Source organism: Oryzias latipes, chromosome 3 (genome assembly GCF_053564925.1).
Source record: "Oryzias latipes strain Hd-rR chromosome 3, Olatipes_Hd-rR_3.1".
NCBI lineage: Eukaryota > Metazoa > Chordata > Actinopteri > Beloniformes > Adrianichthyidae > Oryzias > Oryzias latipes.
Window position 1 is genome coordinate 7,153,855 of NC_136239.1, and position 72,089 is coordinate 7,225,943.

At 44.9% G+C, this 72,089-nt stretch overlaps 2 protein-coding genes across 2 annotated transcripts in view; both read left to right on the top strand.

Moving 5' to 3' along the window:
- The first annotated feature begins 24,763 nt into the window (after positions 1 to 24,763).
- emilin1b (elastin microfibril interfacer 1b) lies at positions 24,764 to 57,759 on the top strand. The gene is made up of 13 exons (XM_011487152.4): positions 24,764 to 25,179; positions 35,460 to 35,585; positions 35,668 to 35,882; positions 35,964 to 36,205; positions 41,012 to 41,185; positions 43,580 to 44,476; positions 44,943 to 45,276; positions 46,891 to 47,121; positions 47,202 to 47,450; positions 48,265 to 48,447; positions 51,420 to 51,527; positions 52,726 to 52,860; positions 54,426 to 57,759. Exons 1-13 carry the CDS (start codon positions 25,046 to 25,048, stop codon positions 54,746 to 54,748), a joined length of 3,351 nt encoding a protein of 1,116 aa, XP_011485454.1. The 5' UTR covers positions 24,764 to 25,045; the 3' UTR covers positions 54,749 to 57,759.
- Positions 57,760 to 70,400: 12,641 nt separating this feature from the next.
- The window catches only part of LOC101171396 (gamma-aminobutyric acid receptor-associated protein-like 2), a 4,436-nt gene continuing 2,747 nt past the window's right edge, over positions 70,401 to 72,089 (top strand). The window contains exon 1 of the mRNA XM_004066814.3: positions 70,401 to 70,661. Within this exon, the coding sequence (XP_004066862.1) occupies positions 70,628 to 70,661 (34 nt within the window). The 5' untranslated portion in view covers positions 70,401 to 70,627. The remainder of the gene's footprint in view (positions 70,662 to 72,089) is intronic.

Genomic DNA, 72,089 nt, shown 5'->3' on the forward strand with positions numbered 1-72,089 from the left:
AATGTGCCAGCTGAGATCTTCCAGTTTGTTTCTGAAAAATCAAACCTGCTGCTGTGTTATGGAATTACACATGTAAAGGTTTGATTGGTCATCTGAATTTATAAAGAACTCAGTTCAGCTCTGGACTTTGGAAAATCACCTCTTTTTCTTCCCTCTTTCCTCTTTGCTAGGGTTGTAACGATTAATCAACTGAATTGATTTATATTCTTAAGATCCAACCAGATTGAACTATCTAAGGCAAGATGTCAGTGAAATTAACTTATACCATTATAAAATCATTTCAAAATGAAATAAATAGATTATGTCGATATTGGAAAATAACGTGTATTGAGCCAGTTTTATTTTACTATAACGCTGTCTGCAGGCCAAAAAATGGTCAAACCTGGACGGGGAACGCAGATGACCCGCAGGAATAGGTAGGTGAGATCAAGACGTGTCGCTCAGAATTTTCATGATGATCCTTACGAGCCTCAAGGAAACTGCAAAACACAGCTGCACTCTCTTTAGGATCTGGCCACACCTGTCGACGACCCTCTATGGGCCCAAAAACCTGCAACACCAGTACGGGTGAACCACCCCTACAGGTACAAGGTAGAAGGAAGCAATGTGGTTTCTGATCAGAGAGATCTTCTCAGCAGCAGATTCATGAATCTGTCTTATCTGAGCTGAACTGGAAGGAATTAGCCTTAATCAGTGACTGATGCAGGTCAAAGAGTTAAAGAGGACAGAAAACTCTAGAGGGGAGGCAAAAGACCAGAATGAAAGGTCATTATAAACAAAACTATCAAAACTGTTTTATTATTGGTATTATTTTTAATTCATTTCATTTTTCATTTCATATTGTTTTTGTTATGTATCCAGAGCTTAACCCTTGTGCTATCTTAGATGACCCCACCCTTACATTGACGTGTTCTCCCTACCATGACAAAGGTGGATAAAGGTGCAAAGATTTCATGTAATCCATGGACACCAGTGAAGATCACAAATCATTGAAGAAAAAAGGTTCAGAGCACTGTCTAGTGGGTGTAGATGACCCAACTCCCAATGTTAATGTGCCTAGGATAGCACAAGGGTTACATGGAGCTTGGATTGATGATTTCTTCATCTTTGTCAATAATGATGCTAATATTGACTCAAAAATTTGGGGGGCAAGTGTAGGGCAAAGCTGTTTTGCTCAGGGGGCTCTACCTACCTCTACCTCTTTCCATGGCTGTGCCTTCACTTAATGAAGTGAAAAATGGACAGTATTGTTTTGTATTTTATGTGTTACCACTGAACAATGCTGAGTCAATAAAGTTTGATTTATCTGTCGTGTTGCTCTCTCTGCAAAGGCTGATCATTGCAGATAAAAGAAGAGATCATGAAGAACAACACAGTTCACTAGAAAAACTTCCCATCAACCCCTCTGACCAATCACCTGCTTCTTAGCCCCCGTAGGCACTCTGGGTAGTGTATTCACATCGTATTATTTGACTAATGTGCTTTACAGTTCTGTGCTTCTGATGGTCCAAAAATAAGGATTCAGCAAAAACATTGATGCATCTGTTAGGAAGAAAACCATCTTAAGACCATACCAGACAAGTCAGTTAGATCAGATGAACACATTATGATCAACAGAATACATTTGATCAAACCAAAGATGATAAACAGATATCAAAACGGATCAACAGCTTACAGTTTCTGATTTGATATCTGTCTATAAGAGCATGGCTCAATTTTTGTTGTTTTCTGTAATTCATCCTGACTCGAGAGCCGCCAAAGAAATATTTTCAATGTGCTTGTTTTGAACAATCCTGTCTTGTCTTTTATTTTTAGGAGCACTGCTTCTTTCTTTTCTCTGGGATTCATTCTGGAAAAATACAGTTTCTTAACCTTGTAATGCTTATGATGGTCAAATGTATCTTCTCACTTATAAGAAAGCTTCAAGAAACAACATATAAAAGCAGCTTCCCAGACTCTATTTGACTACTTAAATCCTCTTTTGTTTCTTTTATTTATGTTTCAGTTTTTCCCCTCCTCAGATATTTAGGATTCTTTTTTCGAGAATAAGTGTTTTGTCATCTAGCAGCATACTTATGCAATTCTACAATTGGTCATGTGTGTTCTTGATCGGGAATGTGCACAGAAAACAGGTGATATTTCTGGATTGCACTGACCCAATTCATGTTGGTGTCATTTTTTTCCCCCCTGTTTGATTTATGACGAAAATTTTTAATTTTCATTTCAAGTTTCACTTCCAAAGACTCTTTGAGTCTTAGTGAGAAGTGATGTGTTTAGCGATTATGTCTTGATGTTACACAAAATTAAACAAAGTTCAACTTCAAACCAGTAGATCTAATAAGAAAATATGACACTTTTTGCACAATTAAAAATGTGTAAAATATTTGTAAATGTGACGGAAAACATGTAAAAACAGCTTCGTGTAGCTATTTGATCTCTTTGTAGGTCATTTAAATATGCAGTTGTTATTGATCTATTAATACACATGCTCCTTTAACAAACTCCAGCAGCAGGAAAGCAATTGTATTCATGATCGATGACTCTCTTCTTCATTTTGACAGATTCTCTTCCAGTCGTGGTCTCCCTCCCTTTGAAGTTCTCAAAGAACATCTGCATCCAACACAGCTTTTCAGTTCTGAAAACCAGCCTGCAGGAAAGTCCTGCAGGGTCCACAGAGACAACTAGAGGAATAGTCTGGACACGCAGAAACTAAGAATTTGCTTTTTTCTAGAGAATTGAAAGAACATACCCCAGAAGGAAAGCAGCATTTTCTTCTTTCCAGAGCAGTTCAGATCCTGCATGTGCTCCCAAAGGGCCATCATGCCCCAAAATCTGTCAATATGGGTGAAACTTGTTCTCCCCCTCCACTGCAATCAGCTAAATTTGTGGCTGTGTGATTCTGGAAAAGCAGCACACCCTGACATTCTTGAACGATTTTCAGCAGCCGCACATTCTGCAGCATTCCTGAAGCCATGATGGATATCAGTTTGTGGTCATCCTGAAGCTGAGTAGTGAACTGCAAGGTCAAAGTGTTTGCATGATTCTCCCTCCTCTGAACTTTTCTCTCAGGCTTTTTCTTTGCATGTGGAGGATCACTCTTACTTCCTTTTGACTAAAAGGCAAAAAAGTATTTAGTCAGCCACCAATTGTGCAAGTTCTTCCACTTAACCCTTGTGCTATCCTATGACCCCACCCTTACATTGACGTGTTACCCTTACCATGACAAAGGTGGGTAAAGGTGAAGAGGATTTCATGTTATCCATGGACACCAGTGTAATTGGTGTCCATAGAAGGTCTACGTAGACCTACGTCAACCATGAGAAACAGAATAAGCAAACAAATTCAGAGAACCACATGGAAAATAAGTATTTCATCATCTACAAACAAGCAAGCGAGATTTCTGGCTCTCACAGACCTGTAACTTCCTCTGTCCTCCACTCTATCTGCATTAATAGCACATGTTTGAACTGGTTGATTATATAAAAGATACCTGTCCACAACCTCAAACAATCAAGGCCCGTACACACCCGGACTAAACAAAGGGCACCAATGTGAGTGTGCATACCGACGCGAAAAACGTCAGCATAAATGACGCGTAAAAGCGTCATTTTTTAAAAAACGCCTCGGGTTCGTTTTTTTGGTTTGACGCGCTGCGTCAAAAACTATTCAACCAATGAGAATGGCGCTTTTGCACACTTGTCTGGAGCTTCTGAAGTTACAGTAAAACACAACTTGGGGGCGCTCAAACACAAAACTGCCTTGCTGAGCACACATACCAGCAAAGAAGATAGACGCCAAGTAGCATCTACACTGCCGCGAAGAAATAATGACGGACATTCTAAAATATCCCCAAAAACGCTCATGATACATTTTCAGCTCTTGTACCAGTCGTTAAAACTCCCCATGTTCTTCTCTCCTCGTAACTATGGGATGTACCCAAAAATCAGCGTCTTTTCTGGCGTCTTTCATCATTCAACAGATCAATAATTTCTTCATCGCTGGAACTGGAGCTAGAGCTACTGGTGCCGGAAATATTCATGTTTTTTTGTTTGATTCTGACAAGCGCGTAAATACTTACTCTCTTCTTCTGAGGGAAAAGCGAGTTTAAGAAGCGTAAAGGTGCACAGCGCCACCTTGTGTACAGGAGTATTTCTGTTTTACATTAAGCGCCATCTAATGTCATGTAATAAAATTGCATGTTCACTCGGCTCATCGTCAGCGAAAATCGCCTGGGTGTGAACACAAAAAACGTGTTGAAAAACGCTGGCGAATAACATGCGCCAATTTTCGTCCCGGTGTGTATGGCCCTTCACACTCCAAACTCCACTATGGCCAAGACCAAAGAGCTGTCTAAGGACACCAGAAACCGGCTGCGGGGTCTGGGGTGGGGTGGGGGGGGGGTCTTGTCGGCCCTGTCCTGTGGGGGGGTATTCTGGGGGAGGGGGGGGGCACTATTGGTACGGGGCAGGGGGGGTTGACGGGTCGGGGTCTCCGCTGAGGCCATCGGCGGTTTCCCCGGCCGGTTGGCTGCCTCGGTCCCGTCGAGGCCTGACCAGGGCTCTTCTAGGGCCGGCGTTTGGGGGTGGGGGCCTGGGCTTGCTCCGGGGGGGGCGACGCTTTCTGGCTCCTCTCTCTCTGTGTGGGGTGGGTGGTGCTGGGCCTGGGGTGTCGGCGCCTCCGGGGGTGGGGCCCCTGGGCTGGGTGGCCCTGGCCCCTTTGCTGGGGGGGGGGGGGGGGGGGGGGGCTGGGGGACAGCTGTTTGACCACCGGGGGACAGTCTACCAGCTGTCCCCAACTTACCCCCTTCCTCATATAACCTCATATTAGGGTGAGGGGGTGGGGGGTCTAGCCTGCGATGCGCCTTGGGGGGGGGCTACTTGGCAGTGGCCCCCCTCCTATGGTTGCCGTATGGAGTGGGCCCCCCCTCTTTCGGTTTTATTTGCACCTTAGACATGTAGGGTCCTTGGTAGGGGGGGTGCTTGGACATCACTGCCAGCAAGCAGCAGATGTCCACCTGGCACCCTACCCGCCAATTTTAACAGCACCTTAGACATTTAGGGCCCCTTGGTGGGGAGGGTGAGGGGACATCACTGTGAGTAATCAGGAGATGTCCCCTTAGTGCCCTACTCGCCAATTTTAACTGCACCCCCCTTAGTACACACACCCCTCCCCCTTCAATATATACATTCCAACATAAACACACACACATGCACACACACACCCTTTCAAACACACATACACGCACACACATTTTGCAAGGAAGGTGGTGTCATGGCTAGCAGGCTTTAGCAGACCCAGATGCTGGAACCCGGAAGGATACTCGGCAGACAGAATGGTAGGTTCAAAAGATTCTTTAATTCTGGAGGAAGAATTAATAGGGGAGAAATCCACAGGAGCTGGTTGGAGGTTCTTGTGGCGAACACCGTGGTCCGAGGATCTTCCAGCGAGAAGCCAAGACGAGAGGCAGCGAGAGGTGAGTGCGACCGTAGGTCCAGATGACAGCGAGAGTCCTAAGAGGCAGACAGACAGGGGATTAGACAAGGCAAAGAGACTAGAGCGAGATTGTGCATGGGCGGCCAGTGAAGCACCGAGGAGTACAACGAACTAGCGTCGAGTACAGGTCCTGGTCCTCCTTAAGAGCCTGGATCCTGATGGCGCTGATGAGGCACAGCCGTTGTCAACAGGTGGATGAGATGACGAGGGCTCAGCCGGGGGCACCGTGACAGTACCCCCCCTCAAACGACCGCCTCCAGGCGGAACAGGGCGGCGATCGGGGTTGGCCCGGAGGAAATCCTCTATGAGGGAGGGGTCCAAGATGAACGAGCGGGGAATCCACGACCGCTCCTCCGGGCCATAGCCCTCCCAGTCCACCAGGTATTGGTACCCACGACCCCGGCGCCGAATGTCCAAAACCCGGCTGGCGGTGTAAGCCGGAGCGCCGTCGATGAGCCGGGCGGGTGGTGGGGAAGCGGACGGCGGGCAAAGGGGGCTCTGACGGACAGGCTTGAGTTGCGAGACATGGAACGAAGGGTGGATTTTGAGTGCGGCAGGGAGTTTCAAACGGACACAGGTGGGGTTGATGACGCGTTCCACGGGGAACGGACCAATGAAGCGTGGTGCCAGTTTCCGAGACGTGGCCTGGAGCGGAATGTTCTTGGATGACAGCCACACTTGCTGACCTGCCACATAGGCGGGACTGGCAACACGGTGTCGGTTAGCAATCTGGCGGTTACCTTCTGCAGTCCGGAGGAGGGCAGCCCTGGCCTGGCGCCAGACGTCCTGACAGCGCTGCAGGTGGAGTTGGACAGAAGGTACCGCCAGATCGAGCTCCTGTGAGGGGAATAGAGGTGGAGAATACCCCAATGAGGCCTCAAATGGGGACATGCCCGTGGCCGAGGCCGGGTGGTTGTTATGCGCATACTCCACCCAGACGAGGTAATCTGACCAGTCCTCCGGATTTTGCGCCGCCAGACAGCGGAGGGTTGCCTCCAACTCCTGATTTGCCCGCTCTGCCTGGCCATTAGATTGCGGGTGGTACCCAGAGGTGAGACTGACAGACGCTCCGAGGGCGGAGCAGAAAGCTGTCCAAACCTGTGAAGTGAACTGTGGACCGCGGTCAGACACAATATCAGCAGGGATGCCGTGATGACGGAAAACATGATTGACTAAGAGGTTGGCAGTTTCAGTAGCTGAAGGGAGTTGGTGCAACGGAATGAACTGAGCAGCTTTGGAAAAACGGTCAACAACGGTAAGTATGACAGTAAACCCATGCGAGGGTGGCAGGCCTGTGACGAAGTCCATGGCAATGTGGGACCAGGGTCGGTGAGGCGCAGGCAGAGGCAGGAGATGGCCGGCAGGAGGCGAGTTGGAGGTCTTGGCTCTAGCGCAGGTTGAGCAGGCGGCGATGTACTGCCGCACATCCGTGTCCATGGAAGGCCAGAAAAACCGTCGTCTGAGGAGTGCGAGGGTCCGGCGCACGCCCCCATGGCAGGCGACCTTGGAGCTGTGACCCCAGGTGATGACATCGGACCTGAGCCTATCCGGAACAAACAGAGTGCCAGGGGGACAGGTAACTGAGTCGGGCTTCTCACCTTGGACCTGTAGGAGCTGGGTTTCTACGTCCCAGGTGAGGTTGCCCACAAAAAAGGAGTCCGGAATGATTGGGAGAGTGGTATTGTCGTCTGAGGTGCAAAACTTACGAGACAGGGCGTCGGGTTTGCCGTTCTTACTGCCCGGGCGGTAAGTGATGGTGAACTTGAATCTATCAAAGAAAAGGCACCAGCGTGCTTGTCTGGAGTTTAGTCTCTTTGCGGAACGTAGGTAAGCCAGATTTTTATGGTCGGTCCATACTACAAACGGTTGTTCTGCCCCCTCCAACCAGTGTCTCCACTCTTCGAGAGCCAGCTTGATGGCCAATAGTTCTCGATTGCCGACGTCGTAGTTCCGCTCTGCAGGGTTCAGTTTCTTAGAAAAGAAGGCACATGGCTTGAGTTTGCCTGATGTAGGATCACGCTGGGACAACACGGCCCCCACACCGGAGTCCGAGGCGTCAACCTCCACAGTAAACTGCCTGTGGATGTCAGGTTGGATGAGAATGGGCGCCGAGGTGAAAAGTTCCTTGAGACAAGTGAAGGCAGAGTCAGCGGCAGAGTTCCAAACGTAGGGTACCTTGACAGAAGTGAGACGAGTGAGAGGAGCGGCGATCTAACTGTAGTTGCGGATGAACCGCCGATAGAAGTTAGAAAACCCCAGAAACTGCTGCAGTTTTTTCCGAGTTTCTGGGATACTCCACTCGGAGACGGCTTGAATTTTGGCCGGATCTGGTTTGATTTTGCCAGCCTCGAGAATGTACCCTAAGAATGAGACGGAGTCAGCGTGAAATTCGCATTTTTCGGCTTTTACAAACAGTTGGTTCTCTAAAAGCCGTTCGAGAACCATATGACGTGGTGACGATGTTCGGGGGGACTGTTGGAATAGACCAGAATATCGTCTAGATAGATGAATACAAAACGGTTGAGATAATCACGGAGCACGTCATTAACCAGACGTTGGAAAATGGCGGGGGCATTGGTGAGGCCGAAAGGCATGACTAGGTATTCGAAATGTCCAAGGGGGGTGTTGAAAGCCGTCTTCCATTCGTCCCCCTCCCGGACCCTAACCAGATGGTAGGCGTTCCGGAGATCTAATTTAGTAAAGATGGTAGCCCCCTGGACAGAATCGAAGACAGAATTGAGGAGAGGAAGCGAGTATTTGTCCTTCACAGTTATTTGGTTGAGCTCACGATAATCAATGCAAGGTCTGAGGGACCCGTCCTTCTTTTCTACAAAGAAGAACCCGGCCCCTGCAGGGGAGGAAGAAGGTCGGATGTGCCCAAGAGAAAGGGCTTCCTGAATGTAATTCTCCATGGAGACTTTTTCTGGACCGGATAGATTGTATAACTTCCCCTTGGGGAGGGAGGCACCGTTGAGAAGTTCTATAGCACAGTCGTAGGGTCTGTGCGGCGGTAAAGCACACGCCTTGGATTTACTAAATACGGATCTTAGATCGTGGTAGCATGACGGCACCTTAGCGAGATCAATGTTTTCATTTTCGGGAAGTTTAACCGAAACGGTAGTGGGAAGGGCAGAGTGTAAACAATTCGCCAAACAATAAGTACTCCAATTGGTGATCCGAGAGGTAGACCAGTTAATTTGTGGGTTATGTAATTGTAGCCAGGAATACCCTAAGATAACGGGAGTTTGAGGAGAGTCGGTAATAAAGAATTGATGGTACTCACGATGATTACCGGACGTGATTAGCTGTATGGGTTCGGTGCGAGAAGTGATTTTTGACAACAACTTTCCACCTAACCCAGCGGCTTTTACAGGAGCGGCGAGAGGTTCGACAGGTAACCCGAGTTGGCGAACCAGACCAGAGTCGATGAGGCTGTGTTCAGCTCCAGAGTCTATGAGGGCAAAACATTCATGAACTTGATTAATGCTTGGAAACTTGACAGGCATGAACAAGAAAGGCTTACTTTCAGACGGGTCCCCTCGCGACCTGTCTCTTAGCGAGGGGTTCTGGAGTTTAAACGGCTCTTGCACTGAGAAACAACATGACCAGAGTCTCCACAATAGAAACACAACCCTTCATTACGGCGCTTGAGCCTCTCCTCAGAAGAGAGCTTTGAATGTCCAATCTGCATAGGTTCTTCAGACGGCAGGTTGGAATGTTCTGCGCCGACAGATGGCTGTGGGTGGTATTGAGGAGAGTGAAGAAAGGTTTCTGAGGGCGGACGCCGGTTAACACAACTCCATTCCGCTTGACGTTCCCGAATCCGTATGTCGGAACGGAGGGCGGCGGTAACCAGTTCCTCGAAATTGTCGGCCTCCGGTTGAGTACATAGATGGTCCTTAATCTTATCGTTCAATGATTGATAGAACACCCCCTTGAGCGCGATATCGGGCCAGCCAGCTTCGACCGCTAAGATGCGGAAGTCAATGATGTGATCACTCACCGGTCGGTTACGCTGCTTGAGGCTTAATAACCGCCGGGTGGCTTCTTCCTGCTTTCGTGGCTGATCGAATACGAGCCGAAATTCTCCGATGAACCATTCAAAGGGGAGATGCGAGACAGGGTTAGCCGCCAGAAAGGCTTGGGCTCACTGCAGTGCCTTGCTGCGGAGTGAATTGACAATTAGGGAAATTTTCCGTTGATCAGACTGATAGTACCTGGGTGACTGTTGGAAAATCAGACGACATTGTAGTAGAAATCCGCCGCAGGCCTCCACGTCGCCATGAAACGGCTCGGGTTGTGACCGGATGTTTTCATCCAGAGACGCGGACATGACGGTAGTGAGGTCACCGGAAACCGGGGAGGCCGCGGTGGCTGTGCTAGCTGTTTGGCTAGTAACTCCGGCGAGGGCTTGCGTAAGGTTGTCCAACCGATGAAATAACTCCTGTTGGGTAGCGGACATTTGCGAGAGAGCATCGGCTTGGCGGGAGAGCAACATACCTTGCTGGGATATGGCCAGGCGGAGTCCTTCCGGGTCAGCTGGGTCGGAGTTCTGGCTAGTTCGTTCTGTCATGGCTAGCAGGCTTTAGCAGACCCAGATGCTGGAACCCGGAAGGATACTCGGCAGACAGAATGGTAAGTTCAAAAGATTCTTTAATTCAGGAGGCAGAATTAATAGGGGAGAAATCCACAGGAGCTGGTTGGAGGTTCTTGTGGCGAACACCGTGGTCCGAGGATCTTCCAGCGAGAAGCCAAGACGAGAGGCAGCGAGAGGTGAGTGCGACCGTAGGTCCAGATGACAGCGAGAGTCCTAAGAGGCAGACAGACAGGGGATTAGACAAGGCAAAGAGACTAGAGCGAGATTGTGCATGGGCGGCCAGTGAAGCACCGAGGAGTACAACGAACTAGCGTCGAGTACAGGTCCTGGTCCTCCTTAAGAGCCTGGATCCTGATGGCGCTGATGAGGCACAGGCACACCTCAACAGGTGGATGAGATGACGAGGGCTCAGCCGGGGGCACCGTGACAGGTGGGACCTGGGTCCATCTGTCCCCTACCCCTTCCCTGGTGGGGGGTGCGGGCCCCTTGGCGATGGCGGCCGTGTCCCTTGGGTGCTGGCTCCCTGGGCCCGGCGGTGCTCTCTCCGCACGGTGGGGGGGTTCAAATTACACCTGAGCCGGGGGTGTTCGTGTCCCTGGGGGGTGGGTCCTGGTCCTTGCCCCTGAGCGCTGGGCCCCGCCAAACTTCCAACATGGCCGAGCCTGGTCGGGCCATATTTATAACACCCCTTGTGGGCCCTCTTTTTTCCCCGGGGTTCCCCCCTCCTGGGCGGGGGCAGCGGGCCCCTGCCTTGCTCCTCCCTGGACCAACCGTGGGCCGGGCGGATGGCTGCCTGGAGTGCGGAGCGGGTCTCCCTTGGGGGGTCCTGGCTCGTACCTGGGGTAGGGGCGGGGGGATGCCCGGAACTCCTGGGTGGTGGTGGGGTGCTCGTCTGGGGCTGTGGGCGTCCTTCTCCGGTGGGGCCCTGCGTTGGGCGCTCCCGGCGCGGCGGGGGGGCTGCTCTCCTGGTTGGGCTTGGGCGGCGCTCTCTTTCCCTCCGTGCCTCCCTGCTCTCTGGCTCTGGGGGCCTTGCGGTGGTCCTGCTGGCCCTGGCCTGGGTGGCGGGCTTGGTCGCCCGGGCGGCGGTTGTTCCCTGCCGGTTCCCGTGTGGCGTTGGGGGGATTTCGGCTGCCGCTGCTGCTGCGGTAGGGGTCTTGGGGTGGGGATGGCTGGGCACTCTCCCTCCTTCTTGTCACGTTCCACCATCCATTTTAGAAGAACATAAACACTCACCTGAGCACAGGTGTTAGCTCACCTTTGCACTAACAGTTTGCATGATTGAATGACTGAAATATTTCACACTAGTTGGTTTTAAGGCATAAGTATGCGTGTGAACACTATCTGTTTTGTGTACATGTCGACAGGTGGACATTTTTGCAGCTAGCAGGTGTGTTTATAACATTTGAGTGTGTGTGTGGATAGGCCCCGCCCTTTTTGTACTACATTTGAACCTTACCATAATGATTAACAACCAGTAAACTTGTTGCTTTATGCTGCTTCATGGTCTTACCCCCCTTCCCCTCCTATTATCACCCTCCTACCCCCCCTCTCTAACGTCCCTCTCTCTTCTTCCCCTCTTTCCTTTTCCGTCCGGGCCAACACCAAAGATTTTCAAACATGATTGAAATTAATAAAGTTTGGCCTCAATTACAAAAGGGGTTTATTCAGACATACCTTTGGTTTGTCTGAAGATTAATAACCCCTCTTGTTAAAGTAAACTATGTCCAACACAAGAGGCCCTCAGCTCTCATCTGTCTGCCTAGCTGTTGGACAGGACAAGTTAAAAAAGAAAAAAGAAAAAAAACAGAAACCAAAATGTTGATGTGCACCAGGCTGGGAAGACTGGATCTACAATAGGTAAGCAGTAAAGAAATCCACTGCGGGAGCAATTATCAGGAAATGGAAGACATACAAGACCACTGATAATCTCCCTCCATCTGGGGCTCCCCACAAGATCTCACCCTGTAGGGTCAAAATGGTCAAGATGCAGAGAGACTGGGACCAAAGTAACAAAGTCCACCATCAGTAACACACTACGCTGCCAGGGACTCAAACCCGGCAGTGCTAGACGAGTCTCCCTCCTAAAGCCAGTACATGTGCAGGCCCGTGTAAAGTTTGCCGGAGAGCATGGATGGTCCAGAAGGGGATTGGGAGAATGTCCTATGGTCAGATAGAATGCTGAGTTGCATCCAAAGAATACTATGCCTACTGTAAAGCAGGGGGTTGGAAACATCATGCTTTGGGGCTATTTTTCAGCAAAGGGACCAGGATGACTTATCTGTGTAAAGGGAAGAATGAATGGGGCTTTATATAAGCAGATTTTGAGTGAAAACTCCCTTCCATCAGCAAGGGCACTGAAGATGAAACATGGCTGGGTCTTTCAGCGTGACAACGATCCCAAACACACTCACCGGATAACGAAGGAGCGGCTTCATAAGAAGCATTTCAAGGTCCTAGAGTGGCCGAGCCAGTCTCCTGATCTCAACCCCATAGAAAATCTTTGGAGGGAGTTGAAAGTCTGTGTTGCTCAGCGACAGCCCCAAAGCAATTGGGGGAGATCAAGCAAGAGGAGATCTGCATGGAGTAATGGGCCAAAATACCACCAACAGTTTGTGAACCAAAACCTTGTGAAGACTTATAGAAAACATTTGACCGCTGTCATTGTCAACAAAGGGTGTTTAACAAAGTATGGAGATGAAATTTTGCTATCAGAGGTGCTGTTTGAATGTGAACTGCCTCCCATCCTGATAGAAATATAGCTTGAGGATGCTCATAAGGATCTCACTAAGGTGGAGGTCAGGGAAGGATGGGGACCACCTTTTCTTCCCATAGCAGCCAATGATGCATAGGTATTCCTTGGAGCATGAGATGGTGGATTGTCATGCATGAAGAGGATTTTGTTGTAGAAGGCATGGTTCTTCTTTTTGGACCATGAAAGAAAGTGCTGTCAGAAACACCACTTAATTTTCAGAGGTCATTTTCTCACCTTCAGGACCCTAAAGGGGCAGATGAGCTCTCTCCCCATGACTTTGGCCCAAATCATGACTCAGCCACCTCTGTACTGGCGTCGCAGCTTTGTTGGGACATAGTGGAGATCCAGCATCCACCCACTACTCCATATGGGCCATTTAGCGTTGCATGGCACACGACTGTTAGGAAATGAGTCTTCATGTATGTCTGGGCCCACTGCAGTTGTTACTGTTTGTGAGTGTTGTTTATGGTGGCCGAATAGAAGGTCTACGTAGAACTGAAAGCCTCTGGAGGTAATGGTATTGTAGCAGCTGGCGAATATTCGTCCCGGTGTGTACGGGCCTTTAGGCCGCATTTACACTGCATGGTTCAAGAGACCCAAATCCGATTTTTTCCTCTCATTTGGCACAGATCGGATATTACCGGTGAACGTGTAAGCAGGACAAAAGCGCATGGATTCCGTTTTTCTCAGATCGGATACAGGCCTCTCTCATATGTGGAAATAAATCGGAAACAAATCGGATACGTGCATTTGCGTGTACCATGCAAGCAGATAAATCGGATATTCCCCAGTAAATGCGAGTCGTACCTCAGTGACGTCAATTCAGGACACCAACAACTGAGATCACGTGACTTATTAAGGTGCTTTTTGTGCGCTGATTTTGCTGTCAGCGTGTTACCTTTCAGCCTCAGGCTTCAGACCGTAGTTGGAAACCGCTGTTATGTCCAGTCCGGACACAAACGGTAACTAATGAAGCGGGACACCGTTGCTATGGAACAGGCTAGAAGCCGTTTATTTCTTTGGGGGGCGTGTATGATGGGGACCGTGTGTGTGTGTGAGCGCGCGCGCACGTGCTTGCGTGTGTGTAAGGAGAGGAGAGCGGATGTGAGCGCGGAGCGGGGGACTGTCAGAGAACCGTAAATTAAAAATAAGGTGTCTCCCGCAAAAGTTTTGGAGTCTTTCTTAACCCCCTCTGGAGGCTGAGGGTTCAGAACGGAAAAGTGAACCCAGAGGAAATCTCCCGTGCGTTTCTGACCACGGTCGGAAAAGAGAAGTCATCGCGCAGGAAAGGTTCAACACTTGGATCAAACTGTTAGTACAGCACGTCTGCAAACACTTCCTCATTCAAAACTCAGAGAGAGCCGAGCAGCCCTCCTTCTTTTCCTCTCCCGCGCATCCCCCTCAGGAGCGCTCAAGGCAACGCCTCCTTCCGTCGCCACCTTGCCTCCATGACAACCGCAATCACAAAAGTCCGAAAGAGGTCCGCGGAAGGCGGAAATACTGCTACATAGTCCTGAGAACGTCTACGTTTGATAGTTTCAGCATTGTATAGTGTAAATGCAAAACCCAGATACGGGTCACTTTTAAAAGATGATGTAAGCGGGTCGTCAAAAAAATCGGATATAGTCAGAAAATCGGATATGAGCATCAAGACCTGCAGTGTAAATGCGGCCTAAGATAGCACAAGGGTTAATCCCGTGTATTTGACAGAAACCTTCCTCATTCTGCCTTTATCTGCACCCATCTGTGTGTGTTGTGAATCAGCCACAAATCTCTTAATACTACGTAAATCACACTTAGGTTTTCCTGAAATATCTAAGGTTTTCATATCTAGTCCAAGGCATTTAACTGTTTCAGGCTTTTCAGCACCAGAGATACTTTTTTTTCTTTCCCATATTGCTTGAAAATGTTGGTCTGCTTAATAATGTGGAACGTCATTCTTTAGTAATTTCAATTGAACTCACCTGGCTAACTAAATAACACAGGTACCCGAGATTGATGTCAGTGATCCAAGAGCCTCGAGAGACAATATCATCCATGAGTTTCATTGAGGAACAAAGATTGTTTTTCTTTTTGAAAATTAAATACAATTTGCATAATAATTTGGAACGCACTGTCAACCTGATCTGGTGATGAAACCTCTGTTCTTTCCTACAATAACAGTCTAACTCCACAGATTATCCTCTTTGTTTTTTCTTTAAATTTCTATGGTCATGATTTGTAAAATGTGTTCTAAAAAGCTACAGACTGCAACTCACACAGAAACAAATTCAACAATCTATTCTTGAAATAAAAAATGTTCTTTAAGCAAAAACACCTGTCAAATTTAAATAAATAAATAAAATACATAATTTGTGTTTAAAAATAGAAAACATCAAATATTAGTAGAGTTATTTGTTTCTGTGAACAGCTCCCGACAGTATGAGCCAATCAAAAAGATGGCTGAAGATGAACTTGGCAAGTTTCAACATTCAGAAAAGACTGGATTTCAACAGGAGGGGCACGGTCCAAGAGATTTGTGCGACCCAAACCTCTGCAGGGAAGAAAGAGGTGGTGGAAAATGGCAGCACTTTAACAAAGCCAGGGTGTTCTAGAAGCCTTTTACTCATCTGCATCACCAACACTCAAATGTACCTGACTGTGGTAAGGCCACCACATACCAAACAGTACAAGACAGGAATCAAGTCTCTCTGGGGTTTGTTTGTCCTCTACCGACTGAAACTGCGCTGAGAAGTAGCAACTAAGCAGTAAATGTAATGAAACTGATCAGGAAAACATAGACGACGTGTTCTGGAGGGCTGGATGTGCTGCTCAGAGGCACTGCACCCAGACAAGATGTTGCCCATGCTATTGTTTTTTTTCTTTATAAAATTGTTCCAAGAGGAAGCAGGAGGGCTTCACTTCATCAGCTCAGAAGAGGCTGACAGAGTGCTGCATTCATGGTCGGATGTTTACATGAGCAGCAGGAATGCTAACACTGATCTCACACACCTCCCACTTCATTTTCTGACGACAACCAGCCTGAGTTTGCATGACGTGAACAGCTGGAAACAACAACGCCCTTCAGCAGCTCGCTCAAATGCACCCAACCAGAGCGCATTATGGGACATGAAGGTTGCAGGTTTGCAAAGCAGCAGTGTGTTGTTTTTCCTGAGCAGGGGCAGAGTCCTGAGGGATTTCCCAGACATTCAGACATGACAGCAGGTGCCTTGCTCCTTGACGTGTTTGTGTTTCAGCTGCTTTGTCTTCTGTCGTTAAGTGTGTTTTCTGCATTTCAGACACTGAGACTACAGAACTTGGGGGGTGGGTAGGTAGGTGGGTGGGGTCAGTTTTTTTCATGTCAACATTTTCACTCTCTGATCTCGTTTTTGTGAAGCAGACCTTTCAAATGATCCGGTTGAGTGACTGGGTCTGGTTCCAGCTGTGGTCTGACTGTGTTCTGATTACTGACCAGTGTTGTAAATGGCTGTGTTTGTTTTGTTTCTATGTTTCCTGGTTGCTGCGGTGGAATGTTCTTTCTAGTGCAGGTTTCTGATTCAGGGCTGACTGTGGCGTAACCAATCAGTGACGGTGGAGTAGCTGTACTGTACCTGAACTGACTGTCTCTCTGGTTGTCTTCTGGTGAAACATCATCAGAATTTGGTAAGGGCCTGTGCTTTGGAAACATTTGTTTGGAGGCCCCACACAGGTTAACAGTGGGCCGCTTGGGTAGAAGTGTGCAGGGACTCAAAATGGACAAACAGGTTCGTACTAAATCAGTAACATGAGCAGCTTACGTGGTAAGAAAAGATGGCACCGATGGGCCATCATTGTTGGAACCACCAAGGGAACCTGACAAACCACTTGGGACCCATCCTTAAATGTCACAGGTAAATCAAATGGCGCTAACATGGAATTGCAGGTTGGGTTGTGTTATGGAGGATTTTCTGAATACAATTGTTTCTCAATTGGTGTGCCGCACCCTTAAAGTATAATGTGTATTTTTGATTTGTCTCCGTGGCTGAAAAGCTTACCGCCAGCAGAGACACCAGGCAACCAACTGAATGGAACAGAAAACCTGAGGGAGTGAGCAGTACCTGTCCAGACCCCAGAGTCTTAGACACTGTTGCAGAACAGACTGAAACAATGTTTTTGAATAAATTCTGTAATCTTAATTAAAAAAAGATTGACCTTTTCTCCCCTCCTTAAAGCTTTTCTGCATCCAGCTGCAGACACACAACATCAACTCACAGTACATTTTAGATAGACCAGTTAGAATAAGACCCTGTATTTGCAGCTGGGTTTGAACACCACTTTTGCACACAGGGGTACGTTCTTAGTGGCGTAGTTAGCCACTTGAGAGAACAAAAAAGGAGAAAATTTGTAACACTCTGGGCCACTCTGTGTCTGTTCCTTAAGAGAAACATTGGTTTGGTCCAGCATGCTGAAGGTAAACTAACAGGGGTGTCATGAATAATCGATTAACCTATTCATGATTTCTACTCCTACAATCCAACCAAATCAATCTGTCTGAGGCAGAATAGAATCAACCTTCAAACTAGGGCTGGGCGATATGGCCTAAAAATCTCAGATTTTTCCCCCCCTTCTTAAGGAAAGCAATAAGCACAAACGACAGACAACTTAAAGCAAATTTTGCTTTTATTTATTCAAACACAAGACAAATGTAACCCCCATTTCTGGGAAGAATAATAAATAAATGAACACACTCTTGGAATCAAAGTCCCAGCTGTGTTTTAAATCACATTGCAAATTGTAGCCTAGACTAAAAGGAGACAAACATTCACCTTGAGAGTAGCACCATTTTCTAAAGGATTAACAATACAGCTCATACCTGGGGTCTTAGGTTTTAATTACATTAATAAACTCCGTCTTCTCCACGGTATATATGGGTACCATGTCTTTGGCTATATCCAAAGCCACCGCTTCAGTGATTCTTCTCCACCATGCCCGTTTCCTACAGGTACTGAGCCCCGATATTGAACAAGCCCCAGGTCAACATTCTTCAAGACCGCAGTATCTGTTAGATCTGACCTCAACGGTTCTGCTATCGGTACTGGAGAAGTCGCTTTTTTTTGTGTCTCACAAGATACAAACTAGAGCTGTGACGGTGTGGGATTTTGGATCTCCACGCTGATGAAGCAGCAGGAGTCGCGAACAACCACACCCCCGCACCTCCGGGGGCCACGTCGCAAATGGATACCGGTACAAGTAATACTTACAACGCACTATTCTTTATTAACAAATAACAGTAAGAATTAACTACTAACTATCTAACCAATGAACTAACTAGTACAACTATATAGATGTTGTAGAATGACTATGAGTGCGTTTGTCAGCACGCTGCGTGTGTAGGAGGAATGAGTGCGTGCCACACGAGAGCGAGCGAAAGCGTGCACAATTGTTGGGGGTGCGCGTTCATGTTAGGAGTTACGGAGTGAAGGAGAACAGTATAAAAGGTTTTCCCCAGGTGTTGGAATAGGTTTGTGGTGCCACTGCCTTTGACTGCGATGGGCTTTAGGCAAATGTTGCAGCGTGGGGTCTCTTCCTCCACGTCTGTGGCAGCAAACCCATACCACTTCCAAACAACAGATGATTTTAATCCTTTCTTGGGAACAAACTTCCCACTCTCACCGACAGCCATGCTGTCGCTTGCTGTCGCTTGCTGTTTCGTGTGTGCTATGATGTTGTTGTTTGTCGCTTGCCATACCGCCGTGTGAAACTAACGCTACGGAAGCTCTGGGCAGCCAAAAATACGCCATTACACAAAAACTCGATTTAAATGTTTTGTTAAATAAATTAAAAAAATTCGAATTCATTCATTCAACCATTAAAAAAAAAACGCTTCAAAATGAGATAAATCAATAATTGATCTTGGAGAATTCTATTTGAATTGAGGCATGGTAGGTTTATTTTACTAAAACGTAAAAAACAACCAGAGGGCATCACAGCGGACGACACACATGTGATGTCAGTAAAAAACTCATCAGTCCATCATTTCAGTCCAATGTGTGGGAACACTTTGAATTTGGCAAAGACATGTGACCATACAGTGGGCTAGAATGTTCTAAAAATATTCCCTTTGTGGGATAACAGTAAGTGGGCTGCTTGGAAGTTTTATTTTGAAAAAAACTGAGGTCATTATACTAGGTCCTAAAAACCTCAGAGATGCTCTGTCTGATCATATAGTCTCCCTGGATGGCATAAGTATAGCCTCCAATTCCACAGTTAGAAACCTAGGGGTTTTATTTAGGTACAACTGTTTTTTTTCACCTGCTCCATATAGCTAAGATCAGAAATATACTTTCTAAAAGTGATGCTGAAAAACTCATCCATGCGTTTGTTACGTTTAGGCTGGATTACTGTAACTCCTTGTTAGCAGCGTGTCCCAAGAGTTCCTTAAGAAGTCTCCAGCTTGTTCAGAACCCAGCAGCTAGATTGTTAGCTGGAACTAACAGAAGAGATCACATCACTCCTGTGTTAGTTTCACTTCACTGGATCCCAGTTGATTCTAGAATCAAGTTCAAGATCCTCCTGTTAACCTATAAGGCCTCACATGGAATGGCCCCATCCTATATTAAAGACCTCATAGTGCCTTACCAACCAAACAGAACACTTTGCTCCTAAAATGCAGGACTGCTTGTGGTTCCTTGAATTAGTAAAAGTACAGTTGGAGGTAGAGCGTTTAGCCACCAAGCCCCTGTTTGATGGAATAAACTCCCAGCTCATGTGAAAAAGGCCAACACAGTTTCTACATTCAAAGTTAGACTGAAAACATTCCTCTTTGGACAGACTTATTGTCAGACTAGCTAGTATTCAGATAATTTTTACCTTACTGTTAATGTTCTTTAAATTATACTCAACAATAACAATAAAGTTGTTAGTAGGCTGCTAGTAATTTTGAAGCTGGGGTAACTATGGTGCACTGAGGTTCTATCCTCTATTCTCATCTACTTCTGCTCTCCTTCTCTCCTCTATTCTTGATCATTATTCATCATTTAGTTATCCATGCCTCTGTTTGGTGCAGTGCCATTTTTGCACTGTCCCTCTCTCCCACTCCCCTGTGCTTCCAGATTCTAGTTGGCTCCTCTGTGCTCCTGTACCTGACCAAGTACCTCATCTCTGGCCCACCTCTACTACTGCTCCTACACTTGGCTGTGGATCCTGCCTCTGGCTTGTCTCGCGCCCCCAGCCGTTCCCCAACTCCATCTGGATGAAGCTCGTCTGCTGGACTTTAAATATGTTGTTGTAGATTTAGATAAGTGAAATCTTCTCTGAGTTCTGGTAATCGCCTGTCTGTCCTGGGGGAGGATCCTTCATTCATCTGGACAGGTTTCTTCGTTTTTCCGGGATCCGTTTTTTTTTTTAGGAGTTTTTCCTTACCGCGAAGGAGGGTCTAAGGGCAGGGATGTCCAGTTTAGTTAGTTCCATTAAGTATTTTCCTATTGAATTCCATGTTTTCATGATCCTTGTGATTTTATGTTTACTTTTCAATTACTGGTACGAAGTCCATTGAGAACTGTTGTAATATTGGGCTATACAAATAAAATTGAATTGAAAAACTGTGGCTGAATTTCTGATATTCGGACATTAGCATCCATTTTGACGTTAAAGTCTTCATCACGAAGTCTACGTTTAGACCTGCCGCAAACATTTGACAGAGAATTAAGTTTCCATTAAATAAGGTTGCTGATTTGTGAAAACTTGAATTTTCCTACAGCAAGGGTGACTTAGGGAGGCGCCCGTTAAGAAACTCTAGCACAGAAAATGTTCCTGTGTTAAATACACTATGAATCAGGATTAATGTGAAAACTAATTATGACATTTTTAGCCCTAAAAGATGATCTGAGCCTGGTTGGAGTTATCGATGTTATTATGGTGTTCAATTAAAAAAATAAAAAACTGTAATGTTGCCTTTATTGAAATATTTACAAATCAAAAACAATTTCACACCCAGAAGGGACCTGCAGGGAACAGAAAAGGGAAAAAAACAAGTCCAGAACACAGTTTGGGTTCCTGCAGCCAGACTGAAGTGAGGGGCATCAGAATCCCTCCTCAGGAACAGGCATGAAGAGTAGAAGTCCCAATTACTCTCCCCAGGGACAGGAACCATGAAGGGGAGCAGCACTGGTGACCCTCCTCTGGACCAGGAGACACAGCCAAGGGGGAATGGATGGTGACCATCCTCAGGGACAGGGGACATGAAGTGTGGGCCCGGGGACCCTCCTCAGGAACACACATGAAGAGAGGAGCGGCCCCGGTGACCCTTCACAGGAAACTTGATGCTTGAAGGATGGTCCCGGCAATCCCCCTCAGGAACAGAATGGCTGGATGTGGAAGGGCATAACATGAACAATGCTGCAGGAACTCATCTGGGGTGGCATGGAATAGCATGACGAACAACTCCCCTGCTGGGTCCAAGGTGGTCAGGTCATTCTGTCAGGAACTGGTGGTGGAGGACCCAAATGCAGGAGACCAAGCTTGGTGACAGGAAATTAAATATTCAATAAACAAACTGATGACAAAACTATGGGGAGAAACAAACCAGTGACAAAACAGAACAGATGACCTGACAAGGATGAACAAAACAACAAAACCAAGACACTTAAATAGGCTGAGGTCAATTAACTGAACTGAAGACAGCTGTGGATCATGAACCTTAAAGTGGAGTGACTGACAAAATGAAAACCAAACTACTAAATCCTTACAAAACTATTAAGTGCAAACTTCGGCCCAGTTTAAACTGTTCTGTTTAAACTGCTCTTGTCTGACATTAAACCATTAAACTCATCCAGTGGGGTGTCCACTGTATGAGTCTACTGGCTGGACACCCCAGCTTAAAAAATAATGCCCCAAAGATTCCATCAGTGGCCCCTTCCACACAAGAGGAAACAAAACACTTTATGTATTCCATTAGTCCAACATACCTGGGGCTTGCATGGCTCTCCTCCTCCCACACCTGGGATGATCAGATCGCCTCTACCACATTGACCTCTCATTCAATGTGTGGGGCTAAGTGTGAAGAGCAAGTGCAGCCAGTGTGGCTTAAATTTAGAACAGGTTTTTCTCACCACCTGGAGCATGTTTGCCTGTGGATTATGCTTTCTCTATAATGGACTGCATCTGCACAACGTTAGACAGCATCCAGATACCAATCACCATGTACCTAAATCTGACCCCTGGATGCCTCACCCCCTTCAGTGATGCACAGGCTGACACTACAGCCAGGGCCAATCTTAAGGAGGGTATTAAGATGAAGAAGTACTGCTGTAAGCTGAGGGCTGAAGAACACTTATCCCACTCCTGACAGATGTTACAGGGCACTCAGGCCGATAGAAACTGCAGAGCCATCAACCCTTCACCCCCCATATACATATTTTCATTTCTTAATGAGCTAAATAACTTCTATTCTTACTTAGAAAGGGAAACCAAATCTAGCTACTGATAGACCTTCATCCACTCACACTCTCTACAATTAGATCAGTGCGTCACTAAGTAGGATCAACAGAACGAAAGCTGCAGGGTCTTACAGTATTTCCAGGCGGGTCCTCAGAGTTTGTGCTGTGAATGTATTGAACCTGTCATTGGTCCCAGTTATTCTGCATACCTGGCTTAAGTCCACCTCGTAAACTACATCATACCCAAAATATTAGTTTGTCTAATCTAATATTTTGGGCATGAAGTCATCTAAAACAATGAAACGAGAGGCTGCTGAATTGTGTTTCTCTTTTCCTTCTGAAAAAATCTTCAAGTTTAAAGGATGTTGCTCCTCAAAAGGACAGTGGGGTTCGTTTCAATCTTCTGAACATCCCTCATGGAAGCAGCAAGTCTCTTGTTTTTCTTGGAGATTGTAAAAAACCTCCAGCTGATATTTTGAAGTTTACAAATGTGGTAACTGTAACCCATCTATCCCTGTTCCAAACGCGAGGAGTCCCTTTTGGGCTCACGGGGATGCTGGAGCCTATCCCAGCCATTGTTGGGTGAAGGCAGGGGTACATCCTGGATGGTTCAGCAGTCGTTCATAAGGCCACACAACCACACACACTCACACCTAGGTGACAATCTAGGGTCATCAATCGACCTATGAAGCATGTTTTTCAACTGTGAGAGAAAGCTGGATGAAACTCACTCATGCACAAGGAGAACTTCCAAACTGTAGACAGAAAGAACCCAGCAAGGAGTTGAACTGGATGAGAGCTCCAATCCCCTATGCTTCATGCATTGGAATTTCTTTCTGAATTATTCGTGGGCATCTTTATTTTGGCCAATAACAACAGTGATATTCTTGTGCAGTTATCTACTGATAGTGATTTTGTGCTGATGTCATTGTACATCCTTAGTTTGTCTTTAGGTGCACATACCTTTCAACACTGCTATTCGAAAACATAATATTATTGCGTAAAAAGGGAGTTGGAATGACAGTGAGATATGGAGAGTAAGGAGAAAACAGTGTGGAGGGGAGCATGATGCAAGCTGGAGCAGGCATATCAGCGGAAAGGCTTAAGATCAACAAGACTGCTTCAAAAATTTAGGGTCTCTGTCAATTTGGGAAGGAGAACCTCCCTAACCTGGCAGGATCCACCAAAATACTTGGACGTCCTTACTGGAAAAATTGGGTCCACATCATTTCTAAATTGCTAAATTCAGCAGACCAGAGACTTGATCTGTCCCCATCCATGTCTTTTTTGGACACTGACACAATGACACTGTCTGGTGATGAGAAGATGTACTACTGCTCCCCATCTTTACAGTGATAAAACACTTTTTATTTATTCATTATCACAGTAAAAGATTTGATTCATATTTTTATTGACAATTATTGTTAAATGATCCCAATAATAGACATATTTTTTGTTTTTTTTAACACAAGGATATTCATTTATGACTAGGAATGCCTATATTTAGCTTTTTTAATTATACTACCTTGATGTTTGCATTTATGCTACATTTTCTTTGTTCTTGTTTTTTTATTTCATTCTAAGTCTTTTTCTCCCTCTGCTGTCAGTTGCTATGGTGACAAACACATTTCCCACGTGTGGGATCAATAAAGTATTTCTGATTCTGATATATATCAATAGATACAAATATTTTTGTAAATACAAAATCCAAACAACTCAAACGGAAAAAAAACACGAGGTAAGGAACCAGGAACATGAGACCTTCCCCACTCCATCTCAGCATAACCATCAGAAATAAAAACGAGAACGACAATAACATTTTCAAAAATTCAATAAAACAGACATAATCAGGCCAGATTTATCAAATAATCAATAAATCCTTTCTTTTTATCGTAAATGGCGTATTCTTATTTAGTGCTTTACTAACTTCTTAGAAGGCCCAGAGCCCTTTACGCTTCAAGGTCATGGTCCCATTCACCCATTCACGTACACATTACGCTGCGCCAACCCATAACCACCAGAGACAACGTGAGTTTCAGTGTCTTGCCCAAGGACACTGCAACACATGGGCAAGAACTGAACCTACAATCTTCTGATCAGTTAGCAGCACACATGTGATGGGAAAGCTGGTATGTACTTTTTTGCCAAGTGTAGAAGTGAGGGTTGGACTATACCGAATAACATAATCAGTGAACATATCTGGAAGAGTGGACAAGATAATAGAATATTGTCACCATCAGGATTCTGCCAACTGGTCAAATGTCCTACAGAGGAAACCCAGCGGTGGTACAAAACACTTTCCTAATGAAATGCAATGACATCTTCTCATGTTGGATCCATAAACTCATGAGATGTTCCACTGAAACTGAAGTTTAGAGAACATTCCAGCTTCACGCTGAGAGCTCTGTTCTAAGGAGACAGAAAGGGGACTGGACCTTTAAGAGCCACGTGTTTGGATCCCAGGCTCGGTCTGGTCCAGGTGTGGCTGCTACTCTGGTTTCTCCTCCGGGAGGGGCGGGGACAGTTCGGAGGGGCGGTGATGAAGAGGAGGGGCAGCTGCTGTGGGTTCAGTCTGTTGCAACTTTTTCCTTCCCATTGTTGTTCTCTGTTTCTGATGGCTCACTCCAGACCGAACCGAACCGAAGCGGAGACGGATTAGAGCGGGACAGACGACATCAGGAGCAGCAGAGGGTTCGGCTTCAGCACGGTGGTCCCGGATCCGGATCATGGGGCGGCGGGACGGCCGGACTTGAGGAGGCGATGAGAAGATCCCGATCGGACTGATTATCGATCTGTTCTCGGACCGGGATGGCCCAACCCCTGCTGGTGCTGCTCGTGCTCTGGACCTTCAAACAAGCCGCGTGCACGCTCCCACTCAGATCCTCATACAGCCTGTACACCAGCGGACACGCGCATGGGGCACGCGCAGCAAGCAGACACAGGTAGGATGTGTGACACGTGCACAGAAGGTATGCAGTGTTGGAATAAATGAAAAAGGTTTCCCGAAAGTTTCTGCGTGCGCGTGCTCACTTTGGTGAGCGCGCCCGAAGCTCTGCTGGGGGGGTTAAACCCCGTCGTTCTTCTTGGGTTCCTCTGAATATGCAGAAATCACCTCAATAATGTAGGATTTCATCGCCGTGACGTCATCGTTTCCATAGTTCTGTTGACCAAGTTGAACTGATTTGACCATTTCAGGCTGTGACGCTGTCTCTCTCTCTCACACACACGCACGCACAGCTGACAGCTAAAGTGTGTGCGTGCGCGCGCGCGCTCGTATAGGCGTGTTCTCGGAGTGTGTGTGCCTACACGTGTCGATGTGCTTGTATAGTTGTGCGTGTGTCTGTGGTGTGTTTGTGTGTGCGCGCGCGCGCGTGTGTGTTAACCCCTTCAGGAATCCTCCTGGTTCAGACATCATCAGGCACAGCATGGAATCCCTCTGCGTCTGTCAGCAGCAGCTTTCTGTCTGATTTAGGGCAGACTGTGGCTGAATCACTGCATTGAGTTTGTGTGTTTGAACCCTCAGTGAGTGTTGCAGTGCCCCCTGTAGGCTGAGTGGAAGGAAGACTTTGATCAAACCGTTTAAAGGGCCTATATCATGCCAAATCAAATTTTTGAGCTTTAAAGTGTATCATAATTTTAGTTCCTCGATGAAAGAAACACCAAAGTGGTATTTAAATCCATTCTCTGAACACCAGCCCCTCCCAATGCACAAATACAAGTGGGTCCTCACATTGTGATGTAGACGAGTGAGAACAGCCCCTTCCAGGAAGAGTCTGCACTGCCAGCTCCGCCCCCAGACTAACACACACACACAGACACACTTAGAGCTACCGGTGATCGGCAAAACTTTTTCCCTTTATGAGCCCAATATTCCCATCCATCTTTGCAAAATTTGCAAAAGTTTGGATTGTTTGTGTGGAAGTTTGGTTGTTTGTTTTCGGGGGAAAAACAAAAAAACGAAGACATGCTGCCGAAGCTGGTTCTAGGATGACATCATGATCTCTGAGGCTCCTCTATAGGCGGAGCCTCAGAGATCGAGACATCTTACTTCTGGGTTGGAAATTAAACTGTGAAAATAACTATTGCAGTAAAAAAATCGTTCTTTAGTGTGCCAAATATAATATATAATCACCTATATATATTTACAGTGTTCCCCCGCTTATTCGTATTTCAACATTCATGCATTCGCAGATATTTTTTTCAGTCACGTGACTCCCCTTCATCACCAAAACCTCTGTATGAGATGTATGCATCCAAGAAACGTGCTGCGGGAATTTCTGAGGGGGAGGGCATGCCAGCCCATCGGCATCCCCGCCGACTTTTTAGGGAAAAATCACAGCTGGTTCCACCAGTTCCTGAATCGCTTTAACCGAATGTTGTTCCCCTGCATGGAGAAATGGCATCAGCTGACTCAGAAGCGGCCGTAGAATATGCTGAGTAAGATAATCCTCTGGATGAATGAATGATGGATGAACACGGATTGCTGCTTCTCCCACCGGACTTAGCTCCTAGCTTCATAAACACAGATGTGAACAATAGTTGGATTCACAGCAGATCCCTTCACATTTCTGTCTGGACGAAGATGCCCTCTCGCACTTAACTGATGAAAGAGGGAACACAGGCTCCTGGTTTTAAGACACAGAGAGACAGTGACACTCCTTATGTACGTTATAAAGTATGCTATTGTACAGTCTATTGCTCTGAATAAAAAGTTCTTTATGTTGAGCAATGTTCCAAGGTTCTTTGTTAAATGTTTGACAAAGCATCAGAAATGTTTTAGAAGGATTTTTGAGGAGTGAAGATGGGTGACCCCGATGGGATCGGGATTCTCCGTATTCTCGTATTGAGCGCATTCAAGGGTGTCTCTGGTCACTAAACCCAGCAAATACGGGGGTAATACAGTTGTTTACTCTTAAAAAACAGCACAATCTAGATGAATTGTCTTTTGGTCTTCTATGTGTCCTGACATGGATAAAATAAAATATATCTCGTTCCCACAAATTAGTATCTTGTTCCCACAAATTAATATCTGTTCCCACGAATTAATTAATTCGTCCGAAGGAAATAATTATTTTCGTCATAATTCATTCATAAACACGGATTGCTGCTTCGCGTACCGGACTTAGCTCCTAGCTCCTAGCTTCATAAACACGGATGTAAACAATAGTTAAATTCACAGCAGATACCTTCAAAATTCTGTCTGTGTGTGTCTCATTACATTGCATGGAATACACGGAAGATGTTTAAAGAGAAGATTTATATATTTTAAAAAGCACAAAAGCATCGGTAATCACGTTTACATGTCTGGGTTTATTCACATCCCGGTACGCTCTCCATCCAACCTGCTGCAAAAGCCGCTTTCTGCAGCTTCTTCCGTGTCTCTGTGACCCACATTCATTCAAGAGGGGGAAAATAAAAACAAGACTGATCGATCTATTATGGTCTCGATGAAAATCAGAAAAATATCTTAAGATTTTGGATGCCCAAGCTTCCTGCTTCACCTACCGTAGGCGCGAACTGGCAGCCACGCCTCTACCATCTCCAAGTATGAATGAAGAGTGAATAAATAATGGACACAATGGAAGCGCTTTGAGCGTCTGGAAAAGTGCAGATAAATCCAATCCATTATTATTATCATTTGTCAGAGTCATCATCAGATGGTTGTGTGGGACTTGTATAAAAACGGTTGACTGTGACTCTGCTCCTTGATGTCCGTTTGCTGCTGCTGGAGGATGTTGCTCCAGGCATGAGAGAGCAGGAAGGTCCCCTTATCCCGGGTCATGTGAAGTGTGGGCTCAATTTCGGATCTCCACCGCCTCCATAATCCATCTGCGGTGTCTGTTTTCTTCAGTGCGAAGGAGTTTGGCCTATTCCTAGTCCATGACATGGTCTTCTTGCTTGCAGTGGTCTGTTATTGCTGGTTTTTCATTTTTTTCATTTTCTTGTGATGCGGATGTCGTCTTGCTCTCATTGGTCTTTTCCTTGTTCCCTTTTCACATTCTTTTTGATGGACCAGGAGTTGCCTGAGTTTTTTATACGGTTACAGACAAAGAAGACATAGAACAAAGGAATGGTCACATTGCAATACATCAGAGAAATAACATATGAGAAAACATCACATCAGCACTCCAGTAAAACCATATGAAAAAAAACTCAGGCAACTCTTGGTACATCCAAAAGACAAGATTGAACCCAAAAAATGCAACGTCGTTTACAAAAGACCATGTCACACCGGCATCAAAACTTACATCTGAGAAACGGGACGCACCTTTATCCCAAGAAAAACAGAACATCAAAACCAGAGTGACTAAGAGAGAAATACCTGGTAATGAACAGTACTGGCGAAGTTTTCCAGATTCCCTGTATTTCTTGCAAGATAATCAAGTGTTAATTAAATATGTGTACAAACAAACATGTAAACTAGAATTAATGTAAAATCCATTCAAATTTCAATTTCATAAAGTTCAGCCCACTGTTGTTTTTCCACGTCCAAAGAATCCAAAGGGGAACATTATTAGAACGTTCTAGCAAACTCTATGGTCACATTAGCTGCCTCAATCAGATCCCTCTGGTTGGATGGTAGGAATAGAAATCAAGTCCTCGATGAGTCGTTACACCCATCATGTTTACTATTGTCAAAAATAGAGTTACAAATGAAAACTTCCAAACACCAGTCTCATGAAAGATGAATGAGTGACACCGGTGAAGGGGTCGAGCAATTATGGACGTCTTAAAATTTTATGGAAGAAACAAGAAGTCAGTAGTGTGAACGCCTCAACGCATCCACACTACAAACTCTACTTACATACCTTTATTTCGGGCCCATTTTTTTTCCTAATTCTTTTCCTTTTTTCTGTAATTTCATGGGTTAGCACGTTTTTTTGTCTCCATAGGGTCAAACGCACAGTGCCCCACTTCTCCTGCCTTATATTTTCTTATCAAAAAACATTTAAAGAGAAATTTGATATCAAAAAGTAAAAGTAAAAATATAAATGAAGAGAATGTTTCACGTAATGCTAATTTTAGAGCATCCTAATCTATCCTAATCCTTGAGGTGGAGACATCAATCAAGCCCCGCTCTTCTTTAGTTTTGAATGTGAGAACACCTGCACCACCTCCAAACCAGGGGAACTGCCCTGCAAGGGGGCATTTGATGTGCCATGTTAGATGATTGGGAATAAATGTGTTTTTTTTCTGTTTGTGTTGCTCTGGGCGGTTGCCTACAAGGCCCGTGGCTAGATCTGCTGCTGTTTGGACCAAATCTACGGTAAACCCTCTGTATGAACAGAGAGACGGATAATCAGCAGTCACACTTTTCTCACAACATCATGAAACAGTTGAGAGCAGTGAGCAAGGCGTGTCATGTTTATTTCCAACACAGCAGCAGGGCAGGAGAAACAACTGAAAATATCACTTTCAGCGTTTGGATGTTTGTGAAACTGCAGCTTTTGTCTCAGTGTTTACAGCTGTGGCCCAGCAGGTAGAGCGCTCCAATCCCAGCTGTTAAGGTGGCTGGTTCCATTTCTGCTTTTGTCGCTGCGTGATGTTCCCCAGTATGTCCGGTGTTCAGCTTTCAAGTGTTCAATATTAATGACAATGATGTGTGACTATGTGTGGGTGTGTGTGTGTGTGCGTGTGTGTGAGTGAGTGGTTTATGCCCGGCCTGCTTCTTTTTTACCTCTAGGAAGATTGAAATAGCTTTACAGTCCCGCTCAGCCATTAACACACACTCACACACTGATGTGCTCTTCTGTTTGAGAGCATGAGTGTGCATTTGTGTTTATGCGTTGTATTGGAATCAGATAAGTGTTGAGCTAAACGCTAGCAGTGAGGAATAATTGATCTTAGAGATGCACTAATTCCACTTTTCTTGAGCGACGTTTGAATAGTGGGATCTGCCAATCACAATTTGTCCTAAATTTTATCCCTGACATGCACAAACACAGATCAAATTTGTTTTCTTTTTTTTGAACAGGTGTTAATGTTAAAGTACGGTACTGTCCTCTTTCCCTCTCATAGATTACAGCATAATGTTGGTTAGGGTTCACAAGCTATGGAGACATGTTTGGTACTATGTTGTGTTCAGTTTGAACCTGATTACACCTCATGCAGCCACTAAGGGTAGGAGAGCTAGTAAGACTCCTCTGCTTACAGAAAGGCATCAAAAAACAAGACTGGAGTTTGACTAAGGCCGCCTTTACACTGCATGGTTCAAGTGACCCAATTCCGATTTTTTCCTCTCATTTGGCACAGATCGGATATGATTGGTGAACGTGTAAGCAGGACATAAGCGCATGGATTCTGATTTTCTCAGATCGGACTCAGGCCTCTCTCATATGTGGAAATAAATCGGAAACGCATTTGCGTGTTCCATGTAAGCAGACAAATCGGATATTCCCCAGTAAATGCGAGTCGTACGTCAGTGACGTCAATTCAGGACACCAACAACTGAGATCACATGACTTGTTAAGGTGCTTTTTGTGCGCTGATTTTGCTGTCAGCGTGTTACCTTTCAGCCTCAGGCCTCAGCCTCAAACTGCTGTTATGTCCGGTCCGGACGCAAACGGTAACTAATGAAGCGGGACACCGTTGCTATGGAATAGGCTAGAAGCCGTTTATTTCTTTGGGGGGCGTGTATGGTGGGGACCGTGTGTGTGTGTGAGCGCGCACGTGCATGCGTGTGTGTGTGTGTTTGTAAGTAGAGGAGAGTGGGTGTGAGCGCGGAGCGGGGGAGTGTTGGAGAACCGTAAATTAAAAATAAGGTGTCTCCCCTAAAAGTTTTGGAGTCTTTCTTAACCCCCTCTGGAGGCTGAGGGTTCAGAACGGAAAAGTGAACCCCGAGGAAATCTCCCATGCGTTTCTGACCACGGTCGGAAAAGAGAAGTCATCGCGCAGGAAAGGTTCAACACTTGGATCAAACTGTTATTACAGCACGTCTGCAAACACTTCCTCATTCAAAACCCAGAGAGAGCCGAGCAGCCCTCCCTTTTACTCCCCCGTGCATCCCCCTCAGGAGCGCCCAAGGCAACGCCTCCTTCCGTCGCCGCCTTGCCTCCATGACAACCGGAGGCAAGGTCCGAACCAAAAGTCCGAAAGAGGTCCGCAGAAGGCGGAAATGCTGCTACGTAGTCCTCAGAACGTCTACGTTTGATAGTTTCAGCATTGTATAGTGTAAATGCAAAACTCAGATACGGGTCACTTTTAAAAGATGATGTAAGCGGGTCGTCAAAAAAATCGGATATAGTCAGAAAATCGGATATGAGCATCAAGACCTGCAGTGTAAATGCGGCCTAAATGTAAGTGACCAAACCACGATCCCTCTGGGAAAACATACTGCGGACAGATGAGACAAAAGAAGAGCTTTCTGGAAAAGGGCTATTTTTGGGGGTTTGAGTAGTCCAAAGGACTACACAGGACCTGTTTACTGCACATTTCCCAAAAAAGAAAACCACAGACCAGTATAGTAAAAGTAATGATAATAAGAAATAGCAGTACTTACTTATATATTTTTAAAGAGTAGGAGGATCAAGGGATGTCAGAATTTACTACTTTACAGTCTTTCACTGTGTCCCCTGCTGCTATAAGCCCCTCCCACTTTTTACAGAGCAGCAGTGGCTAAATAGACCTGTTCTCTCATCAACCGCAGCCTCTGTGATGAGGTTGACTAAAGCATTTAATGTAAGCTCCTCCCACGTAACAGGAGCTTCAGGTTAACCCCCATTTTTATACAAACGTGAAGCAGCAACTTTGACTCATGTTAAAACTGGCGATTGTACGGAAATGTGATACGCGAATTGCGTTCGGTGTGAACGGGCACTTGATTTAAATTAATTATGCGCGTAGTGCGAAGAGGGCAGGGTGGAATCCCCGCAGTGACGTGCGGTCAGGTGAGGCAAGTGAGGCACAGCCTCACCTGTCATAATCATGATAAAATAGGAAAAGGTAAAGTAAGTACAGTTTATATTCCACTGATCTGCGTTAAAGATACATTTTCAATCAACTCAACACGTTTTCCACAGTTTCTGAGGTTAAAATTGCTGAATTTGAGTGTTGCGCGATCACAGACGGAGCATAAACTCCGGGAGAGGATCTGAAGCACTGTGCCTCGTGTCTGACGGCAGGGCTCAATGTTAGCAGAGAAGTGCGGTGGAAGCCCTGCTATAGGCCCGTAGAAGAGGTAGGTAAGGTATGCCTCACCAGCAGGGGGCAGACCTGAGCTGACAGCTGCTTTGTAGCTACACTGGTGCCGTAGAACAGACTAAGGACGTCTTTCTCCATTGAGAGGGAGAAACTCATATGAAATAAAGGAAAATAAGGAAGACTTTTCCAACAAATCATAGAGCTTTTTGTGGCGACGGATCTGCGCACGGACTCAAAAAGTAAGGCCAAACATGGTTTTTATTTTTTGTTTTTTAAAATAACATTGGATTAAGTATAAAAAATGTAAGTAAAATCATTTATTTTATTTTTATGATCATTTTCAAAACAACATTTTATAACACTGATTAAAGCACCAGAATTTGAAGTTGGAAAAATACCAGAAATAGTTACTGAGGGTCAAATGCGTGTTGAACACATCTGTATACTTTAATTTGTTTATAGTACACATATGAATAATTTATACACAAGAAGAGTGTTCTATTCATGTCTATAAAAGAAATATTATCTGTAGGACAAATATTTTCTTGTGTGTGTATTTTATAAGCTGTTAGCTGCCGTTGGATGAAAGGTGAAATATTTAGTTCTTTCATTGTAAATTAGACTCCAGAGGAGTCAGTGCCTCACCAGCCATCAACCTCACCGCACGTCACTGACTCCGCGGTATGTGTGTGCGCAACCATTGCCAGTGATCCGTAGTGATCCCTTGCACTCCTAATTTGTTCCAAACATGAATGAAACTTTTTAAAATGTATTGAATTCCATTGTGACCTGTGATATTTTTAAAGGCTTTGCGGGCGCTTCAAGTGGTTCCCGCAGGCGACCGTGCGCACGTGGCCACTGCGTTGGTGACCCCAGAGAGGAATAAACCAACGGATTTTAAGAAGCAGAGAGAGCCATGACTGTTGGAACAGAGAAAGATCACAAAAAAGGGCTTTTAAAATGTTAAAGATGTTTGCCTTCTATTGAGGAGGCTGTCTTAGCTGAAAGATGAACTGTGAGAGCCTCTTGGATCAGAGGCCAGATGTCTTCAACTTTAAAAAAAAAGTCAAGAAGACCCGTTGAAAAACAGTTTTAAAACGAGGAATCCAGGATAAATGAGTCTTCACCAAAACAGGGAAGGAGGAGGAGTCGGGACAGTGGAAAGATGAAGGGTTTACGCCATGTGGGGACCCCCAGCAGCCTTGGCCTGCTGTAGCGTTACTAAACGGTAGGGTGTCCGAGGCTAACGCTAACTGCAAATGTTAGCTAAAAGGAGGTTTGTAGGCGCTTAAAGACTGAGTGTGTTTCCTGACATAAGCAGGGAGTTGGTTCCACAAGAGGAGCTTGAGGGCTGATCCCCCCCCCGATTTGAGAAATTCTTGAAAAAACTAGTCACCTCGCAGGGTAAGTTCAAAGTGCCCTGTTGGAAAAATATGGAGCTTTTTGAGAAACAGTGAAGGTTGACTTGTGAGGAGAAGAAACTTTGCTTTGGTTTCAACAAGCATCGAAGAGAAGCTAAAAGTGGAGAAATACGACCCTTCTTCCAATTCTCATGTGGATAACTTGGCCTTTGGAATAATGACCATATGGAAGTGATAAAATGACTTTGTGTTGAAATGTTCTACTCTGTATCACTGTTGAAGAGCAGTGGCCCTCAGTTAGATCAGACAGCTTTTTACATTTTTGGGAAATTACCGTTCTACTCTTGTGCTGCTTGATTACTGTGTTTCAGGGAGATGCTGGTATTGTTGATAAGAAGTGTGTTTCTGCTGCTCTTCTCTGGGTTGGTCAGCACTTCAGTCCTCATATTTAGTTAAACCCAGTTTCAGTGCTGCTGATGCAACAGAGCTGACAGACCTGCATTCATCTCAACAATGGTGACATCAGCACATGACCTCAGCTCCAGACGCTGAGTATTTGCAGGGACCACAGCCAAAACACAGCACACTCCTTCAGAGTCACAATGACCATCCTGGAGGATGAACGACAAAACAGAGGAGCCAGTCTGATGAAGAAAACATGTGAGCTGAACATCGTCACGTCCTGCTGCATGTCTCCGGCTGTGCTAAGGCTTCTTCAGAATTTTACATGGTTGGTTTTCCAGCTGTCTTTCTTAAAAGAACTCATTCTGTGGGAGTAAATTGTTCTCATTGAAAGTTCTAGTAGCTCCCATTGCACATGTGGTATAGAGGTAAAGCGGTCGACCTCTGATCAAAAGCGGACAGGTTTGGTTTCCCGCCTTGCCTGTTCATGTGCCGAATCTCCAAGAAAACAAAAGTAAACGTCAGTTTTTTCCCAGACTTTTACTTTGCTGCTTTTATTTCTACAAAGAAGTTTAATCATATATTGAACCTTTGGTGTAAACAGTTTGTCATTGCTATCATTATTTTACCCACACTACCACAAAAAGCTAGGCATATCGTGAAAACAAATGAGTTGATGTTGTAAACACAGTGTTTGTTTGGGGAGGCAATAGTGCAGAGGTAGAGTGGATCCCCTGTAATTGGATTGGAAGATCACAGGTTCAGTTCCCACTCTTTTAAAGACCCACTCCAACGAACACGGTGACGAACAGAAAGAAATTAAGCTCAAAATTGTGTTTCTGATTATTTCTTTATTCAAATACTTGTGAATAGGGAGCAGATGAGCTTTGAGAGATGAGGAGCTATGAGCGGAAAGAGATTTGAGAGATATGAGATTTGCTTTCATTATTTAAATAATTAATCAAACACTACTCAATACTTACATTTGGTGTGTGTGTTTATGTATAACTCTAAATATGTTTATTTATGATTATGAGCAGTTGTAATGTCAAGAAGAAAGCCTCATTCTCTATCTTTTAATCCACCGATGAATTAATGTCTTAAATAGTTTTGATATATCCATGTATTTTTTATTTTATTGAATATTTTTGTTTTTATTGCCTGAAATAAACCAATCAATCAATTCCATGGCCAAAGGCTTCAGACATGGACTTGGACTCTAAAGGTTTACCAGTTGAAATGAATGGGTTGAGTACATTTTAGTCAGCTGGTTTCAATCAAAGCTCCTAAAAACGGTTTGTGTTTCTTGTGTTGTAAAGGAACTGGTGTGCGTTCGTGGCAACAAAGACGGTGAGCTGTGTGGTTGAAGACGGCGTGGAGACCTATGTGAAGCCGGATTATCATCCCTGCAGCTGGGGGGCGGGGCAGTGCAGCCGTGTGGTAGCGTGAGTGCTCTCACTGACCCCTCTGACAGGTTTTATGTAGGGAGGGGGCGGCGGCTAACGCTGGGTGTCTGCATCTATGCAGCTATCGCACATACATCAGACCGCGCTACAAGGTGGCATACAAAATGGTGACAGACATGGAGTGGCGCTGTTGCCATGGTTACAGTGGAGAAAACTGTAACAACGGTCCAGCCGAGGTCTCCACCAGCAGACATCAGCCTGGACAAAGAGGTGGACATGAACACGGGGGCTACTTGGACAACAGTTCTGGGTCTGGACAGGCTGGAGGACACGGTGGTGAGTGAAGCTGCTCTGCAGAAAAGTGACTTTTCAGAAGAAGCCAATTAACCATGCCTGGTCTCCCCACCCCACCCCCAGGACAACAGGACAGTGAGAAGATTAGGCAGCTGGAGGAAAAGATCAGGAGCCTGACAAAGAACCTGCAGGACCTTCAGTCCACCATGACCCGGCACTTCCAGCAGGAGGCCAGCAAACCAGACCTGCCTTCCACAGGAGGATCTTCAGGTGTGAGAAACCCCGCAGATGCAGCTCAGCCTGAGATTGAGGAGACCATTCATAGCATCCAAACCAAACTGGATCAGCTGGATAATCGCACCCAGGTGAGCCTGTTTTCTGCTGCGCATGAGAAAACAGAAAACACTTTCCTCTGGCATTGTCTGAACAAAAAAAGCACTTTGCTGCTGAGACTGTGAATGACAAAATTATGTTCCTTTTATTTTTGGAGAGCTGCATGTATCCAGGGTGTCTTTAAAGGTCTTAAATCTAATTTGACCAAATCAAGGCCTTATAACGCACGTTGTTCTAAATTCGGGTGAATGGATCTATATTTTTTCTTGTCAGCGCGATATTCCCTCCTGTCCCTAAAACAAACATATCCAGGATGAGTTGTGTCATAGACGTGAACTGGTCGTACTTAACATCAGCTGGGTAATTAGCTCATCTGTGCAGGAAAATATGAAAGTATGGATTACTTGTGGTCATTTAAAGGAATTAGTGGAAATCCTGATGAAGCAAACTGCAGGGTTTTTAAAAGGCATTTAAAGTTAGCACAATGGAGACCAAGGTAGTGGACCTCTTAGCACAATGGAGACCAAGGTAGTGGATTCGACGTGCAGAGCAAGAAACGCAGTGAGTATGCGAAACACCGACAGCAGCCTGTTGTTTCTCTTCTACTCCTACCACCACTGCAAGTGATGCGACTTCTGGTATCACGAAGGATGCGCTGCATCGAACAAAATGTGTCTCTGACATCCGAACACAATGCAGCGTCATAGGGACAGTCAGGTCAGAGGTGATCTAGGTCCTAAGAACGGTGACGAGCCATAATGATGAACAGCAATTTGGTGGTGTTTTAAAGACTGTTAGGATCCTCTGTTGTTAATTCCTATTTACTTGTTTTCATCTGAAGATTATGATAGTTTATGTCAATAATAAGGAACTTGTGATAAGTTTAAAAAATACTTGTGATTTGGCTACAAAATGACACATGTTACATTAGGATTTGGAATAAGCTATTGACTTATGTTTCAAGTGGTCTAAGGGTGTATTCAGACTGGACACATTTGGTTCGTTTTAGGTGACTGACAAATTGTCAGTCTGAATACACCCAAGCAGACCCTGGTCTGGGACCAGGAACCGCTCTTGGACCCAGGTGGTCTCGTTTTGTGGGACTGAGCTTCGGTTCACTCTTAGATTCCTCAGTCTGAATACAATCCGTCCTCGGAGCGGAACAACTGGGCCAAAACGGCCACCGTAGGCAGTAAGCAGAGAGCCGTGGGCAAACATGGAGCAACAATGAGACACAGCAACTCATTCAATTATACATGACGCAGGCTCATTAAAACAACTTTTAACGTGATACACATTGATTCTCACACTGTTTTCCCGATAATCCGTCATAAACTCTTACCAGCGTACCTTCATAGCCACCGTCCGCTCAGTAACCGCCTTGCAGCAGGGCTCCACTGTACCAAAGTAAAAGGTGTTGTTAAAACACGTTGAAACAAACATTCAGAATCTGTCAGTGAAAGATAAAGTTTGAATAAATGAACTATCCCGACAAGAACTGCAGATCGCAGGATTTCGATGTTTCTTCTCTTGCTTTGCCCCGCCCTCCTAATTTCTGGTTATTTACTGAAGATATCTCTAGTCACATGGTTTTGTTGACGAGCTTTGGTGTGAATCAGAAATCTCTGGTAGACGGCAGTCTGACAACAGACCAAACACAAGGTTCAGGACTCGATTCAGACCAAATTAAACGAACTCCATCCGGACCAACTGATCACTAGAAAGTGGTAAAATGATTTGTCCATGCAGCAAGTCACTGTTAATTTACAAGAAATCTTCAGATAAGATATCAAAATCTAGAAATATGGAGTTCCACTCAAGCATTCAAAAAAGGAAAAATAAGATAGGATAACTTCTAATGAAATGTTAAACACCCAATAGGTTTGTTTTATTAGTTCTAAGCAAATAGTTTGTTTGTTTTTAGGTTTTATGAACCTAAATGTTGTTTATTTTGATTGCAGTGACTAAATCCGACTGTAAGAAATGGAAATCATTCTTTTTAAAACAAAATGTGAAATAAAAGAGAATCTTAGTACAGGTAGGTGGCCCATCTTAATGAATCGTTATGACCAAAACAGTGTTCAATGTATAAAACAGAGAAATTTCCTTTAACGCTATGAAGGAATTATGTTTGATAAATTGCAGTAAACAGATGTCATAAATATTTCTGCTATGAAAAAATTTAATTTTTCTTCTTAAATCAAGTTTTTCTATTGGAAAGAGTTTGGATCAAGAGGATTTGGACTCATTTTACTAATACTTCACTATTTCTAGATCCTATCTCTGAATGAGACGAAAAGTTATCCTCTGTGCTGATTTGGAGAAAAGCTTAGAAAGGTGTAGAACAAAGAGATGTACAAACCTGATAAAATACCTTGAATGTCTAAAAACTGTTGCAAGGATCAGATAGTTTTCAGTATAGCCTCTTCCACCATGTGTTTTCTGTTAGATGCACTTCTCAGGACAGGCGGGACAGAAGAAAAGCAGCAAACTGCCACCACACCTCTTTCTACCAGCTCATTAACTTTGTCAGTGCCTTTTTGGAAATGCACGACAGTTCTGGCAGCAGATCCAGTGCTGATGCCACCCTGAGCATCAGATTCCAAAATTCTGCTGTGAAGTGGGAGTTTGATTGTCATTTTTGTGCTTGCGATGCCATCCGACAGCTGTCGTTGGTCTGTCAGATCAGTTCCTTAAAACCTAAATTCCAGAAGAATGAAACAGAAGCAGGAACACGGACTGTCCAGCAGCTGACTACAACCCCAGCTAAATCTAAAAGAAAAAAAATATTTGAACTGATAAATGTTCCATTTTTAACAACTACATTAGAACACTATGACAGACTTTTCTACAGTGCAGCATCTGCTTTCAAAACTATTACTACTTTTAGGTTATGAGTTCATTGCTGGTAAATCTGTGTCTCCTGAATGTCTGATGCAGGTTTTCAGATGATGGAGAGTTGGTGTGTGTGTGTTTTTTTATTTTTACACATTCTGGGTTTAACAAGGCTCCTAGCATTGTCAGTTGGTCAAAGATCTAAGAAAACCAGTTCACCAGCAGGACTCCATTAGAACACACCCATGCTGCTCTGATTAAACACGCCATGCTACTCATCCCGAATATCACTGGTAGTCTTTACAGAGGAGCAAGACAAAAAATAACAAGACGGGGGATTTTTATTTTTTTTATTTTTAAAGGACTTAAAAACAATTTATCTTGTACAAAGTTAATAGAAGGGAACACAAACACTTCAAATTAAAATGGATAGACAGACAGACAGAATGGTACTAGTAACTTTTTTACTATGAATAGTCACATAAAGTAGAAAGATATAAATATATAACCACAGTTTTAGTGTCTCTGACCCCTTCGTCTGAAGTCCTTCTGGAGGAAGCACATCACTTGACAGGTCTTTGGCGGCATGGAAGATGAAGATAAGGGTTGTGTAAGTTGAACTGAGTTTGCCCCGCCTTCCTAAACAGACATCCAAAAATGGGTCAGTGAGTTCAAGTCCCATTAGTTGTCACACACCTAGGTGTGAGACATTTGTTCTCCACATTTGACCCCTCCCCTGGGGGAACAGTGAGCTGCAGACAGCCAGGCTTGGAAACCATTTGGGGGTTTGACCCCCCCTCAAAGGGCCTTTACCGTGCAAAGTAAAGTTTTTATTTTTAAAGTTTTTGAGCGTGTAAAATAAGTATATTATAATGTTCATTTTTCATGAAAAGACACCCCAAAGCAGTATTTTGAGACGACTCCATCTCTGAGGCTCCGCCTTTCTCCCCGTGTGGGTGCTGCCCATTTCATGACGTCATCCTAGAGTCGGCCTCGGCAGCGTGTCTGCATTTCGCCCACGAAAACAAACAACATCTGAACTTTTTCAAAGATGGATGTGCATATCGTGCGTATAAAAGGAAAGGGTTTAGCCGATCACCACTAGCTCTGTGGAGAAAGTGGGTGTGTGCGTTAGCCTGGGGGCGGGGCTGGCAGTGCAGACTTCTCCTGGAAGGGGCAGTTCCCCACTTTGTGACGTCACAATATGAGAACCCACTCATTTTCATGGATTGGGAGGGGCTGGTGCTCAGAGAGCAGGTTTTAAAGAAATGGGTGCATGGATCAAAATACCAATCACATTTTGTGAGAGATGAACATTAAAATACACCTAAAAGCTCAAAAAAGTTGATTTTGCATGATCTAGGCCCTTTAATGCTCGAATTTGAGCTTTAATACATTCAACAAGTTTATTTCTGTTATTTCTTCAAATTTGGAAATGAAATGTGAGGACTCTGGGGGGAGTGCCAATGTGAAGAGCCTGGAATTTGACACACACACACACACACCCCGTGTGTGGGGACAATGAGACTAGACAAGGTTTTGAAGAAGAAGCTGCAGTTTCAAAGAGTCAGGCGGCTGAAGCGCCACGTTTGAGGTCCTGCTGGGGGCGGCATGGGGGAATGGACCAGATTAAGGGAGTTGTGGTTAACAAGGGAAGGTCATGTGATGTGTTTAGTTGATGGAAACCAGGTGCACTTCCATGTCCTGGACCTCTCTGTGTTTTTTCTGAACATCTGGATTCATTTTAACTTTGTGTAGATTCTTCAGAGAGCTTTACATTAACACAGACATGGCCTGGACTGAACTAAACCAATTGGAGGAGAGCCACGCCATCACCTGACCCGTGCAGTAGGAGCAGGAACAGAGCAGGAGAAGTCATCAAGACATCTCAGGAGACATCACAAAAATGATACAAAGTGATAACTGAAGATGGACTCGGTCACGTTCTGTTACAGACAGAGACACTACTGTCACGTATGATCTAATATTCTGTCTTCCTGCAGGCGCACGACAAAACTCTGGTCAGCATCAACAACCACCTGGTGAACGGGAAAGGTAATGAACTGGAGGGAGGCGTGTCCGAAGGAGGACTGAGTGGGTCCAGGCTGAACTTGCTGAAGGAGGAGATCCTGAGGGAACTGGAGAGGAGAGTGTCCCTGTCCTGCTCTTCTTGCCAGGTATCAGAACAGTTCTGTAAATATGGGCCAGAACTTCCTTTAGCACGCCATGGAGCTTTTCATTATGGTGGGGTCCCTGAGACAAAGTGGTCCTGGGTCAAAAAAAGAAAAACTAGCCAAAATATAGACACAAGTGCTTAGAAAAACATCAGTTCAGGAAGTTCCTCTGATAAAATGAACAGAGCAGCTGAAATCGGAGCTATAGAGTATGGATCCAGACCTGTTTGTTGGACTCTCATGTGGCTAAAGAGAGCACACTGAGTCAGGCTTCAATGAGAGCTTTAGTCTGGACCATCAATATTGTTTATGTAGATACTGAGATAGTAACAAAATTATTTCAGGCCTCTCTCCTTTTCTCAATAAAAATCCTCTTCTTGGTGTTTTGAACATGTTTTTGTAGCATTTTTCTCATGATGGAGGACATAAATAAAACAATTAAGATATAGTTTGCATTTCTGATTATTTCTTTATTCAAATCGTGATGAATCAGGGGCAGATGAAGGATGTTGTTTAAAAAAGCTGTTTTGGTGACGTTCCAATCTGATGCCTCCACTTGCAGAGAAATAGATCCATGAATATCTTTGTTTTCCTCGTCTGAGCTGGAATCTGGATCAAAACTGTACGTTTAGATAGCTCTGATATTGCTCACCATTTTTGTTGCACTATTAATGTTAGGATGGGGTTGTGAGCGGCTGTAAGCTAATAGTATGATGAAACAAATAATGAGGAGGCTTACCTCCACACAAACAGTGCTGCCTAGAATGCTTCACACTTTTTTGTTATGTATATAATTCCACGTGTTAATTCACAGTTTTGATGGCTTCAGTGTGAATCTACAATTTTCATAGGCTTTAGTAGGGGTGGGATTACATAAATTCGCTTCTTCCCACTCCTTTTCAAGCAATAAATCAAGCTCGACTTATACGTTAGTTAACGATCACTGTGTTTAATTAAGCAAAATGTGATTTAAGTGACTTTTTTGTTTTGTTTTCTGTCTTTTTAATCCATGCATTTCAACTTCTCTGTAATGAGTCTGATAAATATGTGTAAATTTTTTATTGCTTTGACACAATGCTTGAAATAATTCAATAAATCAAATCAAATCAATCAAATCATAGTCATGAAAATAAAGAAAACTCTTTGAATGAGAAGGTTTGTCTAAACCAGGGGTCGGGAACCTATGGCTCGCGAGCCATATATGGCTCTTTTGATGGTCACATGTGGCTCGCAGAGAAAACTTTAATTATACTTTTTTTTTCATTAGACCAGTTCTTCTCGGTCGCGATGCGATGCCAGAGGCGCGTAGTAGTAGCGGTGCTTGGAGAAAAAATCTACACCTGCACTATCAATTTACTATTATCTATTATTTCACAGAGTTTCTACCAGCCGGAAACCTGTGAATTGCCGTGCCTAAAACTGCGCGCTCCCGTCTCTGAGAAAGAGCGCACAGTTGCGGAGACGGGATGTGTGAGGAAGAAAGCAGAGGGTTGGGGGTGGGGGGGGGGGGGGGCAGCAGGTGATTCGCGCAGGGATTGTAAAAACGTAAAACCCGCTGCCTGTCACTCACTGCGGCGTGTGAGTGTGTTTGGCTCCGCGTCTGCATGTGATCAGTCTGTCTCACATCTACAGAACAGTCAGACCTACGATCACGTTTAAAGTCTCAACGCCTGCGTGAAGCAGAAACTCACCACCTATCAACCAGACTAGACCATCAGCAAAACTACCACGAGAAATACTCATCATTTATTAGCAACAGCATAACAATGTTATTAAAAAGAATCCACAGACTTATTGTACTTTAAAAATGTTGAAATTACATCAAATGCACACATTCACTTGTATATTTAGTTTTAAACATATTGTCGCAGACTTAGTTTAACTTGGCTGTTGGGCCGCATTAAAAGTTCTAGAGTTCTTGAACGCATCAAGCAGAGATCTGATTGGCTATCAGTTCTGTCGCTCAGCCTGTTGTTAGGTAATTTGGACCAATGGGGTTCAGCTATGGGCCGAATAGGGGAAATGGGAGGGCGGGAGCGGGAGCAGGGGAATATAAAGTTGGGAGAAGCGCTCTCGTCACGGCGGGAGAGATTCAGGAGTTGCTGAATTAATTGTTCGGCGTTTGTTGTGGTCTGCAGTAACCAGAATAAAGAACCTTAAAAGAGGTTAAGTCTCAGTGCCTCAGTGTGGGGAAGGGACACTACATTATTGCATGGCTCTTTCGAAATTACATTTAAAAATATGTGGCGTTTATGGCTCTCTCGGCCAAAAAGGTTCCCGACCCCTGGTCTAAACCTTTGGTCTGTACTGTATGTATTCTGTGTACTTATTGTTCTACATTAGTGTTGGCATGGATGTTGTCAGTGCCTTGATGTAAATCGATCCCTCTTCTGTCAGGCTGGAGTGGAAGATCTACGCCGTCAGCAGGAGGAGGACCGAGAGCGGATTCGATCTCTGGAGAAGAAGCTGAATGTCATGGACGCTATGTATCAACAGAACTTCAACCGGCTGCGGCATGAAGTGCTGCACCTGCAGGGGTGCTGCGATAACTTAAGAGACCTCCAGAATCGGGTTAGCAATGTTGAACGCAAGATCACCGCAGCCTCTGAAGACTTTGATACTCTGCTCCACCGTTTTGAAACAGAGTTCAGCACATCGAGTGGCAGCAGCGGTCCCAACACGGGCAACACAGGTGGAGGTTCAGCTGGTGGAGCTGGACAGGGGACTGTGGTGTTGGAAGGAGGGCTGAACAGTCAGCTGAAGGACCTGGAGCGACGCTTCAACAGCAGTGTGCACCGAACTGAGCAGAGCTTTTCACATTTAGAAAAAGACTTAAAGAACTATTTCCATAAGGAACTTGGGGACCTAAAGAGGACTGTTCTGGATCAGTCCAACATCCAAGTCTTTGCAGTGGCAGATATGGAGAAGAGGATGGACAACCACAGCAACAGGCTTGTAAAACTGGAGACGAGCGCCTCGCTCATAACCCAAAAGCTGGAGGAGTGTGGCTGTGGTGGATCTGAAGAAGGAACAAGAGAAGATAGCAAAAGAGATGAAGAGAAACCGCTGCAAAAAGGAAAGCCTGGAGAATCACCAGTGGGGAGAGGAGATGGAGATGGAGGAACTGAAGATGTGACTGGAGGAGGAGGAAGATTCTATGGAACAGGAGGGGGGAGTGAAAATACAACAGTAAAATCTCTTGAGTGGAGAGTCGTCGGGAATGAGAATCGGATTAGACATTTTAACACTAGACTTAAAGACCTGTCAGTGTCGGGAGATTCTCTGCACAACAAGGTAAATAAAGACAGCTTCACAGATATTCAATGACTTTCAGTTTATGAGAAAAAAAAACAAAGTTTGGTCTGGCTGTCACCTGGCTGTCACCTGGCTGTCACCTGGCTGCCACCTGGCTGTCACCTGGCTGTCACCTGGCTGTCACCTGGCTGCCACCTGGCTGCCACCTGGCTGCCACACCTGGTTACTTGTGTGACGGGGTAACCCTCCAGATGCTCTTACAGATGGCCTTATATGTGGGGGTTTACTGAAAACTGGTTGTCACTGCAAGTTTATTCTGGTCCAAAGCCACTGCTGTGGCTGGGATTTCACTCGGGGTGGTAGTATGTTTAGCCCAAACCTCCACCTGAAGTGAACTCCATCTGAAAACTCAAGCATGTCTAACAATAAAACAAAAAAAGAATTTGTCTTCAGGAAAAATCTCTTGAATGGTGAGAACAGATGTTTGTTTGTCACCAATGTTCAGGTTTTGAATCTAAGCCACGATGTCCGTATGATCAAGTCTTTGACTGGAGAGCGCGGGGAGCACTTTAACCGAATCCTGTTGGAAGTGGAGCAGCTGGGCCAAGGATGCGAGGTGTGTGTGAAGATGCAGGATGAGCTGAAGCAAATGAAGAACCAATCCCAGGATGCTCTGAGAGGGATGCATAACCACATTCTGAGAATCCAGACCAGTCTGAACTCACAGGGAGGTGGCTGCTCCCAGATCTGCTCATCGCTGCAAGATGAAATCCTTCTGATCCGTACAGACGTCCACAAGTGCATGAGTCAATGCAGCGCCGGCCCGGACCCCTTCACAGGTCAGATATGTTTGTATAATGCTTCTTTCCCAGGATCTTGTTAAGTCAAGGCCATGTCACACACCCACTGCATACAATTTGGGCCTTTTCCAAACATGAAATTTAATTTGTAATCTTGCTGCATTCCTCAATCGTCGATGTGCGCATATGTTTGCCGAGGGTCTCTGCCAATGGGTCTTTATGTGAAATCGGTTTTGAGCTGGTCAAAATTTTTGGTCAGTTAAGAATACACAGTTTACGGGTATTGTACGTAGTTTGTATGCAATTATTATGTAAATTTTACGCAACTGTGCATGATTTCTGCAAGATGCATACACAAATTTGTGGCTTTCCATGATCGTTCCACATATGTTCACATTTGTCTAATGGACTTGTCACGAATGTACCGCCAATGTATAACTTTTATGTCACGTATACAGTGCACATATTACGTTCAAATGACTAAGTTGATGCACGGATAACTACTGAATTGCATATAAACAGCGCAATAATCACGCATGGCCCATGCATGACTCTCGTATTCTGTGATCGGTCTAGAAATCAACTGATCTTTCACCCTTCAGCTGTATATACGGAGTGGGGGTCTCCCGGCTTGTCCGGGCGTGTGGTGGGTCTTTCACGAGGCGGTGTCCAGCTCCACATGGAAGGCAGGTCGCGAGAGGGGGCTGGGTACAGCGGGTGTGGATGCAACTCTGGACGTGCGCCAGGCTCTTCTCGCGGTTCTCTCCAGCTCCCACTGGTGGTCACCCATCTCTGGTTTGACTTAAAACTGGTTTGACTTAAAACTGGAGCGGACCGAGGGAGTTCAAATGTTTAATTAAAACAAAGCATTGTGGGGGCGGGTGCTGACGAGGGGGCTGACACGATGGAATTTCTGCTCAGTGCTCTGAATGTCAAAGTAAAGAATTCAATGAAGTTTATGTGTTCTTTGCGTGGCTTATGTATACTTCTTCCATGGTTTTAATGAGATTCATTCAATTCAATTTTTATTTGTATAGCCCAAAATCACAACAACAGTCGTCTCGATGGGCTTCGAAGTAAAACATGAACTCAAAAGGATCACGAATACTAAGAGTCCAATAGGAAAATACTAAAATGAACTAACAAACTGACTAAGCTATACTGGCATCCCTGCCATTCATGATACATCAATGAAAATTTCATGGAGAGACCTTTTTTTTAAACTGTTATTCACGTATGACCAATTTTCTTCCATGCAATATCCCCAAAATGTTGGTAGCGGCTGTGTGACATGGCCTTCACTGCTGACCTCTTTACTCAGAGTTCGGGGTCAGACATTGACTTGTTTCCAACAGGCTTTCTGTCATCTAGCAGCAGCTGGAGATGTTTTGCATTTGATCATAAAAATTAAGTCTCAGCGTTTTACATGTCTCTAGAATTTGGCACTGAAAGACTGTATAAAAGAAACAATTTGGGCTCAAACATCAAACTCAAACTCCAGCGTCTGTGCTGTGTTTACAGGTGGTCCTGTGTGGTGCTCTCTGTCTGATCATCCTGTCACTACCTGACAGGATGATCAGAGATCAGTCAAAGTTTCCCCCCTTCGGTCGTAACACACTACAGTAATGAGCTGTCCAAACTGAACCCCAACAGGTGGAGGTTCTGGCAGCAGCAGCAGTGGTGGCAGCGGACCTGACCCCGGGCTGGAAGGAGGAAAGCCCTTGGACGGCCACAGTGTGATTGGAGGATCCGCCAACAATAACCAGCTGAAGACGCTGCAGGGTCAACTGTCCAAAGTCATCCTCACCTTCAGCTCCATTAACGACACCCTCCAGGGCCTGGAGCACACGGTGCACAAACACGGCAGCGTCATCACAGACCTGGGTGAGCTCAGCTCGGTGCCTCCTCATGACTGCACCTTCTCCAGCTGACTCTCTCCTCTCTGCCCCTTTGGACGCTCACAGGAAACACCAAAGACAAGATCATCTCAGAGTTGGACAAAATCCAGCAGGAGCTCACGGAGCATATGGAGGACAGCCGAGACCACCTGGACAGGATGGAACAGCGAGTCCGTCAGTTTGAGAGGATGCTGCTGGTGGACACTGCTGACTGCAGGAGGTCTGAGGACATGCTGGAGAAAAGGCTGTCAAAGCTGGAAGGAGTCTGTGGAAGACTAGATGGTGTTTCCAACTCCATCCACAAGTTTAGAGATGGTATGGCTCACTATGGCGGTCCCATAAAACAATGGTTTTATTCCTCAATAAAAGCAAACCTTTGGATCCTTTTCTGCAGCACACTGAACTAATGTATGATTAGATGAAGCTTGATTCACTTAGTTTATCAGAAAAGTGAACACTTTTACTGTAGAATATTCCATCAGGATTTTCCCAGACCAGATGTTTCTGTTTCTGAGCACTGAGGGTGTGACAGATGTCACCTGGTTTCTAACCAGATTCCTTTGACAGACAAAGCTCAGAAGAATACAGAAACCATCAACGTGGTCTCACAAAGTCTGCATGACCAATGCAATCCACAAGCTCCAGAACTTTCTCCGTCCTTGTTGTCAGCGTGAAGCTTCAGCTGAAGATCTGCTGTGTTTTCTGCTATGACGTGCGCAGAGGAGACACTATGAAGAGCATTTTCACAACCAGCATGCAGTTTTCGAAACGAAAGCAGAGTTTCAAACCAATGAAACTGAAGAGAAGAATTTCCTAGATGAGGTCTGCCGATGTAGAAGTGATTTTAACTTTGATGTTATTATATTAGGTTTAACCTAAAGACATCCGAACCCCCACTCTACTATAAAACCTGCAGGACGACCATTTTCTGTCGGCTCACAGCCTGCAGATGTTTTAAAAACTCTAAAAACATCAATGGAAAGGAATTTTGAATATTTCAGATGAAAATCTCTAGACCTGTTTGGACTCTTCACCCTTAAAGCTTGGAGACGTCTGCTTGTCTGTTTTGAGTGCGCTGTTGTGTTGGGACGTCCTGAGCCGACCTCTCCCTGATGTCTGCTGCTTTTAGGGCTCAACCAGCATGTGGCCGGTCTGTGGACCTATGTTTCTGGTCTGAACGAGTCTGTCATCCATCATGGAGGAATCCTGGACTCCCTCCAGAAGAGCCAGGACGATGTCCACAGCAGACTGAAAAACTTGAACTCCACCATGATCTTGAACTTTGGGGACCTGCGGAGGTTCGCTGTGACCGGTGAGCTGCTCCCTCCTCATCTTGTTGTTTGTTCTTTTCTGAAATGTCAGGATTTATTCAATTTGATTTGTATAGCCCAAAATCACAACAGTCGACTCAATGGGCTTTGTACCGGTAATTGTAAAGTAAACCTAAAAATCATAAGAATCATGAATAGATAGAATTCAATAGGAAAATTCTTAACCGTACTAACTAAAGAGACTAAACTAAACTGACACCCCTACCCTTAGACCCTGCTTCACGGTAAAGAAATACACTTAAAGAAAACTGATTCGAGACAAATAAAAGAAGAAATCTCAGGGGTGTCCACATGAAAGAGGGATCCTCCCCCAGGACGGACAGGCGATTTATAGCAACATTTTTCTTAAAGACCAGGATCTGTCTCTTTAAACCACATGTGTCAAACTCAAGGCCCGGGGGCCAAATGTGGCCCTCCATGTCATTTTATGTGGCCCCAGAGAGCATAACAGTTTTTAATTTCTTAAAATAAAAAATAAAAATCTGACTTGAAATATCGGATTGGGCAACAATACATTAGGACTTAAACACTGTCCATATAACCTAACCTGACAGAATTAAATGTAAAAGGATTTATGCTAAAGTAACAAGCAAACATATGTTTTCTATGCAACTGTAATTGTCACTTTAAAAAGTTATGATAAATGAATAAATTAGTTGTTTAACATTAAGACGTAGTTACGTTTATTTTTCATTACATGTAGTTGATTGTATAAGTCATTTCCGGCCTTTTGAGGACAGCCACTGTGCTGATATGGCCCTCGGTGAAAATGAGTTTGACACCCCTGCTTTAAACGATGCATTTGAGATTTCAAACAAAATCATTTAAATTTTACCAGTTTAGGTAAGTGTTAGCACAGATGCTAAGGCAGAGGTCAGCAACCTCTACCACTCAAAGATTCATTTGGACCAGGTTCCCACAAAATTAAAACACAGGGAGCCGCAACAGCCTTTGGAAAACCCCGTGTTTCCAGTGAACGACATCATTTCACTTGTTTTTAAAGTTCATAAAGAGGTGTTCATTTCTTTTTGGAGAGAGGCCAGAAAACTAGCAAACATGTGGCAATGAACCAGCAGTTAATCCGCTTCTCCAATAGATTTTTGTCAACAAGCAACTTTTTTTCTCATCTGGATCAGGACGTTTTTGGGCAAAAGCTGCATGTCTGTTCTGGGATGTCTCTCCACGTTTGAGACTTGGTCGTTTACTAATTCCTCATTACATATTAATCATACTGGTAAAGTTGTTAAAAGCAAACAAATCTGCCCAGGTGCCATTGAACTTACTGTTTTCTTCAGGAACTGCAGTTTTCTCTAAATTCTGCATCGTTGTCCTGCGTGGGTCGGAACATTTTTGGGATAACACGCCAGTGGGAGTGTGGCGGTGACGCAGGTTGATGGTCATATAGAACTTTACTTAGAAAATGTCTACATGTAGATTCTTTTAAACCTAAAGGCCCGTACACACCGGGACGAATATTCGCCAGGCGTTATTCGCCAGCGTTTTTCGCCACGTTTTTTGTGTTCACACCCAGGCGATTTTCGCTGACGATGAGTGGAGTGAACATGCAATTTCATTCCCTGACATTAGATGGCGCTTAATGTAAAACAGAAATACTCCTGTACACAAGGTGGCGCTGCGCAACTTTACGCTTCTTAAAGTCGCTTTTCACTCAGAAGAAGAGAGCAAGTATTTACGCGCTTGTCCGAATAATACAAAGAAAACATGAATATTTCAAGCACCAGTAGCTCCAACTGGTGCTTGGTTCGGGGATGTTTTAGAATGTCCGTCATTATTGCTTCGCGGCTGTGTAGACGCTACTTGGCGTCTATCTTCTTCGCTGGTATGTGTGCTCAGCAAGGCAGTTTTGTGTTTGAGCGCCCCCAAGTTGTGTTTTACTGTAACTTCAGAAGCTCCAGACACGTGAGCAAAAGCGCCGTTCTCATTGGTCGAGTAGATTTCGACGCGACGCGTCGAAAAAAAAAAACGAACCCGAGGCGTTTTTTTTTTTTTGACGCTTTAACGCCTGGCGTTTTTTCGCGTCGGTGTGCACACTCTCGTTGGTGCCCTTTGTTTAGTCACGAGGCGTTAAACGTCGGCGAAAATCGCCGGCGAAATTCGGCCCGGTGTGAACAGGCCTTAATACTCAGCCCTTTAGCTTTTTTTTGTTTGGTTTTCTTTTATTTTTATGAATCTTTCCTGTTTACTGCTTACTGACTTTAGTCGTCAGCACAGGAGAGCCGCTCCAGGGATGAGCAGCTCGCCTGGTTCCGATCTGTTCCGGGTTCAGACCTGCTCACAAAAATGCAACAGCTAGTCGATAGACGACCCGGAGAGGTTCTGCATGATGGGGCTTTTATTCACTTCTCATTCAACATATTGTCTTTTTAGAAGAATATCCCATTACAGACTCTGGTTCACGTTCACAGCCGCAGACACGCCTTTCGGACACGCTGCTCTCTTCCTCCTGCCCGTGGTTATTTTACAAAACCACAGAGAGCCACAGCACAAGGATGAAAGAGGTGCTAAGGCCTCTAAGACCCCTGTGCTAAGGGATACCACACTTCTCTACTGAAACCCAAACCATGTGTAACACCCCTGACATTGAATTGTGGGAAAAGTGAGCCCTTCAGTCCTTTTTCATATAGATGTTTTCACTGAAACTGAATATATTTATTATTCAGTTTTATTACATCACACCAGGCTTAATATAAGCCAACGGAAAGGTTTCCACTTGTTTGGGGAGTTGTGACTGAGGCAGAACTTCTAGTCACCTCAAATAAATGTATTTGGAAATCAGCTGTTAACAACTACAGCTGTTTCAAATCTCAACAGACTCATAAAAAAAGACCAAGGAAAGTGGAAGCTTTTATTCCAATTTGGTTCAGCTCCCGTTCGGTATTCATTGAGAGGGTCAAGCTCAGCTCTGAACTTTTCTTGGTTTGTCTTCTTGTAGGCCCACCTGGACCTCCTGGAGAGAGAGGCTTCAATGGACTACCAGGCCCACAGGGTCCCCCTGGGCTTCCAGGACCACAAGGAGAAAATGGCCTCCGAGGTTTGCCTGGTATGACGCCCCCATCTTGATACAGAACACATGACAAATATGGAAGATCAGTCTGAGTGAAATGTGAAATATGAGGATGTTGTCTGTAGCTCCCTCATCATAAGTTCAAATATCAAATCAGAAATATGTTCAAGTGTGTTCAAGTGTCCCTATTCGGTTTAGGGGGGCCCATCCAAGAACTATTTCTCATTTACAATGACAACCTAGGTTTGTAATGTAAGTTACATAAAAAATAAAACACAACATCTTCATACATCAACATTTACAATAAAAAGTCTACAGGAGAAACCAAGTAACCGTTTACAGTAAAAAGACAGATAGAGACCCATAAAAACATTCAAAAACATCTGCATTCATCACAAACCCCATCTATTAAAGATGTCTTAAAGGCAGCTGAGGAGACCAAGACACATAACTTAACAGTCATAGGAGGCAGAAAAAAAGAATGAGGAGTGGCTAGTCAAGATGGTAAGGAGGGAAAGGAGGTAATATGAAGTTTTACCAGTCCAAGTCTTGTAAATGAAATGATACAAATACAACCGCCTGCCAGAGTGGAGCAAAGGCCATTTGACAAGATCATAAAAATGGCGGTGATGGATATTAAAGGGAGCAGCAGTGACAAAACCAATGCAAGTGTGGTAAACAACATCCAATTTATAAAGGAGAGTTTTTGAAGATAATTTTTGTAGATCATTTCACCAAATTCCAAGTTAGGTAGGACTGTCAATTTTTCCCAGATTATGCCTCGCAGAATGAGTGACACCCATTCCCTAGAGGAGCAGTCCGCTGCAGATGAGCCGTGCTCAGGAGACAACAGCTGGCTGGGGAGAGCACGGCTCGTCTGCATAATTCTTTTTTATATTCTGTGTTTTACTGTGTTTTACTGTGAAGTACTTTGTGATTTCTATCTTGAAAGGTGCTATACAAAGAAAGTTTATTATTATTATTATTATTATTGGTTGAAAATTCTTTTTTTTAAGTTTTGAATAGGAGGCATCAAGCAGAGACACAGATGAAAATGCTTCATTCTCTGATCTGCAACAAACACTAACGAGTTCACCACTGATCTGTTCACAAACTTCTGTTTAACGTCCCTCTTAACTCAGGTTGAAGAGGTGAGCCAGGTTGGCGCTGGTCTTTTCTCAGGCTTCTTCTGTATTGCAGCATGTGTCTTCATCCTGCCTCTGTGTGTGTTCAGGCCCTCCAGGCGTGGATGCTCATAACCCACGGTTGGCGTTCTCTGCTGCTCTGACGTCCCCCATGGACAAAGCAGGAACCATCATCTTTGACAAAGTCTTTGTCAATGAAGGAGGCTTCTATGATCCCAAAACAGGTGAGCAGAGATGAAGGCCGTCCCCCCCTTAAAACAGGACATCAATCCAGGGTCAAGAGGGAGTTTATGTGCACTGACCAGGAGGATCACAGCTGTTCTAGGAGCTGTCTTAACTCCTTGGTGTTAATGGGTTATGAGCTCAGACACGAGCGACTAGCAGAGAGTGAGGAACTCTCTCAGTCTTTAACACTATGGTTCATAGGGGGAACAAATAAGAATGGTTAGATGACTCAGGTGGAGAGTGGAAAGCATGACGAACAGAGCTTACCACAGATTAAGGTTGTGTCTGAATTCCTTCACTATTCACTACGTGGTGCACTATATACTGTGTTCACCATTGTGTGGAGCTGTAAGAATCTACAATTCCAAATTATAGTCTCCTACAAATTTTCCAGAAGTCTCTAGTGTCCTTCGATGCTCACTAGATTGGCGACTAAAGGCAACAATGCATTGCGTTTGAATTATTTTTCATGTGAAAAAAATCTATTTTAATTAATTCTTTGTAAACCGTTCTAGTTTTTGTACTTTGAACTGTGTCCCATCCGGAAGTTTTTTTGGATGACACACTGCTGGATGTATCAGGATGGACAGGAAGTTTTGTGGTGTGGTGTCCCACAACGATCTGTAATTAACTTAACAAAGACCAAGGAGATGGTACTGGACTTCTGTATGAAGAAACAGCCAAGACAGCCAGTTCACTAAGGGAATCAAGGTGGAGGTCATATCCTAAAAGGACCTGCAGCTTTATGACAAACTGGGCTGGTCTGGGAGCTCTGCACGTGTTCACTGGCGGGGCAGACCAGGATGTACGTCCTGAGGCAGCTGGCCGTCTGTGGTTTGCTAGTGCTCGCTCTATGGTGTGGTATTGTGGTGTTCTGGTATGGTGTTGTGGGAAGAAAACGTCAAGAGGAGCCAAGCTGACAGACTGGACTCATGGACAGACGCATTTGTTTACATGGATCTTTTGCTTTTTTCTGGCTCTATGATCACTCTTTGCAAATATCAGTTCTTTTCATAGTTTTATTTCATGTATTTCTTATCTATATTGTCTTTACTCTTATGTCCCATAAAGTCACTTTACTCATCTCTGCACACCCTTTACATACTATTTTTGTGGTTGTCTTTTATTTATGCTGGTGAGCATAAAATCAGTAGAAATTCCCTTCCTCCATCAATCCATTCATTCATTCCCCCATCCATTCATTCCCCCATCCATTCATTCCTCCATCCATCCATTCATTCATTCATTCCTCCATCCATTTCTCCATCCATCCATCCATCCATCCATTCATCCCTTCATCCATTCACTCATTCCTCCATTCATTCACTCATTCCTCCATTCATCCATTCATTCCTCCATCCATTCATCCCTTCATCCATTCACTCATTCCTCCATTCATTCACTCATTCCTCCATTCATCCATTCATTCCTCCATCCATTCATTCATTCTTCCATCCATCCATCCATCCATTCATCCACTCCTTCATCCATCTCCTCGTCCATAATTTGTCATTTTGTGTCTGAGCGATTGTTGCTTGACCCTCTTGTGCCTTGTCTCCATCAGGTGTGTTCACTGCTCCCGTGGACGGACGTTACTTTTTCAGTGCCGTGCTAATGGGTCACAAGAATGAAAAGATTGAGGCAGTCCTTTCCAAGTCCAACTATGGCGTGACCCGGGTGGACTCTGGAGGGTATCAGCCTGAAGGCCTGGAGAACAACCCAGTAGCTGAAACCAACATCCCACCTGGCTCCCTGGCTGTTTTCAGCATCATCTTGCCCCTGCAGACTCGGGATACGGTGTGCGTGGATTTGGTGATGGGCAAACTGGCACACTCTGTAGAGCCCTTCACCATCTTCAGCGGGACGCTGCTGTATGAACACATGTGAGCCTGAGATACCGACAACCACTTAAAATTCAAGACTAAGCCACTGGAGCCAGTGACACTTTCCTCAGCAGATTTTAGCCCTGAAACCAGATTTACTGTCAGACTGCACTCATTTCAGTCAGCTGATCAGATGTGGTTGCATGATCCGGAATCAAACATTCCCTGAAAGAGGAAAAGATGTTGCTTCTGCTTTAGAGGTTTGCAATAGTTCTTACTCACCCAGCGCCCTCTAGAGGCTGTGCAATTCCTCTTAAACACACATTCTAGTAATTTATTGATAATTGGACACCAGCACTTCAAAGATTAAATCTAACCATATGTCATTTGTCCAGAAGATGGCGCTGCATAGATCTTACTTTTTAGACTAAAAATGAAATCCGGATGTGAAGGGATTTACCTGCACGTGTTGCAGCCTGCAATGTGCCATAGAAGCTTGACTTTTCGTTCAGAAGTCTGTTGATGCAATGATGAAGAGGAACCTGAGCATGGTCACAGGTCAGGGGCGTGGGGGGTCTTCCTCAGATCAGCTTGGGTTTGGAGCTGCTTCTGACCAACACACAGCACTTCTCAGATATCCCTAAGTCAGACATGCATACCCCCCCCCCCCCCCCCCCAGAGTGTTTCCACTATTGACTGTATATGAGAACTGGACTGAGTGACCCCTCCCCCCTGGCATACCTGCTGGTCCCAAATAGCCAAAATCACATAGACTTCTATAGAGAAATAGACATCTATTACTGTCATTCTATTAATCACAATAACCATTCTGGCTCTGATACCTGTTATTAACTTTTTCTTGATACAGTAATCCTCTTTTTTTCATGATATTTTTTCTGTTATTCAAATTGTAAACTGACCAATCAGATGCCTCAGTAACAGTGGGTGGCCTTGTGTTGAATGTTCAGTGTTTTATTGACAAATTCTCCCTAGCCTGCTTTCAGTGGAAGGGGTGTGGCCTTTTAATATGCTCACTTCTAATTTGAGAGTATGGTTGCCATAGAAACCTAGACTCAGAGCAACATGGACCAATCACGGCTTACTGAGGACGTCTGGTTCCAACACGGTGACATCCGTATCGTGGAAAAATGCCAACTGACTGAACTTTATTCGGTTGGGACTGTAAGTAAAGTGTTTTCTACGGATGACGTCACACACTCAGTCCAGTTCTCTTTACAGTCAATGCTTTCCACTCGTCCCTCGTATGCTCTCCGGGCTCTGAAGGACACCCAAAGCTGAAGCTGGATTTGTTTTCTATATGTAACTCCTAACTTGTTTTTTGTGGTTATATCACGTCTTTGAAACTTACTCCATTGTTACTAAACCACTATGCCTAACACTGCCATTTTATCTGCTGACGTGCATAGGGGGGCTTGTCCAGGTGGACTGACAGCTACCTGTCTTGTGTCAGTTGTGCAATTCTTCTGTGAACAGATTGACTTTCGTTTTTCTGCTCAGAAACACTCGATCCTCAGCAGGTAATCTGTCATCGAGGAGGGGACTTCCTGTCGATGAAGGTTCTCATCCATGTAGATGTAAACTGAGCCGGAAAGAATTTCAGAACCTGCTGCTGTGCCTTACAGAAGCTGAATGTTCCTCTGGGATCCTTCAAATTCAACATCTCCTCCATCTGACCCAAGTTAATCCAGACCCACCACGGTCCAGATGTTCTGACCCAACAAAGTCCAGTTGATCCTTCAGCTCCTCCTGAATGCACAGCCTGTGGTATTGCAGTAAAGTAATCTCCCCTTTAATGTTTGACTCTTTGTCACATTGCTAAAGTCTAAAACCATTGTTCGTTTTTTGGCGTCCTCTACTGACAGAAAATTAGACTATCACAGAAAGCTGAAAGTCTGTATTCAGGCTGTTGCAGAGACACTTCTTCCTCTGCTTCTCCCTTTCTCTTCTCATCTTTCTAGAGGTTATTTTCAGTTCAGCTGCATCTTTAACGTAAGAGCTTTCTGCTTTCAATGCATGACACAGCAGAATGAGGAGGAGCTCACAGCCAGTGTCTGCTGCTCACCAGCCTCCAAAATATGAACAGGAAACTACAACTACCCCACTGCTCATGAAGGGCATCTCTAGAAAAAGCTGAAAGTGGCTTCCAACCGAGCTTCAGCTTTCAGCTTGAAGATTGAAGAATGACTTTGAACTTCACAAGGGCAAAGCTTAAGTTCTTCTCCAATCCCCCACCCCCTGCAGCTTCTTCTGTGTATTGAGCTAAATGTCTGATTGCAGATGACCTTTTCAGAAAGTCTGCCTGCCTGTTTTTCTGTCTGCATAGGGCACAGCGGGAATTCTGATGAGGAAACACTTTAGTGATTTTAGCTAAATGTAGGAGGCTCAGAACAGTCTCTGTGCTCCATGTTTGAGTCAACTGAACTTAAGATGCTGTGAGGTCTTCTGTATGACTGCTGTGATTTGACATCACCAATGAGAACCACTTTATTCAGCCCCATCTATGTTCAAACTGTGATTCTTGTCAGAGAACAGGGCCAGTTTTCTTCTAACCAATCCCATCAGTCCTGGGAGAAAGCTTTAGACGACCAATCTGAGTAAAAGTGAGGAAAACATCACTGTAAGAGCAAACATCCTGTACCGTAGATGTGTCTGAATACTGCTGGAAGCAGAGCAGATGTCATTTCTGACTCCATGAAGACGTCACACAGTCAGAGGATTCTTCAGGGTCTGTTCTATCACTTTCCTTCAAGACTTTGGTGTCAGAGATGGACATTATAGCTTCACTTGTAAAAACGATGAGGCATTCTCCACTGACAATGACAAACAGCAAACATGCAGACCTTTAACTGCTGAGTTTTGTTTACTTCCATGTCATGAGTGAGCCGTGAATCTAATGTTGGTCTTTGGATGCTGTCAGTCTGGCAGCAGCCTCTTTTTTGTTGTGTCCATGAATGTGATGGTCAAGGAGGGAAGAGACAAAGTCTGCAAACCAGAAACTGCTTGAAAAACCTCTTCAGGATTTGTATCTAAATAAAATACCAAAGTACTCTGTTACTGTGTCCCTGACTCTCTGTTGTCTTCATGTTTAGTAGCACAACTCCCTGTAACCCTTGTGCTATCTTAGATGACCCCACTCTAACATTGACATGTTATTTCTACCATGACAAATTTCGAAAAATTTCATGTAATCCATGGACACCAGTGAATATCACAAATCATTGAAGAAAAAGGTTCAGAGCACTGTCTAGTGGGTCTAAATGACCCCACTCCCAACGTTAAAATGCCTAGGATAGCACAAGGGTTAAATTCCATTCTCAGTCTGCCGGTCTTACCTATCCACGCTCCCATTTGCCTGAATCCAGCTTTTCAACCAGGTCTGTCAGACCATGCGTTGGGATAAAAAGGGCCTCTCATCCATTAAGGATCTCTACATCGACAATCATTTTGCATCCTTTACCCAACTGCAAAAAGTTTTCTCTCCCACCGGGTCATTTTTTCAGGTATTTGCAAATCAGACACTTTGTGAAACAATCTATAACTCATTTTTAACAACTTCCAACACAACCTGAATTTTACAAAGTTTTGATTAAAGCGTGGAAATCTAAAATTTTGATTACATTTTTTGTCAGATGTTTTTATAGGCCACCAACAACTGCTCATAGTAAGGTTGCATGGGCAGATGACATTGGAATAGAAATCCCTATCAGTTTGTGGATACGCTTTGAAAGGGATCAAGTTCTATAAGTGCACATCTTCTACTCATACAGTTTAAAGTAATCGACCGTTTGCATTTCTCTAAAGCAAGATTGCATAAAAAACTTTCTTCTGTTTCACCAACCTGTAACCGCTGTCAAATTGGTATAGGTTCTTTATCTCATTTATTTTTCTCATGCCCCATGCTAACACATTTTTAGTCTGATATTTTTAAGTTGTTTAGTTCAGTTTACAAGGTACAAATAACTCCCAATGTTCTGATTGCAATAGTTGGTTGTTCAGAGCAAACTCAGAAGCTGTCACACTCAACTCAACAATCAGTCATGTTTGGAATGATTGGAGCTAAGTGGAAGGCTTCTACTTCCCCTAGTTTCTGTAAATGGCTAAACGACAGGGCGAGCTGTTTATACCTTGAGGAAATCCGATACAAACTGACTGGTTGGCAGGACAAATTCTCAAAGACTTGGGGACCCTTTATGGATCATTATAATCAGGCGAAAACCCAGACTCTCATCTAATGACGAATCCTTCTTTGTTGTTGCTGTATACGGTATTTATGCTGTGTTTCTCAATTGTACATTGGTAGTGTTTGTCTCTTACACTAAATACAATCAGTTCAAGATTTTGAGATGTCGAGATGAGAAAACCTCTTCAGAATGTCAACAACTGGAAATTAGAAAGGTTTCTCATCTAGAATGAAAAAATGTCACAGAGAAAACAGAAGCAAGCATGCAGAAGAACTTTGCAGGAGTTTGGGAAACGAGCGATTTGCAGGCTGCGCACCAAAAACTTAAACACTCAGAACTCCCCTTGAGGAAAAAAAACACAGTAAAGAAGGTCTTTGAATAGACGTTGAAAGCAGCTACATGTGGAAGACACATGCATCACTGCGGGGAGAAGTCCTAAAAACACAACAGAATCCAGCACAAGTGATGGCGAAGCGGTTTGCAGGTGGTGCTGTATGGAGTCCTATACTGTTCATAATTAAATAAAATATCCACTCCCTTTCAAGCAATATTTATTAATATGTCTAATCATCCTAAGTTTGATTAGTTACTGTATGAATGTATAACTGATGTTTATATTGCTGTTGTGTATTATTTCTACTTAATTGCTTGAAATAAACCATTTCAAATCAAATCAAAATCAAATCTATGAACTGGAGTTCCATGAACGCAACATGCCGCGTGTGGGAGGGGCAACCAGCTAATGTTTTTAGCCTGATGGCCACATGGAGCGGTTGCCTGTGCTTATCTCAGTAACAATGCGTGGATGCAAAATGCACATGGAGTGTTAAAAGATCAGGTTTATTTATTCTGAATAGTTTCACATGATAACAATGTTTCCATGTTTGAGTTCATGAGATCATCCCAGAGAGAGTCTCTGCTTCAGGTCCTGCAGTCAAACTACGTCTTAAATTACGTGTAAATCAGAGCGCCCAGGCAGTGCGAGAGTGTATGTGTGAGCGCAAGGTGTGTTGCCCTGTCCCCCGGAAAGGTAATAGTAAAAAAAGGTTTCCTCTGATTCTTGGTGTAAGCCCTGGCTGGAGAATTGCTCAATCAATCCCGGATCTCCGCTGCGTTTTCCGTCCATGGTCAGAAACGTTATCGCAGGAAAGCTTCAACATGTTCCCGGGAGCGAAAAATAAAATCAGAGGACCTGATTATAATCATTGTCTCAATGAAAATAGAAAAATATCATAAGGTTCAGGAGGCCTGAGAAGGCTTGTTCTGCTTTGCGCAGCTGCCTCGTCTGACTGTCGGTCCCCCATCTCGCCTCCTGCGAGCCGACACACAGTGTGAGGCACGATGTGAGCAATGAGTGAATGGCGTAAGAATGAGGAGTGTTTCAACGGGGGACTTATAGACGTGGACGACCAGAGCTCCTCTGTGGTTTGGTCCACACAAACCCTCAAACTACAAAAACAGAGTCGTCCATGTTTGCATCTTCTGCAGCAGACAGATGGTTTGTCTCAATTTGATCTATAATGTCAGCAAAGCCGCGCGGATATCGCTGAAATATGTCATCTCTCTGACTGGTACACCGCTAAGCGGGTATCGAGGAATAAGAGTCGATTTCCATGGATGAGCCAATGAGAGTTTAGATCCCGCCCACTTTCACTGATTGACAGATAGACTCACTCTCCCGAAAAAGCTCCTCATGAAATAAATACGCCATTCTGAAAAAAACAGCCACATGAAATAAAAACAAAGCTACTTTGGAAAATATTGATTTTGAAATACGAGCTTCTGAAAAAAGACAGAATTATAATAATATTCCACATGATTAAAAATGAATATTTTAAAATGCTGTTTTAAAATAATTAACAGGTTTTTAAAGCAAAATGAAATATATTGCATAATATAATGGCTAATTTAAAATCAGTGTGCACGTTTTTCACAATTTCATGATCTTTTTATATATTTATGAGAGATTTATTGGTTGATTGTGTATTTGCATGAGGCCATATTTATTTATTTAATTAAATATTTATTTATTTAATTATGAACAGTATTGGACTCCATAGTGCTGCAGCTGGGACGCTTTGTCATGGGGAGCTGTCCAGTGCTGAAAATCAACCCAAAGCCTGCATGAATGCTCTTTTCCAGTCATGGGCCATTTCTGACAAGCAATCATCTTCAGACTTGAAGACGTCCAGACATTCAGAGGGCATTTATTTCTGAAAGGTGGAATACTGACAACCAACAATTGATCAGCCTTCCTACATCCCAGAAGAAGAGCTGAGTGTCATGCTCCCTGCTTGACACTAAGCATTAAGAGGTTGGATTGGGGGGGTTAATCCACCAAATGGTTCTCGAGCGCGGCTGTGTCTGCAGCTAACCGCTCCCCCAGGGTATGGATCAAATGCGGAGAACAAGTTTGACACAATTAGGTGTGTGACAGCTAATGGAACTTTAACTTTAAGAACTCTGCATTTGGATTCCAGAGCTTTGACATAGAGTAGAACACTGAACACCACCAGTTTCTGCTGAGAAACATGAAAACAAGATATCCTGGAAAGCTTTTCGTCCCACACACTCCAACATGTCTGAATTGCAAACGGGTCCTTTTCTGATGGGATACATAGGACTTTATCAGGTGGGGAAATTCCTGGGATGAGAAAGTTATGGCAGAATGAAGGAAGATGGGGAGCGATGAGACTTCTGCCATCAAGATTGTAGAGGATTTGAGAGCAGGCAGTGAAGAGATGGAGGCCATGAAGATCATCCCCAGTCGGAATCCTGATCAAGATTCATGAATGTTTATACTAAAAAGCTTGGAGGACTTTATGGGGAAGAGGTCTTTCCATCGGCTCACATGATTAGAGCTATCAGCAGATGCTGGTAGCTCTGAGCGGCCTTGAAAACATCAACATTCTATATGGAGGCATCAAACCAGATAACATAATGTTTGTTAACAGCTGGGTTTATCTGAAGACGACCTTCTCAACAATGGAGAGTTCACACATGGTAAATTGTAAATAGCGTATGCTTGTGTAGCTCTTTTCTGCCTTCCTCGAAGGTCCAAAGTGCTTTACAGTCACAGTCCCATTCACCAATTCCCACACTGATGCCGAACACAAGCGCCAACCTTCTACTAGAGGCAAGGTTCAGTGTCTTGCCCAAGAACATAAGAGAGGGCAAGACGGGAATCAAACCCGTTATATTCTGATCAGAGGTCAGAGGTCTACCGCTGCACCACGGCAGCAGAAGAAAACAACCTCCCCTGGGACAAATAACCTCCTCATCGACCAGACATGACAACAAGATTAATTGGGATCACAAATCAGAGTTATCCTCTCAAAAATCCCCCAAGAAGGTTAAGGCCCAGCTTCAGGAAGAAGCAGAAAAGTCTCCTGCTTCTTCCTGCGTTCTCACTGCAGATGATGGATCTGTTGTTCAAATGGTTTACATTCATCTGCGTGATGAAGAAACACCTCCAGAGCAAAGTCCACACAGCTGCAAAGAACAAAAAGCTTGAAAAATCAAGGAAGATCAATTCAAGCCCAAACCAAAGCATTCAAGAACAGGGGTTCTCAAAGTGTGGCCCGTGGGCCAATGGTGGCCCAATTATTTTGTGGCCCAAGAAGAAAGGCGCTTTCTAGCTAAGTGGACAAATGCTTACTTTGTCATTCCTCATGGGCTGGATGAAGTCATGTGCCTTATATGCAAGCAGGTAAATAAAATGCTCAAAGAATTCAATATAAATCGTGACTATGTTACAAATCATAAAACCTATGACAAATTTACCAGCGAGGAGCACAACAATAAGCTCCAACAACAACAGCGAGGCTATGCTGCACAGCAGATAATGTTTACAAAAATCCAGTGAAGCTGTGACAGAAGCTAGCTACGTTGTGGCTTTGGAAAAGGCCCGCTGTAGCAAACCCTTCAGTGACGGGGAGTTTGTAAAAAGAATGTATGCTGAAAGTAGCTGACATTGTTTGTCCAGAGCAAAAGAAAGAGTTGGACGAAATAAGTCTGTCAAGTGATACAATTACTAGACGAGTAGAAGATCTGGACAGCAACCTCTGACAGCAACTGGGAAAACATCTGGAAGGCCTGGTAAACTGTAAAAATGACACTTGGTCATTAAAGTTATTTAAAACAACTTTTTCTGTTTATCCCATTTTTTTTCACCAAAATTGGCCCCCAATCTAATGTCGAGTTCTTCATTTGGCCCTCCGCTACAGAAACTTTGAGAACCCCTGCTCTAGAGGGTCTTTTCTAAAAGAATTCCAGTCTTAACAGGACACTTAGACTTAAAAATACTAATAAAACAGAAGCAACCAGTGTAAATTACTAAATGTAGTGTCCATAAGAACAGAGCATTATCCAGCCTCAGCAAGCCAGTTCCCTTCTCCAGGGGCATATTTAGCAGTTTCGGGGGCCCAGGCAAAAAAAATGACATGGGGCCCTGTAGTGGTTGTGCTCATCTTGTTATGGTGCCTGTCGGTCTACTCCCCCCCCCCACCCCCACCCCTCCTGCTCTGCTCCTGACTCCATCAGCTGGGACCAATTCACCTCATCACCTGCTTCTGCTCTTAAGGAGATCCAGCCTCAGTATCCAACGCCAATTCGTTGCCCCTCATGGTGACTAAAACCTGGTCTCAGCCTAGTTCTTATTTCTGTGTTCAAGTCTGGCCTCGTATTTAACTTGCCGCTCCCTGTCTCAGGATTCCAGTCTCCCAGTGTCTCCTGTGTGGATGTCAGTTCGAGCCCTCCAGCAGTCCGGTGGAAATCTCAAGCTTCGCCAAGCTGCGCTATTACTTCTCCTGGAAGGAAAATAAAAACTATTACTTACCTTTCACCTACCCTAGTCCTCATTCTGGGTTTCAGCATCTGGGTCTGTCCATCCTTCAAGTCATGACAGAACGAACTGGCCAAACTCCTGATCCAGCTGACCCAGAAGGACTCCGCTACGGCGTCAGCCAGCAAGGCATCACTCTAGGCCGTCAAGCCGACGCCCTCTCCCAAATCGCCACTGCACAACAGGAACTTTTCAGACGTCTGGACGGTATGACACAGACTTTGATGGATTTAACTGGTCAAATGTCTAACTCTGTCACCACAGCAACTCTTCCTACTTCCGGCAACACTTCCACTTCCGCTCCCGTTCTTACCCCGGAAAACTTCCGCCTGCAACCAGAGCCATTCTACGGTGACGTAGAAGCATGCAGCGGGTTTCTTCTCCAATGTAAACTTCTGTTTCAACAAGCTCCCAGGTACTACTATTCTGATCCCAGCAAAATCACTAATTGTCAACTCCCTGAGAAATAAAGCCCTTCAGTGGGCCCAAGCTTTCCTGGCGGTCAATCCCATTACTCACCTTCCGTTTGACCGCTTCATAAATGAGTTGCGTCTGGTGTTCGATCAGCCAAAGAAGCAGGAAGAAGCCAACAGAAAACTCCTCGCTCTCAGGCAGCGTAATCGCTCTGTAAGCGATCACGTCATCGATTTCAGAATCCTGGCAGTGGAAGCCGGCTGGTCTGATGCCTGTGGCCTGTTCACGCAACCTGAAACCAGTAACTTCGAGGAACTAGTCTCCGCAGCACTGCGCTCCGACGCCCGCCTTCGGGAGCGTCAGCATGAAAGACAATCTCAGGCATGTAAGACGCCTAAACCCATACTACTGGCTGATGATGCTCTTTTTTTCCCCCTTCTGTCCTCCAGAAAAATCACAAAGCTCCCATGAGGAGCCCATGCAGATCGGCATCTTGAGAATCTCCACTTAGGAACGTAAAAGGCGCCGGGAGGAGGGTGCGTGTTTTTCTGCGGCAACCGAGGGCCCCAGGTACACCATGTGAGCTGCGTTTAAACTCCAGAACCCCCCGCTAGAAGACAGGTCGCGGGCGGGTACTCCTATCGTCTCTGCTAAAAACCTCCTTTTTCTCCCTGTCAAGCTATGTAATCGTTCTCGTATTATCGACCTTCAGGCTCTCATTGATTCAGGCGCTGAACAAAGCCTCCTTGACCACAGCATTGTTTCACGTTTCTCGCTCCCCGTTGAAAAGCTTGACTCCCCGGTTAGTGCTGCAGGTTTGGGAGGACAACACCTCTCCCTCATAACCCATTGTACTAAGCCCTTATTACTTATCACCTCTGGTAACCATAGGGAAGATGCTAAATTTTTCATTACTCACACCCCCCAAAATCCCGTGGTCTTAGGTTTCTCGTGGCTTAGAAAACACACTTCCACACTTCTGTCTCGCTAATTGTCTCCACTCTGCGGTTCCTTCCATAATAATTTCTCTAGCAGTCAGTCGGAAGAATCTGACCTCAGTAATGTTCCTGAGTGTTATCACAACCTCAGTTGCTTGTTCAGTAAGTCCAAAGCCGGTTATCTACCTCCCCATAGCCCCTATGACTGTTCCATCCAGTTATTAGACGGCGCCACCATGCCCAAAGGGAGGTTATTTAACCTGTCTGGTCCCGAGAAAGTTGCCATGGAAATATATATCCAAGAGGCACTTTCTTCGCGGCACATCCGTCCCTCCTCATCTCCCGCCGGGCTGGGTTTTTTTTTCGTGGAGAAAAAAGATAAGTCCCTGAGACCCTGCATCGATTATCGGGAGCTAAACCAAATCACAATAAAAGATATATGCTCCTTGCCTCTCATCAGCTCAGTTTTCGACTCTATCCAAGAAGCCCGTATCTTTTCGAAACTCGATCTCTGCAACGCCTACCATCTCGTATGTATAAAGGAGGGGGACGAATGGAAAACTGCTTTCAAAACCCCGTTAGGACACTATGAGTATCTCGTCATGCCCTTTGGGTTAACCAACGCTCCGGCCGTCTTTCAACGCCTCATTAATGACGTCCTCAGGGACTTCCTTAATCATTTTGTTTTCGTCTACCTCGACGATATCCTTATCAACTCTAAAGACGTCACCCAACACGAAAGTCACGTTAGGTCTGTGTTACAGCGGTGAGCTGAGAATCATCTGTTTGTCAAAGCCGAAAAGTGCGCTTTCCACACTACCTCCATTCCGTTTTTGGGCTACATCTTTGAGGCTGACCCCGGCCTGACCCGGCCAAGATAGAAGCCGTATCCCAGTGGGAACCCCCTACCACGCGCAAAAAGCTCCAGCAATTTTTGGGCTTTGCCAATTTCTAAAGGCGTTTTATTAGGAACTATAGCTCTATTGCTGCTCCGCTCACTCAACTTACGCCAACTGCCAAACCATTCTCATGGAACGCCACCGCTCAAGCTGCCTTCGACCACCTTAAAAAGCTGTTTGTCTCTGCCCCCATCCTAATTTAGCCTGACTCCGACAGACAGTTTATAGATGAGGTCGACGCCCTAGACTCTGGGGTTGGGGGAGTACTGTCCCAAAGGGAAGTGGGCACCAACAAGCTTAAACCATGCGCCTTCTTTTCCAAGAAGCTTTCCCCAGCTCAAAGGAACTACGATGTGGGTAACCGTGAACTTCTTGCCATCAAACTAGCGCTCGAAGAATGGCATCATTGGCTGGAGGGAGCGGCACACCCCTTCATTGTGTGGACAGACCACAAAAACCTCGCCTATCTCCGTTCTGCCAAGAGGCTCAATTCTTGTCAGGCCCGCTGGTGCTTATTTTTCGACCGTTTTAACTTCACCATTAATTACCGTCCAGGTTCTCCCAACACCAAGCCTGATGCCCTGTCACAAAAATTCTGTTCTTCTGAGTCCACCTCCATCACCAGCATCCTGCCCTCCACCTGTGTGGTCGGGAACCTTACCTGGGACATAGAGGCCAGAGTCATTCAGGCCCAAGGTGAGGAACCTAATCACCCTGTTCCTCCAGACGGCACGTTATTTGTTCCCAGTTCCCTAAGGTCCGACGTTATCATGTGGGCTCACACTTCTCGCATCGCCTGCCATGGAGGGGTCCATCGAACCATCAACCTGATCCGCAGACGTTTTTTTCTGGCCTACAATTAATAAGGACGTCAGGGAGTATGTGGCTGCATGTTCTATCTGCGCCCGTTCTAAGTCTGCTCACTCGCCACCCTCAGGGCTCCTCCATCCTCTACCCACGGCCAGACGCCCATGGTCCCACATCGCTGTGGACTTCGTCACTGGTCTCCCTGACTCCCAAGGTCACACTGTCATTTTCACTGTCATCGACTGGTTTTCTAAATTCTGCCACTTCATTCCTCTCCACCAGCTCTCCATGGCCACAGAAACAGCGGACATTCTGGTTCATAATGTCTTCAGACATCACGGCATCCCATCGGACATTGTCTCAGACCGCGGACCATAATTCATCTCCCAGGTGTGAAAGACCTTCTGTTCTGCCCTGGGAGCCACAGTCAGCCTCACGTCCGGGTATCACCCTCAGTCTAACGGCCAGGCAGAACATGCTAATCAGGAGCTGGAAGCTTCCCTCCCTTGCATTGCAGCCGATAACCCCGCTGACTGGTCAAAATACCTGGTGTGGGTCGAATATGCTCACAATTCACATCCTTCTTCCGCCACAAGAATCTCCCTGTTTGAAGCATCCCTCGGATTCTCACCACCGCCGTTCCCGTCTCACGAACTCAACCTAGCGGTACCCTACGGCAAGACCACCTCCAGCGCTGTCAGCGTGTGTGGCAACAGACTTAAGGCCTGTTCACACCGGGACGAATTTCGCCGGCGATTTTCGCCTACGTTTAACGCCTCGTGACTAAACAAAGGGCACCAATGAGAGTGTGCACACCGACGCGAAAAAACGCCACGCGTCAGAGCGTCAAAAAAAAAAAACGCCTCGGGTTCGTTTTTTTTTTTCGACGCGTTGCGTCGAAATCTATTCGACCAATGAGAATGGCGCTTTTGCACATGTGTCTGGAGCTTCTGAAGTTACAGTAAAACACAACTTGGGGGCGCTCAAACACAAAACTGCCTTGCTGAACACACATACCAGCGAAGAAGATGGACGCCGTGTAGTGTCTACACAGCAGCGAAGAAATAATGACGGACATTCTAAAATATCCCCGAACCAAGCACCAGTTGGAGCTACTGGTGCTTGAAATATTCACGTTTTCTTTGTATGATTCTGACAAGCGTGTAAATACTTGCTCTCTTCTTCTGAGGGAAAAGCGACTTTAAGAAGCGTAAAGTTGCGCAGCGCCACCTTGTGTACAGGAGTATTTCTGTTTACATTAAGCGCCATCTAATGTCAGGGAATGAAATTGCATGTTCGCTCGGCTCATCGTCAGCGAAAATCGCCTGGGTGTGAACACAAAAAACGTGGCGAAAAACGCTGGCGAATAAGGCCTGGCGAATATTCGTCCCGGTGTGTACGGGCCTTTAGGCGGCGCTCGTTCGCACGAAGGAGAACAACTGCCGGACGGCGAACCGTCACAGGGTGGAGGGGCCCGAGTCCCGACCCGGCCAAAAGGTATGGCTATCCGCCAGGAACATTCCCATTCAGGCCACGTCTCGCAAGCTCGCCCCCAGGTACATCGGTCCGTACACCATTGATAAAGTCATTAACCTCTCCTGTGACCGCCTCAAGCTCCCGGCCGCCCTCAAAATTCATCCCTCCTTCCACATATCCCAAGTAAAGCCTGTTTCTGACAGCACTTTGTGCCCGCCTTCCACTTCCCCGCCTCCCGCCCGTATCATTGACGGCGCTCCGGCTTAAACGGTCAGCCGCATCCTGGATGTTCGACGGCAGGGTCGCGGCCATCAGTCCTCTTCAACTGGGAAGGGTACTGGCCTGAGGAGCGCTCCTGGGTCTCCCGCTCCCTCATTTTGGACCACACCCTCATCGCGGACTTCAACCGTGCACATCCGGATCGCCACACTAGACCGCCTGGAGGCGGTCGTTGAGGGGGGGGTACTGTTATGGTGCCTGTCAGTCTCCTCCCCCTCCTGCTCTGCTCCTGACTCCACCAGCTGGGACCAATTCACCTCATTACCTGCTTCTGCTCTTAAGGAGATCCAGCCTCAGTATCCAACGCCAGTTCGTTGCCCCTTAGGGTGACTAAAACCTGGTCTCAGCCTAGTTCTTATTTCTATGTTCAAGTCTGGCCTTGTATTTAACTTGCCGCTCCCTGTCTCAGGATTCCAGTCTCCCAGTGTCTCCTGTGTGGATGTCAGTTCGAGCCCTCCAGCAGTCCGGTGGAAATCTCAAGCTTCGCCAAGCCACGCTATTACCTCCAGCCACGCCACAAGTCGCTGTCCTCACCAGCTTCTTACCAAGCAACCATCAACTCTTCTGGAAGGAAAATAAAAACATTACTTACCTTTTACCTACCCTAGTCCTCATTCTGGGTTTCAGCATCTGGGTTTGTCCATCCTTCAAGTCATGACACATCTTTTTTTTAATCCTTACTTTGCGTAAAATGTCCGTCAATTAACTTCTTTACGGATCCACTCTTTGGCAGCATCAATGTCAGAGATCCAAAGGTTTTGATGATTATCTAAGAACTAAAATCACACTTAAATGTTAAACAAAAGTATTTCATATTAATATTTTTACTTGGAAAAAACATTAAACTTATTGAATGCACTCACTTGTTCCCCACTCACTTCCTTGTAGGAAAAAACTGTGGTCTTCAGTCTTTTCTTCCATTGGTCAGGTTTTGTTAAGAGGGCAAAAGAAACAAAAACACTTAAATGATGGAATAAATCTGTAGTAATAAATATTCCCAGTTTCTACTCCTCCATTTGCCTTTCCTCACCTTTTCTCTATGATGAATTCATTTGATTCTGTTCTGTATTCACGTTTTCTCTTTCTTTCAGCACAACAGTTTTGTTTTTGTTGAAATTACATTGTTAGAATCCTGTGTAAGAAGGTTAATCTTTTTCTCTTTTTTTTTTCTTTTACTGCATCAGCAGGCTAATACTGACAAGGAAAGCACGCGATGCCCTCAAAAAAATCTATAACCTGAACTTTGGAGCTTTGAAATTCTCTCTGCACAATTCAATGACTCCATGTTAATTGATGTTCTTACATCAAGTTCAGTGACTGATGTTGGAGATTAAAATAGTCATAAATCTGGGAAAAATATCCAACTTTCTGAAGATTTATCTTTGAGCAGTTATTAATGAAAACATGGACTGGAAGTTTATTGTGATTGGAAAGTTTGTGTTGGGAAAAATGTCATACTCATAAATGAAATGGTCAAACTTCAAACCTAAATGTGAACACTTTGCGTGAATTACTGCAACACGGTAACATTACCAAAACATTACAACAAAAATTTAATTCCAACTCATTTAATTTTTCAAAAAGGTACACTTCTTGTTTAAAAACTGCTTCTGTACTGTGGCAGTAAATAGTCTTTGTATGAATTTGACAGACATATCCTGCTTATTTATCAATTAACTCGGCTGTAACTCATTTTCTGCTTCATAAAAGACAAAAAAAAAAAAGTTCATAGGACATAAACTAAAAGGACACATTTAGTTTAAATATAGAACAAGAACCACCCAGGTTGTTATTAGTTGAATGCAATCCACCTCCATACATTTTGACCTCATTTAAACTTCTCTAACTGAAGGACAGAAACCATTGAGTTCTCTTCCACGGTCACTGACAGAAACCAAAGGGATCCTCCCCCCCTTTCCTGATTGAATGGTACAGCCCGTGCAGACGGGGCGGGGCTCCGTCACGAAGGCTCTGGGTTTGTTTTTGTTGACAAGCCTGCGGCCTCCGTGTTCGTGAGCAGCCGTGGATTCTGTCCCGCGCGGGTCCACTTTGGGTGTCTGAGAGCTTCGAGCGGAACGAGCCAAGATGAAATGGACGTTCAAAGAGGACCACTCCGTAGGTAGGAGCCTCACAGGCCCGACCTCCAGATAACAGGCCCCGGAGCCATAAACCTGAGGCGGGCCTGGCCTTCAGGCTGTTATGAAGGAAGGAAAGATGTCTGGACGCGGTTCTTCATCACGCCAGAGGCCTCCGTGTAGTGATGTGACGTTCTGGATCGAGCTTTCGATGCTTGTGTGGCGAGTGGCGGTCCTACACTGATGACTCCCCAGGCAGCATAACCCCCCCATTAGAGTCACCACTGAATTATGTCCGTCCGTGTAAACTTGATTAAAAACAAAAACGTCTAACACTGTAATATCTTTACATCAGAGAAGAAAAAAGTTCGCATGTTTCCTGTTTTCAACCCTATTGGTACATTTCTAGTTATGAATGGTTAAAAAGGTTCTCTCACCATAGAGTTGTGGTATAAAGGAAATATTCACCTTTAACTACCTGCAGATTTATGAAAATTCTATTGACTAATTCTACAACCCAACATGATGGAAAAAATAAAAAATCAACTTTATACATGCAGGCTCAAAATGAACGCACTTTAACTTCAAATCCCTAGTTAACTAGTTAAAGAACATTCTGAATACACGACAGAGTTTTAGGGCCAGGCTACAAACATTATTTTTTTATATGACTTTCAAGTCGTAAATGTACCAGAAAAAAGTTGTAACTGTTAAATTACGAGTATAAAGTCGTAGGTTTACGACTTTATTCTCGTAAGTTTACAGGACAATTAATGAGAAGAAACACCAAAGTTGTCTTTTTATTGGAGCCGTACTTGAAGATGAAAGATGTAGAGCATTTTGTGAAGCTTTATTTCCTGAAAGGTTTCAAAAAACAAAGAAATTCTGGACGTCCTGACGACTCAAAATCAGATTATTGTTGGTGCAGCCGGCTTTCCGGGGTTCGGTGTCGGTAAATCGGAGTTTTATCTGTAAAATAAGAAGCTCAAAGACGCGTTTGGGTGAAGAGGACCGCAGTTTTTTTCAGCTCTGTTCATTCACAGACCCAGAAGTCCATTTGTCACCTGACGTCATGAACCTGTCAGGCGCACAACACCAAAGCGGAGGGAAAACAGGGTTTCATAAGCCCCCCCCTCCAGATGAAACTTCACGTTTCAACATAGAACAACAAAGATGATTGAAAATAGTTTGTTATATTAGCAGAAGAACAATGAAAATGCAAAAAAATGGGCCTCTTCAGACAGCAGAAGCGTCACACAGACTTAGAGATCTTGTCTTTGGAGGAAGAAAGGATTGACGTGGACAGCTGCAGGGACACCGACGTCTTCATCAACGGCTGCAGAGATCCTGCAAACCACCCATCATTAAATGAAACATTAATAAATCGTAAAGCAAACAAATTAACTTCCAAGCATTTGTAACGATAATCAAGAAACATTCAGCTCATCCGTTCAACTAAGTTTAGTCGGTCG

What these genes read in the sequence shown, in the direction of transcription:
- emilin1b (XM_011487152.4), top strand. Translation starts at nt 25,046, where the DNA reads ATGGCCCAACCCCTGCTGGTGCTGCTCGTGCTCTGGACCTTCAAACAA. An exon ending in AGCTGGATAATCGCACCCAG is followed by an intron (nt 36,206 to 41,011) that starts GTGAGCCTGTTT and finishes GTCTTCCTGCAG; the next exon opens with GCGCACGACAAAACTCTGGT. An exon ending in TGTCCTGCTCTTCTTGCCAG is followed by an intron (nt 41,186 to 43,579) that starts GTATCAGAACAG and finishes CTCTTCTGTCAG; the next exon opens with GCTGGAGTGGAAGATCTACG.